General features: G+C 45.3%; 1 protein-coding gene across 3 annotated transcripts; it reads right to left on the bottom strand.

The window, feature by feature from the left end:
- Nucleotides 1-39,352: 39,352 nt before the first annotated feature.
- LOC109760219 (mechanosensitive ion channel protein 2, chloroplastic) lies at nucleotides 39,353-48,396 on the bottom strand. 3 transcript variants are annotated; one of them, XM_020319052.4, is made up of 13 exons: nucleotides 47,993-48,396; nucleotides 46,917-47,157; nucleotides 45,128-45,285; nucleotides 44,396-44,516; nucleotides 44,214-44,308; nucleotides 43,984-44,097; nucleotides 42,613-42,673; nucleotides 41,737-41,886; nucleotides 41,559-41,669; nucleotides 41,052-41,219; nucleotides 40,863-40,976; nucleotides 40,511-40,567; nucleotides 39,353-40,307 (listed from the first exon to the last, which is right to left on the bottom strand). In XM_020319052.4, the coding sequence occupies exons 2-13, from the start codon at nucleotides 47,064-47,066 to the stop codon at nucleotides 39,618-39,620; spliced, it is 1,989 nt and encodes a 662-aa protein (XP_020174641.1). In that variant the 5' UTR covers nucleotides 47,067-47,157; nucleotides 47,993-48,396; the 3' UTR covers nucleotides 39,353-39,617. The 3 variants fall into 3 exon arrangements, with proteins under 3 accessions (XP_020174641.1, XP_020174642.1, XP_073355737.1); XM_020319053.4 differs by having other exon boundaries at nucleotides 47,972-48,383; XM_073499636.1 differs by having other exon boundaries at nucleotides 46,917-47,789; nucleotides 47,830-48,309.
- Nucleotides 48,397-72,089: the final 23,693 nt, after the last annotated feature.

Raw genomic sequence — 72,089 nt, forward strand, 5'->3', positions numbered from 1 at the left:
ATGGTTTTCAGCAGGAGCAGGGACGAGATTATGATGAGACATTTGCTCCTGTGGCCCACATGACCACTGTTCGCACTCTTCTTGTTGTGGCTTCTGTTCGTCATTGGTCTATCTCTCAACTTGATGTTCAGAATGCCTTTCTCAATGGCGAGTTGCGTGAGGAGGTTTATATGCAGCCACCACCGGGTTACTACGCTCCTGATGGTATGGTCTATAGACTTCGCCGCTCCGCTCCCTCTATGGTCTTAAACAGGCCCCTCGCGCCTGGTTTGAGCGCTTCGCCTCTGTGGTGACTGCCGCTGGTTTCTTGCCCAGTGATCATGATCCCACGTTGTTTGTTCACACGTCTCCTCGTGGTCGGACTCTTCTCCTTCTCTATGTTGATGACATGATCATCACTGCTGACGACCCTGACTACATTGCCTTTGTTAAGGCTCGCCTTCGCGACTAGTTCCTCATGACTGATCTTGGTCCACTTTGCTATTTTCTTGGGATTGAGATCTCCTCGACCTCTGATGGCTTCTACATCTCTCAAGAAAAATATATTCAGGATCTTCTTGCTCGCGCTGCTCTCGGTGATGAGCGCACTGTTGTGACTCCTATGGAGCTCAACGTCCAGCTTCGTGCTTCTGATGGTCACCCTCTTCCTAATCCCACTCGCTATCGTCACCTTGTTGGCAGTCTTGTCTATCTTGCTGTTACGCACCCTGACATCTCCTATCCTATCCACATCCTGAGTTAGTTTGTTTCAGCCCCCACCTCTGTCCACTATAGTCATCTCCTCCGTGTTCTATGATATCTTCGTGGCACGATCTCTCAGCGCCTTTTCTTTCCCCGCTTCAGCTCTCTTGAGCTCCAGGCCTACTCTGATGCTACCTGGGCTAGTGATCCCTCTGATCGACGCTTGTTGTCCGCTTATTGTGTCTTTCTTGGTGGCTCTCTTATTGCCTGGAAGACAAAGAAACAGACTGCAGTTTCTCGCTCGAGTATAGAGGCTGAGTTGCGAGCCATGGCTGAGGGAGTCCTGGACTAAGGGGTCCTCGGGCGTCCGGCCTGTTAGCCATGGGCCGGACTAATGGGTTGTGAAGATACGAAGACCGAAGACTGCACCCGTGTCCGGATGGGACTCTCCTTGGCGTGGAAGGCAAGCTTGGCGACCAAATATGTAGATTCCTTTCCTTTCTAACCGACCTTGGGTAACCCTAGATCCTCCCGGTGCCTATATAAACCGGAGGACTTAGTCCGGAAAGGGCAGATACTCATTACCATAGTCATACAGGCTAGACTTCTAGGGTTTAGCTATTACAATCTCATGGTAGATCAACTCTTGTAATACTCATATTCATCAAGATCAATCAAGCAGGAAGTAGGGTATTACCTCCATAGAGAGGGCCCAAACCTGGGTAAACATCGTGTCCCCTGTCTCTTGTTGCCATCGACCTTAGACGCACAGTTCGGGACCCCCTACCCGAGATCCGCCGGTTTTGACACCGACATTGGTGCTTTCATTGAGAGTTCCACTGTGCTGTCCTCAAAAGGTTTGATGGCCTCTTCAATCATCAACAATGATGCTGTCCAAGGGGAAACCTTCCTCCCCGGACAGATCTTCGTGTTCGGCGGCCTCGTACTACGGGCCAACTCGCTTGGCCACCTGGAGCAAATCGACAGCTACGCCCCTGGCCATCAGGTCAGATTTGGGAGCTTGAATTATGTCGCGGACATCCGTGGAGATCTGATCTTCGCCGGATTCGAGACCGCGGCGACCGCTCCTAGTCACCCCGATGAACACGACCTAAATCTGTCATCGGGCCGCATCCAGGAGGTTGCTCCTGTAACTGCTCTGGCCGTAGATCCGGAGCATATTGCGCCCACCAAGGACGGGAGGCTCAACCCCACCTCGGAAGCCGCAGATTCCACGGCGTTGGAGCCGAACATAGACCTAAAGTCACACGACGTCTTTGTCACCGGAACTCCGGACTCGTCTCTGGTCATAAATTCCGAGCCATGTGCATCCGCGGACGCCGAACTAGATCGCTTATCGATCTTTGAGTTTAGCACCACAGACATCTTCCAGCATTCGCCCTTGGGTGATGTGCTAAAATCGTTAAGAAACTTGTCCTTGGCGGGGGACTCACAGCCGAATTATGTCCGGTTTGAACTGGAGGCTGATGATGAAGGAGAATTTCGCTTCCCACCCACCACCCACTTCATAGCCACTGTCGAAGACTTAACCGACACGCTTGACTATGACTCCGAAGACATCGACGGTATGGACGACGATGTCGGAGACGAGGATGACCAAAACCCGTCGTTCACTGGACGATGGGCGGCCACTTCCTCATATGACGTCTACATGGTAGATACGCCGAAAAATAATAGTGGCGATGACAAAGAAAACCCAGCAAAGGAGGACCCTCCTAAAACACAGCCAAAGCGCCGGCGTCAGCGGCGCCGCTCTAAATCCTGCCGCAGCAGGGACAACAACACTGGCACAGGAGACGACAACACTCCGGATGGTGCCGAAGACACAGAAGAACCCAATGACCAAACTGCCGAACAAGACAATCGGGAATCAGGGCATGCCAGCCCTGACGAACAGGCCATAGAAGAAGACTCGGAGGACGGTAGTTACCGTCCGCCCTCAGAGGAGGAGGTGAGCCTCAACAACGAAGATTTCATCGTGCCTGAGGAGCCCCTGGAGCAGGAGCGCTTTAAACTTCAGCTAATAGCCACTGCGAGGAGCCTGAAAAAGAAACAGCATCAGCTTCAAGCTGATCAAGACCTGCTCAATGTCAGATGGACCGATGTCCTGGCAGCCGAGGAATACAGACTTAAACGCCCAGCCAAAAGTTATCCGAAGCGCAGATTACTACCTTAGTTCGACGATGAGGCACCAGATCCTGCACCAGCATCACGCAACGCGGCTAATCGGCCACCGCGCGGTCGGGATAAAACTGCAACCCGAGCAGAAAACCAGACTGTCCCACCTCGCCGTAAAGGCAGGGATAAGACAGCTCGGGACTATACATATGACCTTCGTCAAGACCTGGACAGTAGAGCACTACATACAAGGTCGATCTACGGATCGCGAGGACGTGCATTGACACACGACGACGGCTACCTATTTGGACGTGATAAACCCAATCACGCCCGGGCCGAATGCCGCAGACGGACTCCATCAGAGCTACGTCGCGATGTGGCCCGATATAGAGGCGCCGTGCACCCTCTTTGCTTCACTGAAGAAGTAATGGATCATGAATTCCCAGAAGGGTTCAAACCCGTAAACATCGAATCATACAATGGAACAACCGATCCCGCGGTATGGATCGAGGATTTTATTCTCCACATCCACATGGCCCGCGGGGATGATCTTCACGCCATCAAATACCTCCCACTAAAACTAAAAGGGCCAGCCCGGCACTGGTTAAACAGTCTGCCCGAGAAATCTATTGGCAACTGGGAGGACCTGGAAGAAGCCTTTCTCGACAACTTCCAAGGTACATATGTTCGGCCGCCAGACGCCGATGACTTAAGCCACATAGTTCAACAGCCCGGGGAGTCAGCTAGGAAGTTCTGGACTAGGTTCCCAACTAAAAAGAATCAGATCGTCGACTGTCCGGATGCCGAAGCCTTAGCGGCCTTTAAACATAGCATCCGCGACGAATGGCTTGCCCACCACCTCGGCCAAGAAAAGCCAAAATCTATGGCAGCACTCACGGCACTCATGACCCGCTTTTGCGCGGGTGAGGATAGTTGGTTGGCTCGCAGCAAAAACACAGCCAGTGAGGCAGGGCCCTCCGAGGCTAAGAATAACAACGGCAAGCTCCGACGTAACAGACACAAACGCCGAAGCAATGGTGATAATACCGACGACACTACAGTTAACGCCAGATTCAGTGGCTCCAAGTCCAACCAGCGGAAGAAACCATACAAGAGAAACAATCAGGGACCATCCAGCCTTGACCGCATACTCGATCGCCCGTGCCAGATACATGGCACCCCAGAAAAACCAGCCAATCATACCAACAGAGACTGTTGGGTTTTTAAACAGGCCAGCAAGTTAAACGCCGAGAACAGAGAAAAGGGATCACAAAGCGAGGAAGACGACGAGGAGCCCCAGCAACCGAACACAGGGGGACAGAAGAAGTTTCCCCCTCAAGTGAAAACAGTAAACATGATATATGTTACAGACATCCCCAAAAGGGAGCGCAAACGCGCACTAAGGGACGTCTATGCGATAGAGCCAGTCGCTCCCAAGTTCAATCCATGGTCATCATGCCCGATCACTTTTGACCATCGAGATCATCCGACTAGTATCCGGCATGGCGGATCAGCCACACTAGTCCTGGACCCAATCATTGATGGATTCCACCTAACGAGATTCCTCATGGACGGTGGTAGCAGCCTCAATCTGCTCTATCAAGACACGATGCGCAAAATGGGCATTAATCCGTCAAGGATCAAGCCAACGAAGACTACCTTCAAGGGAGTCATACCAGGCGTAGAGGCCCGCTGTACGGGCTCAATCACACTAGAGGTTGTCTTTGGATCCCCCGACAACTTCCGAAGTGAGGAGTTAATCTTCGACATCGTCCCATTCCGCAGTGGTTATCACGCACTGCTCGGACGGACGGCATTCGCTCGGTTCAATGCGGTGCCGCACTATGCTTATCTTAAGCTTAAAATGCCCGGTCCATGTGGCGTCATAACGGTCAATGGAAACACGGAATGCTCCCTCCGTGCAGAGGAGCACACCGCCGCCCTCGCAGCAGAAGCACAGAGCGGCCTTCTCAAGCAGAACCGTAATCCGGCTACCAAGCCGCTGGACATTGTAAAGAGGGTCCGGACTACGCTGCACCAGGCCAGCACGGCTCATCAAGAGCTTGACTAGCAATTTGGCCTTCGTCCCAGCCCCGATCAGGTAGTGGCAATCGTACCACGCATGCATTATTACGCACTAGAAATCCCATGGGCATCGACGGAGGCACAGCTAGCTTGCGATCCACAGTTCGGCTCGACCGATTCCGGACATACATATATTGTCACTATTTCCTTTTCCCTTTTTCAGGTTTATTTTGCATAAGACTTCTTGGACGACTCGACTACTAGTCCTGTCAAAGGATAAAAACACCAAGATGGCAAGAAGCACAGACGTACAGGGGAAGTTCTAGAGGTCCGATTAACGGCTACTCCACCTATTGTCAGGACCCATACGCAGCTCGCCTTTGGTCATGGCATGTTAAAAATCCGGTTGCTTATCGCACCATTTGTATCAATGCGCTTTGACGCATTAACCCAATTATAATGGAAACAGTTCATGGCTCAAGTTTAAGGGCTCAAGATATTACCTCTGCTTTCTTTCTGTTTTCCTTTAAATAACTTATCTTCTAGCACCCGTACACTTTGGTACGTTTCATATTTTGCCAGGGGCTCCCAGGCGCCCCACAATACGGCAACAAAGTCTGAACACTTTTATAGTATAGTTCGGCACCCCGAATTTAGCATTATATGCATTGGCTCTGAATCATGTCTTTGGTCAATAGTTGGGTTGCCCGGCTCCTGTGCTTGCTACCTTACGTTCCGCTATATCAGCTAAGGTAGTAAAGGGAGAACTACTGCGATTGTGCCCTGGTTTATCCAACGGAGCACCTCAGTAGAGAAAGCCGAAAACTGACTGTCATGATGCAGCGAGAGCCGGTCAGCTGTTCGGAGGTTACAAATCGTTGGAGATTTCTCCCGCATTACGCGAAGGATTGGTACTTCCCGATCAGGCGCCCATAGCACTCTGGATCAAAAACTAGGGGCTGCGCCTATGTTTTATTGTAAAACTCCTATGGCTAAGTGAGGGCGTTTAAGCCGCATAGTCTGATTGCCCGGTTCGTTGCGCTAAACAACTCCTTCAAGGACCATACAATTGGATCAAGGTTGTTTAGATTCCATCCCGAACACCCCCGTACTACCTACGTGGGGGCAGAAGCCGACGACTGGCCAACCCTCAGATTCCATAAAACACGGCCGCACAGGAGGAAAAAATTAAAACATAACACAAACTGACTTTGTTTCATCATACAAGGCAAAGACAACACGAATGTATTCATTCGAAAATAATGTCCTGCCCACACTGCGTTGCCACAATGCGAGACCCTTCTAGGACATCCGCAAAATAGCTCTCAGGTGTGCGGTGCTCCTTGCCCTCTGGTGGCCCCCTGGCCAGCTCGACGGCATTCATCTTCGCCCACCACATCTTGCAACGAGCGAAGGCCATACGAGCACCTTCAATACAGGTCGATCGCTTGACGATATCCAGCCGAGGACAGGCGTTCACCATCCGCCTCACGAGTCCGAAGTAGCTGCCGGGCATAGCTTCGGCTGGCCATAGCCAGATTATCAAATCCTTCATGGCTAGTTTGGCCACCCTATGCAGCTCCACCAGCTATTTTAGCTGATCGGTGAAGGGCACGGGATGCTCTGGCACAAGATATTGCGACCAGAATAGCTTCTCCGTGGGACTCCCTTCTTCGGCTCGAAAGAACTCCGCGGCGTCGGACACACTTCGCGGCAGATCAGCAAAAGCCCCTGGAGAACTCCGAATCAGGGTTAGTAAAAGATACTTCCTCTTCGCATATTTGATTTGCATACTGAATGCCTTACCCGCCGCAATCTTCCTCGCCTCCTGGATCTCTTGGAGGGCGCCCTGGGCCTCGTTCCGGGCCGTCTCCGTGCTCTGCCGAGCCTTGGAGAGTTCGGCTTCTTTAGCCGACACCTCACGCTCCAAGGTCTCACACTTCTTCACCGCGTCGTGAGCTCTTGTTGGACCTCGTTGACCCGGGCCTTGAGCTTCTTACAGGCAGCCTGCTCCTTGACAGCCTTCCCCTCGGCTTCGCCCAGGGCCTTTTTCAGGGCCTCGACCTCGGTCGTCGCTCCTATACATATCATGACACTTTGGTCAATATACATTTTACTCTTTTCGAATATTTCCCGGGTTATCACATACCTTGATTCTCCTGGAGCTGCCTCCTCACCTGGCCGAGCTCCTACTCGGCCTGCTCCAGCCTCCGCTTTAAATCGGAGACTTCGACAGCACGTGAGGCCGCGGCTAGCAGCGACGCCTGCATATTTATTCCAGACAAATTTAGTTAGTTTCCTGCAATAAAAGGATTGATCCTCTGTCCGGATTTTGTTTCCGAACACAGGACAGTGTCTCAGGGGCTACTGTCTATATTGGGATTTTCTCCTTTTGCGTCGCTTACCTCAAAACCTGTCAGCAGGCTGCTGCAGGCTTCAGTTAGTCCGCTCTTAACGGACTGAACCCTTTCAATCATCGTGCTCATAAGAACACGGTGCTCATCCGCAATGGAAGCGCCTCGTAGCGCTTCCAGCAGATCATCTGGTGCCCCTGGTTGGACAGGGGTCACTGGTGGAATAGGCATACCCCCTTCTTTCGAAGGAGGTTGCATGTCGGATTCCGGAGCCGTATCGGTCTCCGGAATCAAGTCTGATTGAGGGCCGAACTGAGTACGGCCCTCCTCCCCAGTCTCCCGGGGGATTGGTTCCCCCTGGTGTTCGGCGACAGGGGCTTCGCCTTCGGGCGCCTCTTGATCCTCTCCCTGGCCTGGAAAGGAGCACCTCGTCGTCCCCTTTGGCCTTGGGAGAGTAGGCGGCTGGCGGTGTCTCGCTGGCCATCTCCTTTGAGTCCAACGAGCCTCTTGATGAGGATCGCTGGGAGCTGTTGTGGGCCGGACTGCGATAGCATAATTAACCATGTCAATACATTGAAATAGAGAGGCTGGACATACGGGTATGCGGGAGTCATAGCACTTACGAAGCAGCTTGAGGCTTGGTGCGGGGGTGTCGCTCCGGACTGCTGTCGACGTCCCACGCGGATTTGTCCGCAAAAGAGCCCTTCCCCTTTTTGGGCGTCCCCGCCTCCAGGTTCGTGGAGGCTGCCCTCTTCTTCCTTCCCTCGTCAGGGGGAGGGTTGTCCTCCTCCTCCTCCTCATCGTCGTCATCCTCGGCGGTGGAGGAGCGGGTCTCGTCTTCGGACGTCGCGTCCGAAGCGCACTTGCGACGGGGGCCACTCCGGACCCCCTTGGCCTTCTTCTTGGCCTTCTTCTCCGGCGCCTTATAGGGCGCCGGCACCAGCATCTTCACTAAATGCGGGATGACTGGTTCTTCAGGCAGCGGAGCCGGACACTGGATCCGCTTCGCCCTCTTCATCCATTCCTGAAAAAGCAATGATGGTAAAAGCTCGGATATCTTCCTTAGAGTAGACAAGTAGAGGACGTGTTGGAAACTCACCTCGCTGGCGGGGTGGTTAATGTCGTGTCCACGGTCCGAATCCGTGGCTGGCGGTATCTCGTTGCCCCTGAGAGCAATTTCCAGGCATCTTCATGAGTGGTCTCAAAGAGCCTCTTCAGGGTATGGTGCTTCTTTGGATTGAACTTCCATAGCGGGAGGCTTCGGCTCTGGCATGGGAGAATCCGGCAAACTAGCATCACCTGGATTACATCGACAAGTTTGACATTCTTGTCCACCATGCTTTGAACACGCGTCTGCAGCGCTATCAGCTCATCTGGTGAAACCAGTTCAGGCTCTTCTTGACCCAGGAGGTGAGTCGCATGGGAGCGCCGAAGTTAAATTCAGCGGCCGTGGCTGATACGTCCATTTTGCATCATGCTTTTATATCGATATTTATTGCAATATGGGCTGTTATTACACGTTATGTCACAATACTTATGCCTATTCTCTCTTATTTTACAAGGTTTGCATAAGGAGGGAGAATGCCGGCAGCTGGAACTCTGGGCTGGAAAAGGAGCAAATATTAGAGACCTATTCTGCACAACTCCAAAAGTCCTGAAACTCCACGAAAGTCATTTTTGGAAATAATAAAAAATACTGAACGGAAGAAATACGTCAGGGGGGCCACCACTTGCCCACGAGGGTGGGGGCGCGCCCCCCTACCTCATGGGCCCCCTGTTGGCTCTCCAGTGGCCATCTTCTGCTATATGAAGTCTTTCGTCGAGGAAAAAATCATAAGCAACCTTTCGGGACGAGACTCCGCCGCCACGAGGCGGAACCTTGGCGGAACCAATCTAGGGCTCCGGCAGAGCTGTTCTGCCGGGGACACTTCCCTCCGGGAGGGGGAAATCATCGCCATCGTCATCACCAACGCTCCTCTCATCGGGAGAGGGCAATCTCCATCAACATCTTCACCAGCACCATCTCCTCTCAAAACCCTAGTTCATCTCTTGTATCCAATTCTTGTCTCCAAGTCCGGGATTGGTACTAGTAGGTTGCTAGTAGTGTTGATTACTCCTTGTAGTTGATGCTAGTTGGTTTATTTGGTGGAAGATCATATGTTCAGATCCTATATGCATATTAATACCCCTCTAATTATGAACATGAATATTCTTTGTGAGTAGTTACTTTTGTTCCTGAGGACATGGGAGAAGTCTTGCTATTAGTAGTCATGTGAATTTGGTATTCGTTTGATATTTTGATGAGATGTATGTTGTCTATCCTCTAGTGGTGTTATGTGAACGTCGACTACATAACACTTCACCATTATTTGGGCCTAGAGGAAGGCACTGGGAAGTAATAAGTAGATGATGGGTTGCTAGAGTAACAGAAGCTTAAACCCTAGTTTATGCGTTGCTTCGTAAGGGGCTGATTTGGATCCATATGTTTCATGTTATGGTTAGGTTTACCTTAATACTTTTGTTGTAGTTGCGGATGCTTGCAATAGAGGTTAATCATAAGTGGGATGCTTGTTCAAGTAAGAACAGCACCCAAGCACCGGTCCACCCACATATCAAATTATCAAAGTACCGAACGCGAATCATATGAACGCGATGAAAACTAGCTTGACGATAATTCCCATGTGTCCTCGGGAGAGCTTTTGTCTATATAAGAGTTTGTCCAGGCTTGTCCTTTGCTACAAAAAGGATTGGGCCACCTTGCTGCACTTTATTTACTTTTGTTACTTGTTGCTCGTTACAAATTATCCTATCACAAAACTATCTGTTACCACTTATTTCAGTACTTGCAGAGAATACCTTGCTGAAAACCGCTTATCATTTCCTTCTGCTCCTCGTTGGGTTCGACACTCTTACTTATCGAAAGGACTACGATAGATCCCGTACACTTGTGGGTCATCAAGACTCTTTTCTGGCGCCGTTGCCGGGGAGTGAAGCGCCTTTGGTAGGTGGAATTTGGTAAGGAAAAAAATTTATATAGTGTGCTGAAATTTACTGTCACTTGTTACTATGGAAGGTAATCCCCTGAGGGGCTTGTTCGGGGTATCTTCACCCCGACCAGTAGAGCAAAGAGTTGCTCCTCAACCTACTGAACCTACTGAAAATGAAAATGAAAATGAAAATGTCCACTTTGAGATTCCTTCGGGTATGTTAGAAAAACTGCTAGCTAATCCTTTTGTAGGAGATGGAACAAAGCATCCTGATGAGCACCTAATATATGTGGATGAAGTTTGTGGATTATTTAAGCTTGCAGGTATACCCGGTGATGTTGTTAAGAGGAAGGTCTTCCCTTTATCTTTGAAGGGAGATGCATCGACATGGTATAGGCTATGTGATGATACGGGGTCATGGAACTATAAACGATTGAAATTGGAATTTCATCAGAAATTTTATCCTATGCATCTTGTTCATCGTGATCGCAATTATATATATAATATTTGGCCTCGCAAAGGAGAAAGCATCGCTCAAGCTTGGGGGAGGCTTAAATCAATGTTATATTCATGCCCCAATCATGAGCTCTCAAGAGAAATAATTATTCAAAGTTTTTATGCTCGGCTTTCTGATAACAATCGCACCATGCTCGATACTTCTTGTGCTGGCTCTTTTATGATGTAGACTATTGAATTCAAATGGAATTTATTGGATAGAATTAAATGCAACTCTGAAGATTGGGATCTCGACGAAGGTAAGGAGTCAAGTATGACACCTAAGTTTGATTGTGTTAAATCTTTTATGGATACCGATGTTTTCCGTAAATTTAGCACTAAATATGGACTTGACTCTGAGATAGTAGCTTCATTTTGTTTATCTTTTGCTACTTATGTTGATCTCCCCAAGGAGAAGTGGTTTAAATATCATCCTCCCATAGAAGTAAAAGTAGCTGCACCTACTAAAGTTGAAGAAAAGACTGACACTTATAATGATCCTGTTGTTCCTACTTCTTATGTTGAGAAACCACCTTTCCCTGTTAGAATAAAGGATCATGCTAAAGCTTCAATTGTGGTTCGTAAAAGCAATATTAGAACTTATACACCTCCTGAGCATATTAAAGTTGAACCTAATATTGCTATTGTTAAAGATCTCTTGTCTGATAATATTGAAGGGCATGTTATTTATTTCTGTGAGGAAACTGCTAGAATTGCTAAACCTTGTGCTAAGATAAACATAGACCTGTGGTAGGCATGCCTGTTATTTCTGTTAAAATAGGAGATCATTGTTATCATGGCTTATGTGATATGGGTGCTAGTGCTAGTGCAATACCTTTTGACTTATACAAAGAAATTATGCATGAGATTGCACCTGCTGAGTTAGAAGATATTGATGTACAATTAAACTTGCCAATAGAGATACTATATCACCAATGGGAATTGTTAGAGATGTTGAGGTCTTGTGCGGGAAAACTAAATATCCTGCTGATTTTCTTGTTCTTGGTTCCCCACAAGATAGCTTTTGTCCCATTATATTTGGTAGAACCTTCTTGAACACCGTTAATGCTAAGATAGACTGCGAAAAGGATGTTGTTACTATTGGTTTGGGTGATATGTCTCATGAGTTTAATTTCTCTAAATTTCGTAGACAACACCGTGAAGAGGAATTACCTAATAAGGATGAAATTATTGGTCTTGCTTCTATTGCCGTACCTCCTAGTGATCCTTTAGAACAATATTTGCTAGACCATGAAAATGATATGTTTATGAATGAAAGAAGGGAAATAGATGAAGTGTTCTTTAAACAGGAACCTATCCTGAAACACAATTTGCCTGTTGAAATCCTAGGGGATCCTCCTCCACCCAAGGGTGATCCCGTGTTTGAGCTCAAACCTTTACCTGATACTCTTAAATATGCTTATCTCGATGAGAAAAAGATATATCCTGTTATTATTAGTGCTAACCTTTCAGAGCATGAAGAAGAGAGACTATTGAAAACTCTGAAGAAGCACCGTGCTGCTATTGGATATACTCTTGATGATCTTAAGGGCATTAGTCCCACTCTATGTCAACATAAAATAAATTTGAAAGAAGATGCCAAACCAGCGTGATCATCAACGACGACTGAATCCTAAAATGAAAGAAGTGGTAAGAAAAGAAATACTAAAGCTCCTTGAGGCAGGTATAATTTATCCCGTTGCTGATAGTCAGTGGGTAAGTCCTGTCCATTGTGTCCCTAAGAAGGGAGGTATTACCGTCGTTCCTAATGATAAAGATGAATTGATTCCGCAAAGAATTATTACAGGTTATAGGATAGTAATTGATTTCCGCAAATTAAATAAAGCTACTAAGAAAGATCATTACCCCTTACCTTTTATCGATCAAATGCTACAAAGATTATCCAAACATACACATTTTTGCTTTCTATATGGTTATTCTGGTTTCTCTCAAATACCTGTGTCAACCAACGATCAATCTAAAACTACTTTTACTTGCCCTTTTGATACTTTTGCTTATAGACGTATGCCTTTTGGTTTATGTAATGCACCTGCTACCTTTCAAAGATGCATGATGGCTATATTCTCTGACTTTTGTGAAAAGATTTGTGAGGTTTTCATGGACGACTTCTCCGTCTATGGATCCTCTTTTGGTGATTGCTTGAGCAACCTTGATCGAGTTTTGCAGAGATGTGAAGAAACTAATCTTGTCTTGAATTGGGAAAAGTGCCACTTTATGGTTAATGAAGGTATTGTCTTGGGGCATAAAGTTTCTGAAAGAGGTATTGAGGTTGATAAAGCCAAGGTTGATGCTATTGAAAAGATGCCATGTCCCAAGGACATCAAAGGTATAAGAAGTTTGCTTGGTCACGCCGGTTTTTATAGGAGGTTCATTAAGGACTTCTCAAAAATTTCTCGGCCTCTGACTAATTTATTACAAAAAGATATACCATTTGTCTTTGATGATGATTGTGTAGAAGCATTTGAAATACTTAAGAAAGCATTGATCTCTGCACCTATTGTTCAGCCACCTGATTGGAATTTACCCTTTGAAATTATGTGTGATGCTAGTGATTATGCTGTAGGTGCTGTTCTAGGGCAAAGAGTTGATAAGAAATTAAATGTTATCCAGTATGCTAGTAAAACTCTAGACAATGCTCAGAGAAATTATGCTACTACTGAAAAAGAATTCTTAGCAGTTGTATTTGCTTGTGATAAGTTCAGACCTTATATTGTTGATTCTAAAGTAACTATTCACATTGATAATGCTGCTATTAAATATCTTATGGAAAAGAAAGATGCTAAACCTAGACTTATCAGATGGGTTCTCTTGCTACAAGAATTTGATTTACATATTATTGATAGAAAGGGAGCTGAGAACCCCGTTGCAGACAACTTGTCTAGGTTAGAAAATGTTCTTGATGACCCACTACCTATTGATGATAGCTTTCCTGATGAGCAATTAAATGTCATAAATACTTCTCGTACTGCTCCATGGTATGCCGATTATGATAATTACATTGTTGCTAAATTTACACCACCTAGTTTCACATACCAGCAAAAGAAAAAGTTTTTCTATGATTTGAGACATTACTTTTGGGATGACCCACATCTTTATAAGGAAGGAGTAGATGGTGTTATTAGACGTTGTGTACCTGAGCATGAACAGGAACAGATCCTACGCAAGTGTCACTCCGAGGCTTATGGAGGACACCACGCTGGAGATAGAACTGCACATAAGGTATTGCAATCCGGTTTTTATTGGCCTACTCTCTTCAAGGATGCTCGTAAGTTTGTCTTGTCTTGTGATGAATGTCAAAGAATTGGTAATATTAGTAGACGTCAAGAAATGCCTATGAATTATTCACTTGTTATTGAACCATTTGATGTTTGGGGCTTTGATTATATGGGACCTTTTCCTGCCTCTAATGGATATACACATATTTTAGTTGCTGTTGATTACGTTACTAAGTGGGTAGAAGCTATTCCAACTAGTAGTGCTGATCATAACACTTCTATTAAGATGCTTAAAGAAGTCATTTTTTCGAGGTTTGGAGTCCCTAGATATTTAATGACTGATGGTGGTTCACATTTTATTCATGGTGCTTTTCGTAAAATGCTTGCTAAGTATGATGTTAATCATAGAATTGCATCTCCTTATCACCCGCAGTCTAGTGGGGCAAGTAGAATTGAGTAATAGAGAACTCAAATTAATTTTGCAAAAGACTGTTAATAGATCTAGAAAGAATTGGTCCAAGAAACTTGATGATGCATTATGGGCCTATAGAACTGCATATAAAAATCCTATGGGTATGTCTCCGTATAAAATGGTTTATGGTCAAGCATGTCACTTACCTCTCGAACTAGAACATAAGGCTTATTGGGATATCAAAGAGCTCAACTATGATTTCAAACTTGCCAGTGAGAAGAGGTTATTTCACATTAGCTCACTTGATGAATGGAGAACCCAAGCCTATGAAAATGCCAAGTTGTTTAAAGAAAAGGTTAAAAGATGGCATGACAAAAGGATATAAAAGCGTGAGTTTAATGTAGGTGATTATGTATTGCTATACAACTCTCGTTTAAGATTTTTTGCAGGAAAACTTCTCTCTAAATGGGAAGGCCCTTACGTTATCGAGGAGGTCTATCGTTCCGGTGCCATAAAAATCAACAACTTTGAAGGCACAAATCCGAAGGTGGTGAACGGTCAAAGAATTAAACATTATATCTCAGGTAATCCCATAAATGTTGAAACCAATGTTATTGAAACCGTAACCCCGGAGGAATACATAAGGGACACTTTCCGGAACGTTTCAGACTCCGAAAAGGAATAGGTATGTGGTACGGTAAGTAAACCGACTCCAAAACAGTTTTTATGGTAATATTTCTCTGTTTTGGAATATTTAGAAAAATAGAAAAATAAGAAGCAGTCCGGGAAGGACACGAGGCCTCCACTAGGGTGGAGGGCGCGCCCTACCCTACTGGGCGCGCCCCCCTACCTCGTGTGCTCTCCAGACTCCGTTTTCTTGCACGATACGTATTTTGGTCGGTAAAAATTCACTATATAATCTCCCGAAGGTTTTGACTCCTGTATCACGCAAATATCCTCTGTTCTTGTTTCGAGCTGTTTTTCTGACAGATCTAGATCATCATGACGTCTCCAAGCGCCCCCAAGGACAAGTTCTTCGAGAAGGTCATCAACCCCTACCTCGCGGAGGTGCTTCAACACCCTCAAACCATTGAGATGCGTGATGGGTTGCTGCACATCCGCGATGTTGAGGGGCCATGGAGGACCGGAAGCGTGGAGACAAGGCTTGAAGCAATGGAGCAACAAGTTTTCAAGTGCCAGGAGATGGTGGAGCGTGGACTTGATTCCAATCACATAATGATCACGGAGTTCACCAACAACCACAAGCTGGATGCCAAGGACATTGGGGAGGCCATCTTCAAGCTCCACGAGAAAATCGAGCACCTCCAGGCTCAAATCTATGACCTACAAAACCAAAACTGTGAGTATGAATATAGATTCAAAAGGATGAGTTTGGCTGCAGATTTAAGGATCCCGGAGACTCGATCATCCTTCTATGATGGTGAGCCTATGCCTTGGAAGATGGACGACAAGCCTACATCATCAGCAATCCTTTCGCCAGCAAAAGAGACATAATCATATGGGTATGGGCACTCCCCTTGGCAACTGCCAAGCTTGGGGGAGGTGCCCCGGTATCGTATCACCATCACACTCCTATCTTTACCGTTTTTCTTAGTTCGATCCTTTTAGTAGTATCTTGATCTAGTAGAATAAAGTTTTGGTATGATCTAGTTTTGAGTTTTGCTTTATGATCTCTCTTTGTAATCGAGTCCGTGAGCTATATATAATAAAGATTAGTGTTGAGTCAAGGGCTTGCTTATTTTGCTATGATCTTGAGTGAATAAAAGAAAAGAGAAAAGAATAAAAAGAAACATAGAGATCATATTGATTTTATGGATAGTAATGACTTCACATAGAAAGAGTATGATGATTAAAAATTGTTGAGAGTTGACAAACATAGCTTTGGTCATCGTTGCAATTAATAGGAAGTAATAAAGAAAGAGAGGTTTCACATATAAATATACTATCTTGGACATCTTTTATAATTGGGAGCACTCATTAAAATATGACATGCTAAAGAGTTGATGTTGGACAAGGAAGACAACGTAATGGGTTATGTTTTCTTATATCTGAGATAAAGTATATTGTCATGGATCATCCAACATGTTGAGCTTGCCTTTCCCCCTCATGCTAGCCAAATTCTTTGCACCAAGTAGAGATACTACTTGTGCTTCCAAAATACCCTTAAACCAGTTTTGCCATGAGAGTCCACCATATCTACCTATGGATTGAGTAAGATCCTTCAAGTAAGTTGTCATCGGTGCAAGCAATAAAAATTGCTCTCTAAATATGTATGATTGATTGGTGTGGAGGAAATAAGCTTTATACGATCTTGTGATGTGGAAGAAATAAAAGCGACGGACTGCATAATAAAGGTTCATATCACAAGTGGTAATATAAAGTGACGTTCTTTCGCATTAAGATTTTGTGCATCCAACCCTGAAAGCGCATGGCAACCTCTACTTCCCTCTGCGAAGGGCCTATCTTTTACTATTATCTTCTACCTTATGCAAGAGTCATGGTGATCTTCACCTTTCCTTTTTATATTTTATCCTTTGGCAAGCACTGGGTGTTGGAAAGATCCTGATAGATATATCTAATTGGATGTGGGTTAGCATGAACCATTATTGTTGACATTACCCTTGAGGTAAAAGGTTGGGAGGCGAAACTATAAGCCCCTATCTTTCTCTGTGTCCGATAAAAACTCCGTAACCACAAGTATTGCGTGAGTGTTAGCAATTATGAAAGACTAAATGATAGTTGAGTATGTGGACTTGCTAGAAAGCTCTGACATAGACTCTTTCTGATGTTATGATAAATTGCAGTTGCTTCAGTGACTGAGATTATAGTCTGTTGGTTCTCAATAAAGTTTTGGATTCATACTTTACATTGTGAATAGATTATTACTTGAGCATAAGAAATCATATGACAATATCTATATATGTTTCTGTTATGAGAATAATCATGATGCCCTCATGTCCGTATTTTATTTTATCGACACCTCTACGTCTAAACATGTGGACATATTTATCATTATCGGCTTTCGCTTGAGGACAAGCGAGGTCTAAGCTTGGGGAAGTTGATACGTCCATTTTGCATCATGCTTTTATATCGATATTTATTGCAATATGGGCTGTTATTACACGTTATGTCACAATACTTATGCCTATTCTCTCTTATTTTACAAGGTTTGCATAAGGAGGGAGAATGCCGGCAGCTGGAACTCTGGGCTGGAAAAGGAGCAAATATTAGAGACCTATTCTGCACAACTCCAAAAGTCTTGAAACTCCACGGAAGTCAATTTTGGAAATAATAAAAAATACTGAATGGAAGAAATACGTCGGGGGGGCCACCACCTGCCCACGAGGGTGGGGGCGCGCCCTACCCCCCAGGGCGCGCCCCCCTGCCTCGTGGGCCCCCTGTTGGCTCTCCGGTGGCCATCTTCTGGTATATGAAGTCTTTCGTCGAGGAAAAAATCATAAGCAACCTTTCGGGACGAGACTCCGCCGCCACGAGGCGGAACCTTGGCGGAACCAATCTAGGGCTCCGGCAGAGCTGTTCTGCCGGGGACACTTCCCTCCGGGAGGGGAAAATCATCGCCATCGTCATCACCAACGCTCCTCTCATCGGGAGAGGGCAATCTCCATCAACATCTTCACCAGCACCATCTCCTCTCAAAACCCTAGTTCATCTCTTGTATCCAATTCTTGTCTCCAAGTCCGGGATTGGTACTAGTAGGTTGCTAGTAGTGTTGATTACTCCTTGTAGTTGATGCTAGTTGGTTTATTTGGTGGAAGATCATATGTTCAGATCCTATATGCATATTAATACCCCTCTGATTATGAACATGAATATGCTTTGTGAGTAGTTACGTTTATTCCTGAGGACATGGGAGAAGTCTTGCTATTAGTAGTCATGTGAATTTGGTATTCGTTTGATATTTTGATGAGATGTATGTTGTCTATCCTCTAGTGGTGTTATGTGAACGTCGACTACATAACACTTCACCATTATTTGGGCCTAGAGGAAGGCATTGGGAAGTAATAAGTAGATGATGGGTTGCTAGAGTGACAGAAGCTTAAACCCTAGTTTATGCGTTGCTTCGTAAGGGGCTGATTTGGATCCATATGTTTCATGCTATGGTTAGGTTTACCTTAGTACTTTTGTTGTAGTTGCGGATGCTTGCAATAGAGGTTAATCATAAGTGGGATGCTTGTTCAAGTAAGAACAGCACCCAAGCACCAGTCCACCCACATATCAAATTATCAAAGTACCGAACGCAAATCATATAAACGTGATGAAAACTAGCTTGACGATAATTCCCATGTGTCCTCGGAAGCGCTTTTCTCTATATAAGAGTTTGTCCAGGCTTGTCCTTTGCTACAAAAAGGATTGGGCCACCTTGCTGCACTTTATTTACTTTTGTTACTTGTTGCTCGTTACAAATTATCCTATCACAAAACTATCTGTTACCACTTATTTCAGTACTTGCAGAGAATACCTTGCTGAAAACCGCTTATCATTTCCTTCTGCTCCTTGTTGGGTTTGACACTCTTACTTATCGAAAGGTCTACGATAGATCCCCTACACTTGTGGGTCATCAGCGACCCAGTTTGTGCCGCGGGGTTCTGTGATGTAGAACCATTGTTTTTGCCATTCCTTAACAGTCCACGAAAGTGCCTTTTGGCCAGGAGACATTGGCCAGCTTGCTCACCATGGCTCCCCCGCACTCCGCGTGCTGGCCGTCCACTACCTTCGGCTTCACGTTGAAAACCTTGAGCCATAGCCTGAAGTGGGGTTGGATGCGGAGGAAGGCCTCACACACGACAATGAACGCCGAGATGTTGAGGAATGAGTTCGGGGATAGATCATGAAAGTCTATCCCGTAATAGTACATTAGCCCGCGGACGAAAGGGTGGAGTGGAAACCCTAGCCCGCGGAGGAAATGAGGGATGAATACCACCCTCTCGTTGGGCATCGGCGTGGGGACGACTTGCCCCTGAGCTGGAATACGGTGGGCGATTTCCTTAGCCAAGTACCCAGCCGCCCGAAGCTCAGTAATGTCCTTCTCCTTGATGGAGGAGACCATCCATTTTCCTTGACCTCCGGATCCGGACATGGTCGGATGCTTTTCGAAGATGGAGAAAGATGGGGACTTGGGCGCTGGAGCTCAAGGATGGAAGGGGAGAGAAAGGAGAAGGCGTGAGTAGACAAGGGCGAATTCTTATCCCCTTATAAAGGCAGTGAATATTGAACGCCTTCCCACTCGCCTCAAAACTCGCCTATTCCCAAGGGTTGTGTAAACGACACGGTTGGGTTACCCATACCTGTATTGATGAGAATCCCGCAATAAAGGGACACGATCTTTGCTTCGACAAGACATGCCAATGACAACCGCGTCTCGAAACGTGGAACGGCAGACACAAAACGGTTCCAAATTATGACCGGGGGGACGTGATGTCGTGTTCTAAAAAGTTATCAGCGGATTGGACTCGTGGAGTATTATATTCTCTCTGCAGTTGTGTACGGTGTGTGCGTTACAGGTCCGGCTACAGTCATCACATCCGGAGACTATCTTGGAGTTCGGAAAGAAGGGAACCCGCCTTGCAATGCCGAAGACAAATCTGCGCGCCGGACTCCTCGTCATTGAAGCCAGGTTCAGGGCCTACTGAGGGAGTCCTGGACTAAGGGGTCCTCGGGCGTCCGGCCTGTTAGCCATGGGCCGGACTGATGGGCTGCGAAGATACGAAGACCGGAGACTGCACCCGTGTCCGGATGGGACTCTCCTTGGCGTGGAAGGCAAGCTTGACGACCAAATATGTAGATTCCTTTCCTTTGTAACCGACCTTGGGTAACCCTAGATCCTCCCGGTGCCTATATAAACCGGAGGACTTAGTCCGGAAAGTGCTGATACTCACTACCATAGTCATACAGGCTAGACTTCTAGGGCTTAGCTATTACGATCTCGTGATAGATCAACTCTTGTAATACTCATATTCATCAAGATCAATCAAGCAGGAAGTAGGGTATTACCTCCATAGAGAGGGCCCGAACCTGGGTAAACATCGTGTCCCCTGTCTCCTGTTACCATCAACCTTAGACGCACAGTTCGGGACACCCTACCCGAGATCTGCCGGTTTTGACACCGACAATGGCTATGTTGACGGCTGAGGTGATCTGGTTATGGTGATTACTTGAGGATTTTGGTGTGACTGCTGCTACCTTGACTCCCTTACTGTCAGACAGTACCGGTACTATCAGCATTGCGCGTGATCCGGTGAAGCATGAGCTCACCAAACACATCGATGTGGATGCCCACTTTGTGCGTGCTGTTGTGCAGGATTAGACTCTCGCTCTTCACTATGTGCCCTCTGAGTTACAGTTGGCTGACTTCTTCACGAAGGCACAGACTTGAGCGCAGCATGGCTTTTTCCTCTTCAAACTCAGTGTTGTTGATCCACCATGAGTTTGAGGAGGGTGTTAGATGTGTATAGTCTCTTTCCGATATATCCCCATTGTATAAGGGGTTTCCTGCACTTTACCACACATGTATATGTAATGGCCTCTAACCCTTAGTGAATACTAGTTGCTCATTATCCAACAGTTACCTCCGTCGGCAACTCTTCACCGTATTCGCTGCCAAGTCGTGTTTGCTACTCCTGTTGCGATCCTGGTGCTAGGCTACGTCCATCCTTCTCTTTTCTTATGTTATTTGTTGTCGTTGAAGCGGCTGACAGGTTGTAGCTCATGCTACTCTTGTACGCTGGAAGCGACTGCATGGATTAATTATGTTTTTTGATCAATTATCTTGGCTGATGCTTGGGTATTGTGAATAGTGGTGGCTGACTACATGCATGCTTGAAACGTGTGATACATTGCACAAACAGGCCACAAGTTTGAAAAGATATATAGTATTGATCATGACAGGCACGACCCCCGCGTCACTCTCCACGAGAATAGGCCTTTAGTCCCGGTTCGCAAAGGCCATTAATCCCGGCTGTGCAACCGGGACTAAATATGCGCGACTAAAGGCCCCCCCTTTAGTCGCGCCTCTTACGAACCGCGACTAAAGGCCCGTCCACGTGGGCGTCAGGAGTCCGTCGGGGCGGAGGACCTTTAGTCCCGGTTCTCATGGCTAACCGGGACTAAAGGCCTCCTCCGCAGGTTTAGGGTTTTAGCCCCCCTAAACCTGGTTTATTTGCGAATTTTTTAAATTTTTTTTATTTTCAAATTTCTGAATTATTTTAACCTCTAATCTCTAATCACCACCCCTCATCACTGCTCAATTTATCCTCTAATCTCTAATCACCCCTCATTATTCCAAATCATCTAACTTCCCGGACGGTCACCCATCCTCTCACTACTCCAGCCTGAGCACGCTTAACTTCCGGGTTCTATTCTCCCTCGTTTCCAAGTCTGCACTTGTTGTTTTCCTGACAATAGTAGGATGTCAATTCTATTAACCCTCAGGAATTTAGCTTGAGCATGAAGTGACACATTTCACTGTTTAAGTTTGAAACTATTGTTTTAAAAAACAATAATTATTTAGTAACACTAATATTTCTGGAATAATTAGTTTGACCATTGTTTGACCACAGTTTGACCAGATTTGACCAAAATTTAAAAAAAACTGAAATAATTATTTAGTAACACTAATATTCTAGAATAATTAGTTTGACCATTGTTAGACCACAGTTTGACCACAATTTGAAATTTTTTGAATTTTTTTGCCTCTCCAGATCTTAAAAGCCCCGTATCTTTTTTCTGTTAGGTTTTTGAGGATTTTGAAAACGTTTAACGGGGTTCCCCCGTTAAATTCGGATGTAACTTTTCGAGTAGATGATTTTTCATATAAAAAACTTTTTCATCCGAGTTCGTATGCAAAAGTTATGCCCATTTTAAGAAATTCCAGAGAGATTTTGCAAATAAAGTCGAAATTCATATTTGTTAATTTTCCCAACAACTAGACCACATATCACATGAGAAACTTATTTTATTTATTTTTTTGACATTTCCATCATTTTCTTTTGGTTTTTCTAAAACTGAAAAGGCCTAACCTTTACTAAGGCCTAACCTTTTCTAAAACTGATGGGCCCTTTAGTACCGGTTCGTGCCGTGAACCGGTACTAATGCCTCAAATCCCATTAGTACCGGTTGGTGGCACCAACCGGGACTAAAGGACTAACCTTTAGTCCCGGTTGGTCTGGCCAACCGCGACTAAAGGCCTTCGGGCCAGCCTGAGGACCTTTAGTCCCGGTTGGCCAGGCCAACCGGGATTAAAGCCCCTCCCGTCCGCCAGCTGTCGACCGAGCGCGCTGGGCCCAGATAGTTGGTCGCGGGTCTCCTCCCGAACCGCGACTAAAGAACCCTTTTGTCGCGGTTCGATTAGTTTAGGGACTAATGGGGGCGTATGGAAGCCTCTTTTTCTACTAGTGCTCCCTGGCGACTCGGGGGGCAAATCCCTCACGCCGCCGGTCTTCCTCCACGCCCTCCCCTCGTCTCGCCGCCGCCAGAGGCACCGGTCAGCGAAGCTCGGCAGGTTCCGGTGACGGCGGCGGCGGGGCGTTCTGTCGGTTGGTGCTATGTGGTGGACGGCGTGCCTCTGGTGTGTGTCCAGCTTGGCTCTTGGGTTCCTGGCTTGCTGGATATGCAGCGGCAGGACTGAGTGTAGCCTGCCCGCCAGGCAAGGCGACCATGCTCGGTGAAGACTACGGACCTTGGGCAGCTGCTATGGCGAGTCCTCCGCCCAGATCTGGCGCTCCCTAGGCTGGCGACCCAACGGTGGTTTCGATCACGAGTGTGGAGTACGTTGCCTGGTTGACCGGCCCGATCTGGTCCTCTATCGACCGGAGGCCTGCCGGCGGAGGTTCAACTGCGGCTACTAGCTTTGGCCATGTCCGAAGAAACCGGATCGACAAGTACTCACGCCCCTTCACACCAAGCCATCCATTGACCGTCGACGGGATCCCTGTGCGCAGCGTCCCCTGGTGGCAGCGACGGATACTATCGGTGCGTCCTCGCCACCAATGGTCCGGTGCTGCACAACGACGACTGCTTTGGCCGTTGGCGCTCATGGCATGGTATGGGCCGTTCGTCGGGCTCTCTCGAAGGTGGACCATGGCGGCAAGGTAGTGAACTTCCTCGCAGGCGGCGCCCAGACGACGAAGCTACGGCTGACGGACTTGGCTGTGACCTTCAAATTGTGGACGATGACTTGACGCAGAGGGATGGATGCGCGGCGTGGGGCGACAGGCAGTGCTGCTGGGATTGCGGAAAAGTGGTGGTGACAACACTTGTGACTTCGATGGTGGTGCTACTTGAGTACCCAGTCACGAGCTCCGGGGTGAAAGCCTAGGTCTGACCTGAGCTGGTTAAACCTGGCAATGGTAATAATTTATATTGTTACCTTGTTGAAGGCATTGCTCGGATATGTTCGGATTGATTCTTCAGGATGAAAACCTAGATTCTGGCCTTGGTGGTGGGATCCGGCGTCGAAGGCGTTGTTGTTGAAGAACCTCGTCGTCTGGGTGATGTCATGAGATGGTTGGTGCTGATATGGTCATTGTTATAGTTTGTCGATTATGGATTTGGTCTCCTTGGATTTTCTTTATTTCCTCGCCTACACATAGCTTTGGTCTTATATGACTTTGCTATTTGCCGGTGTGTTTGTGTGTGTGTGTGTGTGTGTGTTGGTGTTGGCTATATGCATCTTAGCTATGCAGAGGTCGGGTGTGCTCTTTGAGTTTGTATCCTCTTGATGCTTCTTTTGAGCCAATAAAATTCACTCTTTATCGAAAAAAATGAATTACATTTATGGAATGTCTTTTAGATACGGTATTAATTAAGATACAACCCACTGGCAGAACTGTATCTAAATAGGCATTAAATGCATTAAGATATAGGTTAAGATATCATGCACTGGGAGTGGATCTCTTCCTCAAACGAACGTTTCGCCCTGCTTCATTGCAGCAGCAGAGGTGTGGGTCGAATCTAAGTGGAATGCAGAAGAATTGTGTTATGCTCACAAGGACAATAATTTATTAGACAAAACCATTGTCTAACTGTCCAGTTTGCTGAGGGGGTTGCTCTTCTAAATTTTATGAGTATCTTGATGAAGGCAGTATAGTAAATTTCTTATCATGATCGTTTGTTTTCCTCCAATAATTTAGAGTATTCCATAAATTGAAAGTAACATGGAAGAAAACATATCGAGACTCGTAAACAATGGACCTTTGACATCCTAATTCTCAAGGCAGGTAGTAGTGTGGGGCTATATATATATAATTTGTTAGCTAAGCATGTGATAACTGTTGAGCAAGTGGTTCGAAAACTGTTTCAACATCTCTTTTATCATGTGAGTACAGACTAAAAGTCATGTGACCATTCTACGTCCATATTTTATTTCCTTTTTCAACAAAGGAAGAGAAAAGAAAGCAAAAACTTCATGAAATGAGTAGTTCAATGTCAATAACATGATGTATAGTGAAAAGTTCATGGGTGTCCATAGCATAATACACCCGTTTGGGTCAACAACCAACCAACACACCACCGAACACAACCGATGCACCAACAAATGCCAACTGAAAGATGACTCCACACGCATTGTGCCATCCTTGCACATCCAGTCAACGAGCTAGACACCCGAAGAAGCACATAAGACACAAATGTCAGGCACCACACCAACACATAGCAGACAACACCACCGCGAAGGGGGAGAGAAACCAAGCTCGCTGCCAGATAATTATCTTTCTTTAGAATCCGTTGTTGACTGGTATGCGTGGAATATGTACAATATTGTGTAGTTTTGACATACATGATGCACCATCAAACCTAGATACCAACCGGAGGCTAATGCGCGCTTCGCTGCACTGTTCTTCACTTGTGGGATGTCCTTTTTTCTAGCAGGTTATTTGTGGCCGGTTGTTTTTCTTTTGGTTGTATCTGCGTTGGCTTGGTTTTTAGTTATGTTTTGGTCATGTTTTTCCGTTCGTATATCATGATGGGCTGTTGTATGAGACGGTATTTCTTATAAGAGGAGAGTGGAGTTGCTTGATGCGTGGTTGTGGTGTCCTTGCATCTTTTGTCCTCGCTGTCAGCTATTCTTGTGTGAGCCCCTTGAGAGCTCATATTCCACACTCATACCATGCAACTGTTGCTATAAAGTTCACATGGGTTGGCCGACGAAGTTGTCGCTCACTCAGCTTAGCTCCCTACTCGCTCGCTCAGTTTTTTTCTAGGCTCGCTTCAGTGCTAACTCATAAAAGGCCGGCTACCTTTTTTATTTTAAATAGTTAGTTAAATCAAAAGATGTTCGTAGTTTTTACAAATCTAGGTTTTAAAAAATTGCAAGCAAAGAAACCATGATTTTTTATAAAAATATTCATAGATAATCGCAAATTTGAAATAAAGTTAGGAAATTTACAAAATACTCACAGACTTAAGTATGTCCATAAAATTTAAAAATATTTGTGATTTAACGCCCTTATAGGCAGGCCCCAGCAAACCCACAGCCCCCGACACATCAGAAGGCTTCACATCTAAGGAGCTTGGTATTTTAATAGATTTTGGCTGTGAAATATACTTGATCGAAACGTAAGTAAGTGGTCAGACGTTATCATGAGTAGGCAAACATATATCGCAAGATTGAGAGCACTAGTCAGATGGTCTGTAAATTCCGGTGGGCAAGTCAGGAGGATGAGCACAAACATCACTGGGTTGGATGGGAAAGATTGAAGCTTATCAAAAAGGTTTTCGCCCCGCTTTATATATAAAGCACCAACCACTTACAACGAGCGATACAACGCACAACACGACACGCATCCAACGCAAGATACATAGGTGCTAAGACGCAGCCAACACTCCCCCAAACAATTCCAAGGCAACAGAGATACACACTAGGCACACTAGGAAGTCGAGGGAGAACTCAACCGGGAACAAGCCACAGAAGAGACCAAGCTGCAAGCCGTCGATCCATGAACCCCAATGCGGTGCCTTCAAGAAGGATACGCCACCGGAGTGCCGCCACCACCCGATCCAGAGGATCAAGATTTTCATCCGGTGTACCTTGGAGGACATGGAGCAACCGCAACGGAGTCTTCAAGAAGATGCCGACGTCCTCGGGCGCCGCCTCCGTCGGCCTGGACATGCCAGGCGGGATTTTCATCCAGGTCAACAACTCTGCCTCCGAACAGGTTACAGACAGCCCTGGGGACAGAGCCGCATCACCGCCACCGATCGACAAGCACCAGCCGCCATGCCGCCCACGCGACCATGGAGACTAGCCCGCACCTGAGCCGCGAGCTCCACCCACGAGCACGCCGCTCCAACCACCAAGGCCGCCGCCCTGCATCCCGACACTCTAGAGACCGACAAAGGAACAGGCTTGGAAACGACCGACCAATCCCTAGCACGGACAGAGCCGCCGGTGACCAGCCTGCCCCGAACACCACGAACCCGGAAGCACTAGGCAAGGGAAATGGGGAGGAGAGGAGCGGAGCATGTCCGGGCCGGCACCCCCTGCACCGGTGACGGGTAGAGAGCACACCCGTCCCTCCAGCAACCTTCCCAGACGTCACCCCTGACGCCCCGCCTGTTGGAAATATGCCCTAGAGGCAATAATAAATGGTTATTATTATATTTCTTTGTTCATGATAATTGTCTATTGTTCATGCTATAATTGTGTTATCCGGAAATCGTAATACATGTGTGAATACATAGACCACAACGTGTCCCTAGTAAGCCTCTAGTTGACTAGCTCGTTGATCAACAGATAGTCATGGTTTCCTCACTATGGACATTGGATGTCATTGATAACGGGATCACATCATTAGGAGAATGATGTGATGGACAAGACCCAATCCTAAGCATAGCTCAAAGATCGTGTAGTTCGTTTGCTAGAGCTTTTCCAATGTCAAGTATCTTTTCCTTAGACCATGAGATCGTGCAACTCCCGGATACCGTAGGAGTGCTTTGGGTGTGCCAAACGTCACAACGTAATTGGGTGACTATAAAGGTACACTACGGGTATCTCCGAAAGTGTCTGTTGAGTTGGCACGGATCGAGACTGGGATTTGTCACTCCGTATGACGGAGAGGTATCTTTGGGCCCACTCGGTAATGCATCATCATAATGAGCTCAATGTGACTAAGGAGTTAGCCACGGGATCATGCATTACGGTACGAGTAAAGAGACTTGCCGGTAACGAGATTGAACAAGGTATTGGGATACCGACGATCGAATCTCGGGCAAGTAACATACCGATTGACAAAGGGAATTGTATACGGGATTGATTGAATCCTCGACATCGTGGTTCATCCGATGAGATCATCGTGGAACATGTGGGAGCCAACATGGGTATCCAGATCCCGCTGTTGGTTATTGACCGGAGAGGCGTCTCGGTCATGTCTGCATGTCTCCCGAACCCGTAGGGTCTACACACTTAAGGTTCGGTGACGCTAGGCTTGTAGAGATATTAGTATGCGGAAACCCGAAAGTTGTTCGGAGTCCCGGATGAGATCCCGGACGTCACGAGGAGTTCCGGAATGGTCCGGAGGTGAAGAATTATATATAGGAAGTCCAGTTTCGGCCACCGGGAAAGTTTCGGGGCTTATCGGTATTGTACCGGGACCACCGGAATGGTCCCGGGGGTCCACCGGGTGGGGCCACCTATCCCGGAGGGCCCCATGGGCTGAAGTGGGGAGGGAACCAGCCCTTAGTGGGCTGGGGCGCCCCCCATGGGCCCCCCCTGCACCTAGGGTTGGAAACCCTGGGGGTGGGGGGCGCCCCACTTGACTTGGGGCGGAAGTTTCCCCCCTGGCCGCCGCCCCCCCTTGTAGATGGGATCCAGGGCCGGCGCCCCCCCCCCCCCAGGGGGCCTATATATAGTGGGGGGAGGGAGGGCAGCAGTACAACAGCCCCTGGCGCCTCCCTCTCCCCCTGCAACACCTCTCCCTCCCGCTTGCGCTTGGCGAAGCCCTGCCGGGATCCCGCTACTTCCACCACCACGCCGTCATGCTGCTGGATCTCCATCAACCTCTCCTTTCCCCTTGCTGGATCAAGAAGGAGGAGACGTTGCTGCTCCGTACGTGTGTTGAACGCGGAGGTGCCGTCCGTTCGGCACTCGGTCATCGGTGATTTGGATCACGACGAGTACGACTCCATCAACCCCGTTCATTAGAACGCTTCCGCTCGCGATCTACAAGGGTATGTAGATGCACTCATTTCCCCTCGTTGCTAGTATACTCCATAGATGGATCTTGGTGATGCGTAGGAAATTTTAAAATTCTGCTACGATCCCCAACAGTGGCATCAAGAGCCAGGCTTATGCGTAGTTACTATGCACGAGTAGAACACAAAGCAGTTGTGGGCGTAGATGTTGCCAATTCTTCTTGCCGCTACTAGTCTTATCTTGTTTCGGCGGTATTGTGGGATGAAGCGGCCCGGACCGACCTTACACGTACGCTTACGTGAGACAGGTTCCACCGACTGACATGCACTAGTTGCATAAGGTGGCTAGCGGGTGTCTGTCTCTCCCACTTTAGTCGGAACGGATTCGATGAAAAGGGTCCTTATGAAGGGTAAATAGAAATTGGCATATCACGTTGTGGTTTTACGTAGGTAAGAAACGTTCTTGCTAGAAACCTATACAAGCCACGTAAAAAACTTGCAACAACAATTAGAGGACGTCTAACTTGTTTTTGCACCATGTGCCTTGTGATGTGATATGGCCAGAAGATGTGATGAATGATATATGTGATGTATGAGATTGATCATATTCTTGTAATAGGAATCACGACTTGCATGTCGATGAGTATGACAACCGGCAAGAGCCATAGGAGTTGTCTTTATTTTTTGTATGACCTGCGTGTCATTGAATAACGCCATGTAAATTACTTTACTTTATTGCTAAACGCGTTAGCCATAGAAGTAGAAGTAATCCTTGGCGTGACAACTTCATGAAGACACAATGATGGAGATCATGATGATGGAGATCATGGTGTCATGCCGGTGACGAAGATGATCATGGTGCCCCGAAGATGGAGATCATAGGAGCGAAATGATATTGGCCATATCATGTCACTATTTGATTGCATGTGATGTTTATCATGTTTTGCATCTTATTTGCTTAGAACGACGGTAGTAAGTAAGATGATCCCTTATAATAATTTCAAGAAAGTGTTCCCCCTAACTGTGCACCGTTGCGAAGGTTCGTTGTTTCGAAGCACCACGTGATGATCGGGTGTGATAGATTCTAACGTTCGCATACAACGGGTGTTGACGAGCCTAGCATGTACAGACATGGCCTCGGAACACACGCAATACACTTAGGTTGACTTGACGAGCCTACCATGTACAGACATGGCCTCGGAACACGGAAGGCCGAAAGGTCGAGCATGAGTCGTATAGAAGATACGATCAACATGGAGATGTTCACCGATCTTGACTAGTCCGTCTCACGTGATGATCGGACACGGCCTAGTTAACTCGGATCATGTTTCACTTAGATGACTAGAGGGATGTCTATCTGAGTGGGAGTTCATTGAATAATTTGATTATATGAACTTAATTATCATGAACTTAGTCTAAAATCTTTACAATATGTCTTGTAGATCAAATGGCCCACGTTGTCCTCAACTTCAACGCGTTCCTAGAGAAAACCAAGCTGAAAGATGATGGCAGCAACTATACGGACTGGGTCCGGAACCTGAGGATCATCTTCATAGCTGCCAAGAAGGATTATGTCCTAGAAGCACCGCTAGGTGAAGCACCAATCCCAGAGAACCAAGACGTTATGAACGCTTGGCAATCATGTGCTGATGATTACTCCCTCGTTCAGTGCGGCATGCTTTACAGCTTAGAACCGGGTCTCCAAAAGCGTTTTGAGAAACATGGAGTATATGAGATGTTCGAAGAGCTGAAAATGGTTTTCCAAGCTCATGCCCGGGTCGAGAGATATGAAGTCTCCGACAAGTTCTTCAGCTGTAAAATGGAGGAAAATAGTTCTGTTAGTGAGCACATACTCAGAATGTCTGGGTTACACAACCGCTTGTCTCAGCTGGGAGTTAATCTCCCGGATGACGCGGTCATTGACAGAATCCTTCAGTCGCTTCCACCGAGCTACAAGAGCTTTGTGATGAACTTCAATATGCAGGGGATGGAAAAGACCATTCCTGAGGTATATTCAATGTTGAAATCAGCGGAGGTGGAGATCAAAAAGGAACATCAAGTGTTGATGGTGAATAAAACCACTAAGTTCAAGAAAGGCAAGGGTAAGAAGAACTTCAAGAAGGACGGCAAGGGAGTTGCCGCGCCCGGTAAGCCAGTTGCCGGGAAGAAGTCGAAGAGTGGACCCAAGCCTGAGACTGAGTGCTTTTATTGCAAGGGAAGTGGTCACTGGAAGCGGAACTGCCCCAAATACTTAGCGGACAAGAAGGCCGGCAACACCAAAGGTATATGTGATATACATGTAATTGATATGTACCTTACCAGTACTCGTAGTAGCTCCTGGGTATTTGATACCGGTGCGGTTGCTCATATTTGTAACTCAAAACAGGAACTGCGGAATAAGCGGAGACTGGCAAAGGACGAGGTGACGATGCGCGTCGGGAATGGTTCCAAGGTCAATGTGATCGCCGTCGGCATGCTACCTCTGCATTTACCTACGGGATTAGTTTTAAACCTCAATAATTGTTATTTAGTGCCAGCTTTGAGCATGAACATTGTATCCGGATCTCGTTTAATTCGAGATGGCTACTCATTTAAATCCGAGAATAATGGTTGTTCTATTTATATGAGAGATATGTTTTATGGTCATGCCCCGTTGGTCAATGGTTTATTCTTGATGAATCTCGAACGTGATGTTACACATATTCATAGTGTGAATACCAAAAGATGTAAAGTTGATAACGATAGTCCCACATACTTGTGGCACTGTCGCCTTGGTCACATTGGTGTCAAGCGCATGAAGAAGCTCCATGCAGATGGACTTTTGGAGTCTCTTGATTACGAATCATTTGACACGTGCGAACCATGCCTCATGGGTAAGATGACCAAGACTCCGTTCTCTGGAACAATGGAGCGAGCAACCAATTTATTGGAAATCATACATACCGATGTGTGTGGTCCAATGAGTGTTGAGGCTCGCGGAGGATATCGTTATGTTCTCACTCTCACTGATGACTTATGTAGATATGGATATGTCTACCTAATGAAACACAAGTCTGAAACCTTTGAAAAGTTCAAGGAATTTCAGAGTGAGGTTGAGAATCAACGTGACAGGAAAATAAAGTTCTTACGATCATATCGTGGTGGAGAATATTTAAGTCACGAATTTGGTACGCACTTAAAGAAATGTGGAATCGTTTCACAACTCACGCCGCCTGGAACACCTCAGCGAAATGGTGTGTCCGAACGTCGTAATCGCACTCTATTGGATATGGTGCGATCTATGATGTCTCTTACCGATCTACCGCTCTCATTTTGGGGCTATGCTTTAGAGACTGCCGCATTCACTTTAAATAGGGCTCCGTCGAAATCCGTTGAGACGACACCGTATGAATTATGGTTTGGGAAGAAACCTAAGCTGTCGTTTCTAAAAGTTTGGGGATGCGATGCTTATGTCAAGAAACTTCAACCTGAAAAGCTCGAACCCAAGTCGGAAAAATGCGTCTTCATAGGATACCCTAAGGAAACCATTGGGTATACCTTCTACCTCAGATCCGAAGGCAAGATCTTTGTTGCCAAGAACGGGTCCTTTCTGGAGAAAGAGTTTCTCTCGAAAGATTATGTGGGAGGAAAGTGGAACTTGATGAGGTGATAGTCGCCCCTTCCGAACCGGAAAGTAGCGCAGCACGGGAAGATGTTCCTGTGGTGCCTACACCGACTGGGGAGGAAGTTAATGATGATGATCATGAAGCTTCGGATCAAGTTACTGCTGAACTTCATAGGTCCACAAGGACACGTTCCGCACCAGAGTGGTACGGCAACCCTGTCCTGGAAATCATGTTGTTAGACAACGGTGAACCTTTGAACTATGAAGAAGCGATGGCGGGCCCGGATTCCGACAAATGGCTAGAAGCCATGAAATCCGAGATAGGATCCATGTATGAAAACGAAGTATGGACTTTGACTGACTTGCCCGATGATCGGCGAGCCATAGAAAATAAATGGATCTTTAAGAAGAAGACAGACGCGGATGGTAATGTGACCATCTATAAGGCTCGACTTGTCGCTAAGGGTTATCGACAAGTTCAAGGGGTTGACTACGATGAGACTTTCTCACCCGTAGCGAAGCTGAAGTCCGTCCGAATCATGTTAGCAATTGTCGCATTCTATGATTATGAGATATGGCAAATGGACGTCAAAACGGCATTCCTTAACGGCTTTCTTAAGGAAGAATTGTATATGATGCAGCCAAAGGTTTTGTCGATCCTAAGAATGCTAACAAGGTATGCAAGCTCCAGCGCTCCATCTATGGACTGGTGCAAGCATCTCGGAGTTGGAACATTCGTTTTGATGAGATGATCAAAGCGTTTGGGTTTACACAGACTTATGGAGAAGCCTGTGTTTACAATAAAGTGAGTGGGAGCTCTGTAGCATTTCTCATATTATATGTGGATGACATACTATTGATGGGAAATGATATAGAATTCTTGGAAAGTATAAAGGCCTATTTGAATAAGTGTTTTTCAATGAAGGACCTTGGAGAAGCTGCTTATATATTAGGCATCAAGATCTATAGAGATAGATCAAGACGCCTCATTGGTCTTTCACAGAGTACGTACCTTGACAAGATATTGAAGAAGTTCAATATGGATCAGTCCAAAAAGGGGTTCTTGCCTGTATTGCAAGGTGTGCAATTGAGCACGGCTCAATGCCCGACCACGGCAGAAGATAGAGAAAAGATGAGTGTCATCCCCTATGCCTCGGCCATAGGGTCTATTATGTATGACATGCTGTGTACCAGACCTGATGTAAATCTTGCCGTAAGTTTGGTAGGAAGGTACCAAAGTAATCCCGGCATGGAACACTGGACAACGGTCAAGAATATCCTGAAGTACCTGAAGAGGACTAAGGATATGTTTCTCGTTTATGGAGGTGACGAAGAGCTCGTCGTAAAGGGTTACGTCGACGCTAGCTTCGACACAGATCTGGATGACTCGAAGTCACAAACCGGATACGTGTATATTTTGAATGGAGGAGCAGTAAGCTGGTGCAGTTGCAAGCAAAGCGTCGTGGCGGGGTCTACATGTGAAGCGGAGTACATGGCAGCCTCAGAGGCAGCGCAAGAAGCAATCTGGATGAAGGAGTTCATTACCGACCTAGGGGTGATTCCCAATGCGTCGGGCCCGATGACTCTCTTCTGTGACAACACTGGAGCTATTACCCTTGCCAAGGAGCCCAGGTTTCACAGGAAGACCAGGCATATCAAGCGTCGCTTCAACTCCATTCGTGAAAGTGTTCAAAATGGAGACATAGATATTTGTAAAGTACATACGGACCTGAATGTAGCAGATCCGTTGACTAAACCTCTCCCTAGAGCAAAACATGATCAACACCAGAACGCTATGGGTGTTCGATTCATCACAATGTAACTAGATTATTGACTCTAGTGCAAGTGGGAGACTGTTGGAAATATGCCCTAGAGGCAATAATAAATGGTTATTATTATATTTCTTTGTTCATGATAATTGTCTATTGTTCATGCTATAGTTGTGTTATCCGGAAATCGTAATACATGTGTGAATACATAGACCACAACGTGTCCCTAGTAAGCCTCTAGTTGACTAGCTCGTTGATCAACAGATAGTCATGGTTTCCTGACTATGGACATTGGATGTCATTGATAACGGGATCACATCATTAGGAGAATGATGTGATGGACAAGACCCAATCCTAAGCATAGCTCAAAGATCGTGTAGTTCGTTTGCTAGAGCTTTTCCAATGTCAAGTATCTTTTCCTTAGACCATGAGATCGTGCAACTCCCGGATACCGTAGGAGTGCTTTGGGTGTGCCAAACGTCACAACGTAATTGGGTGACTATAAAGGTACACTACGGGTATATCCGAAAGTGTCTGTTGAGTTGGCACGGATCGAGACTGGGATTTGTCACTCCGTATGACGGAGAGGTATCTCTGGGCCCACTCGGTAATGCATCATCATAATGAGCTCAATGTGACTAAGGAGTTAGCCACGGGATCATGCATTACAGTACGAGTAAAGAGACTTGCCGGTAACGAGATTGAACAAGGTATTGGGATACCGACGATCGAATCTCGGGCAAGTAACATACCGATTGACAAAGGGAATTGTATACGGGATTGATTGAATCCTCGACATCGTGGTTCATCCGATGAGATCATCGTGGAACATGTGGGAGCCAACATGGGTATCCAGATCCCGCTGTTGGTTATTGGCCGGAGAGGCGTCTCGGTCATGTCTGCGTGTCTCCCGAACCCGTAGGGTCTACACACTTAAGGTTCGGTGACGCTAGGGTTGTAGAGATATTAGTATGCGGAAACCCGAAAGTTGTTCGGAGTCCCGGATGAGAACCCAGACGTCACGAGGAGTTCCGGAATGGTCCGGAGGTGAAGAATTATATATAGGAAGTCTAGTTTCGGCCACCGGGAAAGTTTCGGGGGTTATCGATATTGTACCGGGACCACCGGAATGGTCCCGGGGGTCCACCGGGTGGGGCCACCTATCCCGGAGGGCCCCATGGGCTGAAGTGGGGAGGGAACCAGCCCTTAGTGGGCTGGGGCACCCCCCATGGGCCTCCCCCTGCGCCTAGGGTTGGAAACCCTGGGGGTGGGGGGCGCCCCACTTGACTTGGGGGGGAAGTTTCCCCCCTGGCCGCCGCCCCCCCTTGTAGATGGGATCCAGGGCCAGCGCCCCCCAAGGGGGCCTATATATAGTGGGGGGGAGGAAGGGCAGCAGTACAACAGCCCCTGGCGCCTCCCTCTCCCCCTGCAACACCTCTCCCTCCCGCTTGCGCTTGGCGAAGCCCTGCCGGGATCCCGCTACTTCCACCACCACGCCGTCGTGCTGTTGGATCTCCATCAACCTCTCCTTTCCCCTTGCTGGATCAAGAAGGAGGAGACGTCGCTGCTCCGTACGTGTGTTGAACGCGGAGGTGCCGTCCGTTCGGCACTCGGTCATCGGTGATTTGGATCACGGCGAGTACGACTCCATCAACCCCGTTCATTAGAACGCTTCCGCTCGCGATCTACAAGGGTATGTAGATGCACTCCTTTCCCCTCGTTGCTAGTATACTCCATAGATGGATCTTGGTGATGCGTAGGAAATTTTAAAATTCTGCTACGATCCCCAACACCGCCATGGCCTCCAGCCAGCCCGACGCGGCGCAGCAGCGGCCACCCCGTCCACCGCGGCGAGGGTCGCCGGACCGTCCGAATCCTGCAGCCAAAGAGGGCCTCCAAAGCTCCCAGCCACCGATGACCCACGCCGCCGCACCGCTGCAGGAGCAGGCCGCACGCCGCCGCGGACCATGCCCCGAGCCACGACCTCGCGAGGTCATGGCCAGCCCCCCGCGCCGCCTGCCAAGAAGGGGCCGCCATATCTGAAGGCCGATTTGGAGCCCCATCGCAGTCAGGTCCGCGCCGCCTCGGCCGCCACGACGAGCAACACCGCCGGCAACACACGCAGCCCTCCATGCCGGAGCAACAGCCACCAGCGCCGTTGCGCCCCACAAAGCGCCGCGTCCTGGAACGAAGGGGCCGTCTCGCGCCGCCCACCACCGCTCGAGGAGGAGAGGAGGCCCCGCCGCCGCCGCTGCCGGCCGGGCTTTGCCCACCGGCGAGCTCCGACGGCGGCGAGGAGAGAGGAGGAGGAGATGAAGGTAGGGGCGGCGGCTAGGGTTTCCCCCCGTCGCTCGCGGGAGCGACGCGGGGGGGGGGGGGCGTCATAGCATTTGAAAGATTGAAGCTTCCAAAGGAACAAGGGGGACTGGGGTTCCGTGATTTACACTCCTTCAATATAGCCATGCTCGCCCGACAGGTGTGGAGACTAATACAATCCCCCGGATTCTTTGTGCGCTCGCGTCCTCTAAGCAAAGTACTACCCAACAGGAGAAACCTTATACCATCGCTTTTGGGCGTGCCCCCACTCCGAGCTCTTCTGGAAATATTTGTGCGAGAACAAGGGGGAGCCTGTTGCAAGGCCGCCGGCGATGGACGGTTCTCTGACTGGCCTGGTGGCGTGGCTCAAGGCCTGGTTTACGGAAGCGGGCGGGGCTGAGCGCGAAACGATGGTCCGGGCTTTGTATGGTATTTGGTGCGCCAGAAACGATGCTAGGGATGGGAAAAGGATCCAAGATGCTCGAGAGTTGGCAGAGAAAGTTCACTGTTATATCCAGGAATGGCGTCTAGTTCACTCCAAAGAGGCGTCGATCAAGGAGCCAAGGCGACCGGAAAGGTGGCTTCCACCGGAGCCGGGATGGACCAAGGCCAATGCAGATGGAGCGACGGCCCGAACGGACGACAAGGGGGGGGGAGGAGTGGTCCTCAGGGATCACCATGGTGCTTTTAGGGGAGGAGCTGCGATCTGCTTCCCAGGTGCCGGCCACCCCCAGCTCTCGGAGATTCTGGCGGCGAAAAGCGCCGCGTAAATGGTGATTACTATGGACGTGCAACGACTCCACATTGAGCTGGATAGTCAGGAGGTGGTGGCGATGATTCAAGGCGAAGGCAGGAACCTTTCGACGTTTGGCCCGGTTGTGGAGGAGATTAAGGAGCTTTTGAGAACTCGGCAGGGGTTAAAAATCTCATGGGTTGGGCGCTCTGCAAATGATGCGGCGCATGGTTTAGCTAGAGAGGGGGTGTGCAATGATAGTACGATTTATTTTGATTTTCGTCCAGACTGCATTATTCATATTGTAGCGGACGAGGTCCCAACCTTTGCTTAATTTAAATAAAGTTGCAAGTTCCCCTAAAAAAAACAGGAGACGTGTTACATGCAGACCCTAAGGCTGGAATGAGCTATGTTTGGCGTAGCATTTTGCAAGGAGTGGAAGTGGTGAGGGCGGCTATGATCTGGCGAGTCGGGTCCGGAGAAGATATAAACATCTGGCACGACCCCTGGATTCCGTCGGTGGATACATGCCAGCCCCGAACTCTGCTGCGGGGATCCATGCTGACGTGGGTATAGGAAATAATCGACCCGGAAACAAATCAATGGGATGCCCAGCTTGTGAGCCAAACATTTTGCGCCGAGGATACGAAGGCAATCATGCAGATTCCAGTTAGAGAGCAGTATGAGGATTTCATAGCCTGGCATTTCGTTAGCAAAGGCATGTTCTCTGTCCGATCTGCGTACAGAGTTCATGCTGTCGCCTCGAGGTCCTCTTGGCGTGCTCTTTCGTGAAGGCGAAGTATTTACTCCGGATGGGTTTTATTGATTATCAAGTCTTGCACTGTCCCAAAGTTTGTAATCTCGCAGCATCAAAGTTTTTTTTTTTTTGCGAGAATGACGTGAGAAGTTCAAGGACGTCCAGAGCAAAAAAATACTCCCTTACTTTTAAGATTTATTCAATACTACCTAGGAATGTATCAGAGTGTACCTATGAATCTGAAGAAAGTACACTTGCTGTGGAACATAACAAAAGTAAAATGACGGGCTAAGTAGCGTGGCCACTACCTTGGTGTCACGACCCAAACAGGGAGATGGGACGGAGATCGGATCAATACCGGCATTTGGGTACAAGTTGGGGATACAATGAGATTTGGGGAGAGAAATCAGCAAGCAGGGGAGGGATACAAGAGCAGGAGGAGAGGAAAAGGAGCAAGGGTGAGAAGCTGAAGACTTTTTAATTAGCTATTTAGCTCTACATAAAACACTTAACAGAAAACGCACGTGCGAACAAACACTGGCCATGCTAGCAGCGACCGTCAAGAATAAAAGGCGAGAAAATTTGATCACATACAAGACCACATTCTCGTATAAAACAAATGCATCAGGTATGACAATTGATAACTAGATGCAGTTAAATCCATGAGAGTTTCGTAATCACGTCATCTTGATAGACAAAATCCATAATTTAGATCTCATGACCATAGGGCAATGCTGGTGACATGCGCAAGAACACAGTGGTGTGGTTGAAAATTATTATACATCAATTTTCATTGTTGACCTCTACGAATGAATGAACGACCCATCTTAATTACAAGATACCATAAAAGAGCTCTGAGATCTCTTCCTCTAACCAACGATTGTCAATGCTTCTATTGCAGCAGCAGCCCTGTGGGTCGAATCTAATTGAAATGAAAGAGAACTATATTAGCCTCACAAGAACAATAATAATTTATTGAGATTTTATGAGCATGATCATGAAGGTAGTATACTAAATTGTTTGTCATGATTTTCTGTTTTACTCCAATATTTCAGAGTATATTCCATAGATTGAAAGTAATATGGAAGAAAACGTATCTACACTCATAAACAAGGGACCTTTGACATCCTAATTCTCAAGGCAGGTAGTATGTGTTGGTCTGTATATATATTTTTTGTTAGCTAAGCACGCGATAAGTGTTGATCAAGTCGTTCAGAAACTATTTTAACATATCTTTTATCATGCGAGTACACTAAAAATCATGTGATCATCCTATGTTCATGTTCTGTTTCACAGTGAGAAGTTCATGTGTGTCCATTGTATAAAATAGTAAATACTCCGTTTTGGTCCTTAATTATTCCAGACTTGTGATTCAGAAATGTAAAACCATTCTACCGATCATTATATGTAAATGTATGTACTATGCCCCTCTTGAAATCGATCATCCACCACAGCATCCCTGTACTACATGACCACCCAATTCGGATACCATTTGCATGTCAAGTGGTATGTATTAATGCAAATGACAATGGTAAACTCTGGAGAACTCAGTGCCCTTTACGCCTGGAGAACTCAGTGCCCTTTACGCACTCTCGTTCTGCATCAAGCACTGCATTTCAGTCGGTTTGTAGCTGATGGCAGTGCAACATGATTCACAAGAATACACCTAGACCACCAAGAACCAACATAAATCAACTTTATCTAGAAGATCGTTACAGCCAGCAGATGCACCATATGTACAGAATATTTCTCTTGTGACAGCGATCAATGCCTAAGGTACATTGGTTCCCAGAAATAAACATGTATTCATGCCCTTAAACATGGAAAAAAGAAGAGCTAGCTGTATGGCTGAGTGACTGATTGCATTTGCACAAGCGCACAAAAAAGGTCGGCTTGGTGACAAATCATTCATAGAGATCCGACGACATGGATCCATCACCTGTCTAGTCCGCCTTCTCTTGGCCTGAAAGTGAGTAGCTTTGACCCTTCTTCTTAGGCGACGAACCAGTGTCCTGCTCAGGTTCAGATAGCGACAGATGAGGGTTCATCCCTTCGTCGATTGGGAGTGTCCTCTTCGAGCCCTCGAGAGCTACACCAAGAACAATGTTGTCTTCAAAGGCAGGTCTACTAGATTCCTTCTTTGGTGTAGCAACTGAAGAACCATCTCCTTGTCCTTCTGATCCTTGAGCCTTCCCTTCATCGGTCTTGGAAGTAGTAGACGCAACAGGATCTGCCCATGGAGTTGTGGGAGATGGTATAGTTGTTTTCACATGATCCTTCTTCAACCCAGCATCATCTGGAACCAACTTTTTCTCTTCCTGCTTCTCCGAGTTGTTTAAACTCGAACCGTCAGGTGCATCTGACTTCGCCTCTACCGCTGATACACTTGCCACCTTTGCTTTCTGATCCTCGCGTGCTACTGCCGGTCGAGGAGGTTTCTTGTCGTCACTGATCCTTGCAGAAGTATCGATCAGGAGCGGACGGCCACGTGCACGAGGACTATATGTATCCTCTCCAAAAGGAATGTTGTCAATGTCTGCGTTGCCATATGATTTCTGAACTGTTCGGATCTGTGTAGCAAGCCTTGCCCTGTGGTGCCCAACTATCGTAAGAAGATCCAACATAACAGCTTCCTGTTGCAATAAGGAACATCAAAACAATTGGTACAACTGGTCCTACCTAAACTGAGCAGCAATTTTATTACAAACAATACAGGCCATCTTGACAAAAATTATGTATTTCTGCACACCACACCATGTATATGCTATATACACATTAATATGCCCCCACATATGTTGCAAGGAGAATATGTAGCATCAGATACAGAATAAATTACCTGGACATTTAGATACTCTTCAAAATGCGATGTCTTCACAAAGCAGGATATGTATATCTGCAGGACAGCACGATACAAGTTAAGATATTTAAGGATGCAAAATTTGGCACAATGTAAAACTGAAGACAGTGCTCTGATATTTCAAGAATATAAAAATTATGCATGCAAAGAAGCTACAATCTTGATACCAGTTGAACAATAAGAAATAAAAGTAACTTATTATGAATTTTCAAAGGGTTTTCAAAAAATCCTAGCCAAGTCAATAACTGTTCTACCAAACAGTCCTTTAAAACGATCAGCTATGACTTGTAATTAAATGAAAAAAAGGGAATTGCTTAATATAAGAAATTACCATAAGAGCTTGAGTTTTTGGATCAATTTTTTCAAAGAATACTCTCCTATGCAGCTTCTGTTGTTCTATATGATGATTCTTGGCCAACACTTTCCTCATGTCTGCAACAATTATCTACCAAAGAAAAACAGAAAAACATGGTTAAAGTAGGTCTTAAGAGAATGTGTAGGATTTATTCAAAATTCTTACACCAATTTTTCCAGCATCCATGTGGCTTATAGCAAGATATGTCTTAATACGCCAATGGTTTCTCCGAGTGTTATTCCTCAATATAGACATTGTGAACTTATGATTAGGGATGTATATAGCTTCTCTGTCATCGCCTCGAATGATTGTTGGTGACCACAAGCCGACATGCTGAAAAGAAAATTACTTAGTTTCATGAAAAAATGAAACATCAATAATATCGTGTATAAGGGTGTGAGTAATATCAGTGCATATAAATAAAGGTCTGGTTATGGAAAAAAAATGCTAGAAATCAAATTACATAAAATTATAGAGATAGAATGAAGCATATAAATATTTGTATGAGGTTGTGGGTGATATTAGTTCATGAAATTCTGAATTGCGGGACGAATAACTATTTAGCTAGATGGTTCCTGTTTTCGTCCACAAAATGGAACAAAGAAAACAGCAAATCCGCATCATATGCTAGATGGTTCAAGGAAGTTCAAATAAAGCATACAAAATACTGACCTCAACAATACCAGATACCTCAACACCATCTATCTTTGCATTGATCCATTCACTCACTACAAATGGGCGGGTGGCATTGATCATAACACTTGAGAGGAAATTCGTAAAAATCTGCAATGAAAGACCATAGCTATCAGCACAGCACAAGCTAACACTATCAATAAAAAAAATGCAGTACCTCACGACCAGCAAGCGTAAGCAATACTGTCCCAAAACCTCCAGCAGTTATCCACTTCTGGGTATTGAAACCCAGCAACTCCATAAAGAGAGAAACAGCAGCAATCCAGATACCAGTATAAACAGCTCTCATGGTAAAATCCAACCCCATCTGCCACAAAAAGACTTGCATAAGTATGGTTACAACAATGGAAAAATTTGAGGGACAACTTATATGCTATAAGTACAGCGCAATGTAAGTACTGGAAAAAATTGAGGGACAACTTATATGATACAAGTACAATGAAAAATACGTACTCCGGCTTAATACGATCAAATATCAAAATTAGCATCAGTTTCACTGAGAGCACTAACATTGAGAAAGTTTAATCCAAGATATCAAGTACTTAATGCAGCATCAGACTTATAGTATTCAATAATGTCTACAAAAGCAAAGAGTAAATAGAATTTCGAATAACAATCTACGCTTCAAAAAGAAGTATCAAAACCTCATTCTTTCTATCTTCATAAACTCTAACCTCCCAAACGGAATCGCTACAAAGAAAACCAGGAAAAAGACTTCTTCAACAAATTGCTATACAACCTTCACCCCCACCTCTCCCAAGTCTCATAGGAAGTCAGTAAAAGTGCTGCAGAATACTGCAGAAAGAGAATCCCCCCACCAACGAACTCCCATCCTTATATATGCTTATCCCTACAAACCCTTAAATATGCATCATATCCATTTACTATTTCCTTCAGAAACGAATGCATCATAATGTAAACTGAAATCCTGCTGATAGAACCCTTTATATCACTAAAACTGAAATCCAGCTGATAGAAGTACAGTAGGTATTCTGACAACGTAATCACTGTGACATAAGGAAATAATTCTTACAGCTCGTGTATCACTGGGGCTTCGTATGTCCACTAGAAATTTCTGTACCTGCTGAATCAAGCTGAGAGAAGATAAATTATGTTAGAACTGGAAGCATGGATAAAAAACTACCAAGTAACCCACTAGCCATACAAACAAGAGTAGATTTTCTACACAAAACATCTCAACACTTTCTGCATACACCTCTTTCTATGGCAGTACAGCACTACAAGGAACTTTGTTGTCGAATATCTAGAGTAAAAAATATGTGCTGTAGCTCTCTAAACTGGTCAGGAGCAGTAAAATAAATACCAGAAGGGGGGTGTCATTTTACAAGGAAGTTAACACATTCTCTTTCCTACTTATAAAGGTTGGAGTTGGTGGTGAGTTCACATATGGTACCAACAAATGAATAAACAAATGCATTTCTATCCACATGTGCACCACCAACCTTTCGAAAGACTTTAATAAACAAATGTACCTTGACTCCCATGTCATACATAACACAAATAAACAAATATACTACTCCCTCTGGTTCAAATTAACTGACGCAGTATTAGTACATACTAGAGGGTGATTGTATAAACCCTCAAAAAAAAGTGGGTGATCGTATAGAGGATGCATCAATTAATTTGGATCGGAGGGAGTACTACTTTAATGTGAGAACAGCACTCTTGTAAAAGAAACTTAGGTAACAAATGCGGAAATGCGACTCCACCATAAATCACGCTCATGGTTTTAGTTTCACTTCCTGACAAATTCTTCTAATTCTATATGGAGTACAACATAAGAGAGTGAGCAAATTGCAAAAAAACGCGACACTAGACTGTGTCATCCTACCCAATTCATGATCCTGTGCAGTGAACTTATTCATGCCTATTCTCCATGAGTTGGTCATGAGATATTATGGGTTTCACCTCTAGCCTACCCCAACTTGTTTGCCAGAGCCATGAGTTGTTGTTGTTGTTTATTAGTTCATTTCAACTGGGTTGCTTCCCCTTTTGTACAGACAGGCCCCAAAAACATCAGCTAAAAGAAAGAATGGATTTTAGTATAATCTTACCTAACTAAATGCAACCAGATCTTAAATTATTGGATTAAGGCCCAAGCAAAGCAACTAATAAGTAAAACAGATGACTAATCATATCAGCTAATGGCCCACGTCTATGACACCTCAACCTGACAAACCAGTTTAAGGTATCCACTTGCTACATAACAAAACTGATGTTGAGCTAGAATAAGAGATTGTCAGTCGCCTAATTCCAAGATCCGGTAAGTGCGTTTGCATCAAGAAACAGAAACGCTGCCATAAGCGTCTGCGTGATTATATCATCAAAAATATAACTTGCGAACAGTCATTGGGGCTTTTAATTAAGAGTGTATCATTTGCACCTTGTCATAATATATGCAGTAGCCAGGACGGTCGATAAGGATCTCACAAATGTCAAAAGGCGTGTTTTAACAGCTTGGCTTGCTGCTGAAGGCAACACGACTGGATCCAAACCCCTGTAGGATAATGTGTGAGCAGAAGGGAAATTCAGCAACAGACCTAAACATTCTGAGGAAGCAGTTTCTATCAGATAGGTGCAAGAAATAATCGTTACTCTCTGCTGTGCCTATACCTGCAGATAAGTGTTGCCCCTGTCCAAAGGAGTAAAGGTTGAAGGTAGGAACTAGAAATTAGGTATGTAGGGCTCTTTTTCCAGTTACCTCCATGCTGCAAGGGACATTAAGGAAGGCTCTGATTGTTTAGCTGCCAATAAATATAAGGTTAAAAAATCAGGTTGAACATAAAGGCACATACATCAAAACGGTTTCTGATGTCCTTCACTAGAGGCAAAAAACCCCATAGAGCAAATACAATTATTCCAATTGCAGGTACCACGAGTGCAGTAGCTGGATTTGCAAGTAAAGTGTCGCATGACCTGTCAAAAGAACAAAAGAAGCACCTTTTAAAAAGTGGCAATTCAAGCATGAACTGACTGAAAACAGTATAAAATGATAAAAATATGACTTCAAGAACGGAAAAACAGGACAGCCAAGAGTCTACTGAATTATCTATGGGAGCGCACAAGACTACCACCAAACTATCTTGGCCAATATGTTCGTGCATTAACTAATACTCCCTCCGTCCGAAAATAAGTGTCGCTGATTTAGTACAACTTTAATACAAAAGTTGTACTAAATCAGCGACACTTATTTTCGGATGGAGGGAGTATGTTTTAATTATTATCATTTTTGAAGAAGAAAAAACCATTATACAGATGCTGTAGCATCTTCAGGCATCCAATCAGCACCCTAGATTCTTCATTATCTTAACTTCAACTGTCAAAGATGTTGCCAGGTACCAAGCACAATATAGTTGTTACATGTTCTGCTTTACAAAATATTTACTGTGAGATTCCTTCTATAGTCAATCAGAAATTGAATAATCCAGATTAGTGTCAACTGGCAAACCACTCAGTGTAATCATCCATGCAAACTATCCAAGCAATCTAGAAATTTCAAAAGAAAATTATGCCACGAGGGGAGCTACCTATTCAATACTAATGACGCACTCTTCACCAAAGGAATTTCCTTCAAAGCAACTGGCAAAGCAAAAGATCTAACACGCAAGGCCCGATATCTATAAGGCACATAAAGCATGGGCATGTAGTTCCTCCCGGACGAGTTATGCACCAAGGAATCTTGCCCCTGCAAGGCAAACAAACCATATTTTTTTAGATAGACAACAGCAATGTGGGAGAAACCCAGTGTGACATCAGGACTACAGTACCGACCCAACCTAAAATGCATAAATATATTATGATAGAGCAACAATGGTGTTCGACAACCCTCCACAAATTATGCATCCAATTACTCCCTCCGTCCGGAATTACTTGTAGCTCAAACGGATGTATCTAGCTCTGAAATATGTCTAGATACATCCATTTCAGCGAGAACTAATTCCGGACAGAGGTAGTATCTTATAACAAATGGCACCGCTCAAATTTTAGTCGATGAAAGTGAATTACAGAAACCTAGTATAACTAAACTGTTATCCAACATAGGCTAAAGTCATGGAATACATGTGTATTGGAGTATTTTATCAACTGAAGAGCTCCTCTGTTCCTAATGTGAGGCTTTGACTTATGTCTCCAAGGTACAACATCTGAAACTGATTTGCTTTCAACAATACTACTAACAACCTATAAATAAATAAAATTATGGAAGATTGTCTGGTGCAGTCAAGTGTCAGTTTTGTATACTCAAGCCAGTACCGGGATAGGTATTAGCAAACAGAAATGTTCTGTGTTCCAGAAGACATGACCCTTGCACACCTTAAACTGACATGTATTCATGATGACGAGTATGTTTTATTAAAGAACAGAATCGCCTAGTCAACTAACACAATTGGTGCCATCACAGGCAAATTCTTGCCAGCTAGTAGTCGTTCAACAGTTAGCTCTCATTTCTCAACCTATTCAGATGTAGGTTAACTTTAGTTTACAAAAGGATCTCTCCATCTAAATCATCAGTACAACGGCCTCCATTTTACTCGAGCTGTAGCTGACCTCAGGAGGTGTTAGTATGATGGCTTTCAACCTAAAATGTTCCGATTAAAAAATATATGTCGACTGCGGGAATCACGAGTGCATGTAATCCAACATTTATACTCTCTACCCCTACTTTAATGCTTTAGAAAAGATGAAGTGGTTGTGCCATGTGATTGAATACGGTATGTATGGTCATTTCTTCGTTAACTATCTATCAGATTTAGTGTTTTCAGGCCAATGGAAGATGTATAATGTAGAGTAGTTTTGTGAAACTAATGTATAGAAAGAAAGATCTACAATTTAAGAAATTTATGCATGATTTTGACAGCTCAAATGAGATAATAAATATACAACTGGAATGTATTACTCAGCATTCGCAGAGAAACAAAGGGTAACTTCACATTCTTAGTCTGATATCTCCTTAGATGAAAACTGAAACATTAAAATATTTGAATGAATAGTGTAGCCAGCCTTGTCTGGTGCCCTGTGAAAGAGAACTGGATGGGATAGCTCATTCTTTCTGACATACATTTAATACAGCTTCCTATTCTGGAAGACGTGTTCTCTTTTGTTAAACTGACAGCTACTACCTTTACACTAGGCACAAACAAATATGGAAGTATACTTCACACTTGCAAGGTAATAAATATATGTAGGAGAACACACACACTAGCAATTACTGACTTGTAATAAACATGATAAAAAGAATCGCCTAGACCTCTTGTAACAAAAAGAATAAGAAGAATGTTTGAATGCTGTTAGCTTTGGAAAGGCTGAAAGAGATCATACATAAGCAAGTGAAGGAAACGAAGTGGATGAGGGAAAACGTCGCATCTCCACACCAGCTATTCGTCGTACTCCACAAAATTTGTGGGTTTGGCCGAATCTGTTGGTAGCAGGGACTCCTTGGAACAGCTGGGATGTTAGTCCAACCGCCATCTTAAGCACTGAAGGAATGCAAAATGTTCACATCAAATGGCCGAGCTTCAATCAGTAGCTCCTCATCTGTTGGTTGTGCTAGTTTATGCCCCTGGAAATAATTAAAAAAAAGGAATATGATGAGTGTGTTTTCTGATAGGCTTGGCTATTTGGTAAAATTATGGGCTTACACAATACACAAAGTTCGTAGATTTTGAAGCTAGTTCCAAATCAACAGAATACACAAAGTTTTGTAGATTTTGAAGCTATAGCAGTTGTACCAACAGAGAGAAAGAAACTCAATCAACAGAAAATTCATAGGTAATATGAACTAATAATGTGGTTTGTAATTACAAAACAAATGCGATGTGAGATTAGTGCAATTAATTTTTTGAAATGTACAAAGATACCACGAGAGTAAGTGTACGGCCCAAGTCCAAGCAAGGGAAACCAGAGTCAGCAAGCAGACTCAACTAGCACTCGGTAGAGCCGAAAAGACCATATTATTATTACCAAATCCGATGCTAACGTATTGCAATTGTTCACCTCTTTTGTCACACAAGTTGAGTTAAGGAGAAGAATGAAACTACCGCGCGCAAGACATGATCGCATACATCATTACTTAAAACTGAAGTGCAGATAAGAAGACCGGATTTCAACACCTACGACCACCTTATTGTACAGATTGTAAAAAACTGACAGCAATGGGGATTTGAGGTATCGGGTTCAAATCCATGAACGAACCTACTAGTAGTAATAGTATTGGTCTGGCAACGTGGGGAACCAAAACTGAATATGAACATTATTCCCCCCTGCCTAACTAATTCCTTCTCTTTTGCATCAGCACAGCGCAATCAATTAGTGGCAAGACAAACTGGATGAGAAGGAATATATGGGTGATGTCAACAGGAGTAGCAGAACAGTACAGGCGAGTTAGGGTTCGTCACCACAAGAGGAGGAGGGAACCAGGTCGGGGCAGATCTCCCCCGCTCCGCGCCAGTCCAGTAGAGCCGGCTGCGGCGGGGAGGGGGGGTTCCTTGGGGGCGGCGGCGTGGTTCGGTGGGAGGCGTGCTCGGCGAATCGGGGGTCGGGAGGAGCGAGGGGTTAGGTGGGGATTGGGGGGAGATGGCCAAGGCGATTACGGCCCTCCGCGCGCGCGGCGACAGAGGTAGCTAGGGGACGCCCACGAGAGCGACGGGCAAGACGAAGGCTCTGCCACGCACGTGTAGCCTTATCGGCCTCGCGAGTCGCTGCTCTCTCTCCCTCTCTCTCTCTCTCTGCGCGTGTTGGCGTGCAGAAAGAGGGAGGGACGGACGGACGGACGGCGCTGGTGGTGGTGGACTGGAGCGGGGCGGAGGCGCGTGGGTTGCGTGGGTGAACAAGTTTCTGTTTTCCCTTTTCTTCTTTTCTTAATTAATTTTATTAAAACAAAATAATTTTCATACAGAACTTCTCAAGGATTATCAAAATAAATATTAATCTTTTTGCCTTGCATGGATCTAAACGCTCTTAGGGAGTAATAGATGTCTCATTCATATCATAAAAATCAAAGTACAAATCATGTAAGGCCGACATGACATAATTGAAAAAATAGCAAAACATCTTTAAGCTTAGCACTAACACCCGTCATCTGCCTCCGGCACCACCACAACAGACACCGAAAAAATAAAATGACCGATCACCTCCTCAACTACATACGAAGCAAAATAAGTGAATCTACACTTGAAAATAAGTGTAAATACATCTGTATGTAGTGGATTAGAGCGGGGCGTAGGCGTGTGTAATTTCTAACACGGTACTGACAAATTAACATAAATTGCATACAGAATTTTTGAAGTATTAGCAAAATAAATACTCCGATGTGATTATACCCTAATAGGAATTGGGGATCATTCGTGTTACGTTACATACGAAATCCAACAAAATTTTGCAATCAATGATCCAATCTGGACCAACAAAATCCAATAAAATTGAAATATTGAAAGAACAAAAATCTTTGCTCTTTTTCTATGATGCAATCTAGACCTGGGAATTCTTCGGGCCTGGCCGGGCTTCACAACGCCCGACCAACAAAATCCCAAGCCCGGGCCGGGTCAGGCTTCACAAATGCCTATTTTGTTTTTTCAATAATAAATAATCTATTTTAGGGTTAAATAATACTTCCTCTATAAACTACTATAAGAGTGTTTAGATAACTAAAATAGTAATCTAAACGCTCTTATATTAGTTTACGGAGGGAGTACAACCGTATACCTATTATTTATTTAAAATTCGTAAAATACATGTTTGTCGGGCTTTTTCCGGGCTTCTGGCTGGAAAGCAAGGCCCAAGCCCCGCCCTGCCGCCACCGGGTTTCGGGCCGGGACTACCGGGTCGGGCCACCCATGTCAGGTTTAATGCGATCAAACAAACTCAACCTAAACTCAGGTTTGCCTACCTCTCTAGTTACAGAGTAAGTGAAATGACCTCCTTGATCAGCAAGTAAGCGAGCGGTAGTTCAGTCTCCGACAAGTGAGGCCGTTATATAAGATTCAATTCAATCTAACAAGCGGACTGGACTACCTTCGGCTACTACAAGATATTTAGAAACCTAAGAAGCTGAGCCTACTTTATAGGCGCCTCTATCTGTATGGGGAATTCGCTGCTGAAAGATCCCGCCCCAAATTTATTGCTGTAGCTACCCATTCAATGTAGAAGAATTTAAATTTTAGAATCGAAGTGGATTCCCTCTTCAACTACTTGCAAACGAAAAAAAGTGCAATGTTTCCGTTTTTTTCCTCATGTAGATTTCTTTTTGCCGAAAAACATATGATGTATTCATCCTCAAATCATAGGGGTACATTGAACACCAGAAAAAATAAAATTACATCAAGATCCGTAAACCACTAAGCAACGACTATAAGGACAGAAGCGAGCCGAAAGCGCGCCGCCGTCGTCGCTCCTCCCTCACCGGAGCCGGGCAAAAAATGTTGTAGTAGGTAGTCGAGAAGTCGTCGTGCTAAGGCACAATAGGACTAGTTCATCAGAACAGCAACTGGCGTCGATGAAGAGTAGCGTAGATCAGAAGGATCTAACCTCAAGAAACATGGGCATATACAAACAACAAACAGATCTGGGCAAATGCACCAAGGACAAATCCGCCGGAGACACACCGGAATGGGGCTAGGTGGGGAGAACCTTATTCCATCTTTAAGAAGCCGACACCATCTCTCTTTCCCGAGCAAGATACAAACCCTAACAAATCTCGAAGACACATCTAAAAACTCATGTAGATTCGAAAGAGCATACCGTCCAGATCCTGCATTTTTTCCTATTTTAGTGGTCTTTTACAACCATGTGAAAAAAAGAGTCTGTTGGTTACGCGATTGCTTTATATCTAGATTCTAGGACTGGTCTTCTCTTTTCTTTTTCTTCAACATCACCACTGCACTTCCCTTCGGACTCGACTATGGAGAACAGTTTATCACAACCAATGTCCTTCCCTTGTTCAAGCCTTTGATTTTATTAGGCACGAAAGTTTACCAATTCAGCACTGGCCAGCCATCGAACATGAAGGTTTCACAAATCAGCAATGGTCGCACTGGCGGCGTGTTTCGCTGCTCCTGTAAAAATAAAGTGCCATTGCACCGCAAGGGTATTGGTAGCCCACTTTAGTGTGGTGAAATCATATTGGAATGTCATCAACTCTATGAATGGAGCAGAAGGTGCCCTCGAGTGTTATCGATGTGTTCATTGGGGAGGTGATGCCCCCACTGGCGATGCATAGGTCCATGTAGAACTTTAGACGTCAGAATGACTGATAGTTTTGCCTTGTTGATGGATAGTTTTGCCTCCTACTTGAAGTGCTTGACAACAACCGCATATATTCAATAAGGGACAGAAGCAACAAAAAACAAAACTAGCAGGATTAGTTAACACATGGCAAAAGAAACCAAAAGGTATTTCTTATCTTTGGGATGTTGGCTTTCGGTTGAACACCAACTACATTGTGCCATCAGAAAAGGCAACCAAAGGGCTTAGTCATCAAGAGCCATCGAATGACCATGAATATTACAAATCAATACCTTTGATCATAAGCATCTCTTATAGCATCTAGATCGAGGGACAAACGACAATACCAGCATTAGGAAGGAGGCGTCCAAGACCAGCACTAGGATTCTCCTCCTCTTACTTTGATCAGTGACAGGAGCAGACGTGGTTGATGGTCTTGTTAATTTTCAAAGTCTGTGAAACTTTTTTGCATGTCATGAACATTTGTTTAAAATGCTACTCATTTCGATCCATATTAATTGTCGTTCATTCAGTATAAAGTTGTAGTTGTACTAAATCAGTGACAATTAATGTGCATTGGAGGGAGTATCAACATTTTCTTAAAGTTGCATGAACATTTTTTTACCACATGAATTTTTTTAAAACAAGCAATTAATGTTTTTTGAGATTTAAGTAAAATATCTATCAATTTCAGAAATATAAAAAAGTGATAAAACAAAGGCGAGAGCAGGAGCCAACCTTGCTTTCCGCGGTTGTCCGACCCATTTAGGGGGGCACCTAAGAAGAGGGTTCTTTTGTCTTGATATAAGCGAGCAAAATCCTCTTCCCTTGAATTGCCGGAGTTGACGGGACTTCTATTCATTGGGGCGCGCCTATATCTCGCCTAAAGTAAGACAATAGGACGTCTCACTTCAGACAGCCGCCTAGACTGGCCCAGCGCGGCCTTCAACACTTCTCTTTTCTTTCGTTTTTCTTCACTGTTTTGCAGTCATTTTTTTATTTTTTTACTTTTAGTTTTATTTTGTAATATTCTGAATATGTCTATTACAAAAACCACTTATATGCAAAATATGAAAAACTATTACTCATGCATTGATAAATGTTAAAAGTGTATAGGAAAAATGTTTCCATTGTATACGAAACATGTATAATGCGTATGGAGAAAATTGAAATCAAAATATATATTTTCATTTTTTTGGAAAACGTTAATGATGCATTAAAAAAATCTTAAATATGTGTAGTACAAATGCTTACGGTGTATACGAAAAATGTATATACAAACAATGTACAATGTGTGTGGAACAAACTAGACAACAAAAAATATAAAATTAAAAAAAATTAATCATATATTTGGACTATCAAAAATGTTATTGATGTATACAGAAAATGTACAATGTATATGGAACAAGACATAAAAAATTATGTTTTAAAAATGTTGATCATAAACTTAAAAAATGTTAAACGTGTATATATAAAATGTTTCCATTGTATAAAAAAATATAAAATGTTTATGGAGAAAGTAGACATAAAACATATCTTTAGAAAAAATTTAATCATCTATTTAAAAAATGTTAACTTGTATATGAAAAATGTTCTTGGTGTATAAACAATCTATAATATGTATAAAAAGCAGACATAAAAAATATATGTTGTCAAAATTTTTAATCATGTATTTGAAAAATGTTCATATATAAATTATTCTTGGTGTATATGAAACTTCTACACATAAAATGAAGAAAAACTATAAAAATTGAAAAAGAAACACAGAAAACACAAAAAAAAGCATACAAATTGGGAAAACAAAAAAAACCCCAAGAAAACTGTTGAAGAAACGAAGAAAATTGATGGAAAAACAGAACACTGAAGGAAACCAATGGAGAAAAAAGAAAACCAAAAGAAACAATAAAAGAAAAAAAAATTACGAAACACGTACGTAGAACGAGCAAGTGACTGACTGAATTAGCGATCAGGCGAGAGCTCTAATAACCCAGCCCATTAGTGCAACCTCTTCACGCGAGACGGATGCTAGTATTGCTATAAGCGAGATATAGAATTCACGTCTTCATCGGCTTGGAGGAAGGAAGCCTTTGTGGGCATCCCCATCGTCTCTACGGGCCACAAGTAGTTGTGTTTTTTTGATGATAGGAGGCTACAAAAGTAGTGATAGTCGGATCCTAAAAAAAGTGGTGGCAGAGTCAGATCCTAAAAAACATAGTGATCGTCAACGCTAAAAAAAGGTGGTGGCAGTCGACCATATGTATCTTTGGGGGCTTGACCGTACGTACGACGAATAATTAACGTAATCTCACCTCCAATATAATCACACCTCACAAAGGGATGTTCGTGTCATTTAAAAATATTTATACAATATAAACTTCGTTGAATAAAATGCATGTGAAATTTCAAACAAAAAAAGTTCACTTGTTACGTCTTGTAACAGGCCATAAATAGTCCCAGGGCATTTCATATGGGACGCCTATATCTCGCGTATAGCGAGACCTAACGAACCCTCTGTCAAGAAAACGTGAGATGGGCTGTGGGCCAGATGCGCTGATGGCCACAACCTTGTTTTTTCCGTTTTCTTTTTTGAATTTTATTTATACTTCTAAATATTCTAAATAAATATATTACGCAAATAACTTTACGTGAAATGTTCCAAAAAAAGGTAACCAAGCATTTGAAAAATGTTAAATGTGTATGGAGAAAATGTTTCTCGTGTGTACGAAAAAATATACAACATGTGTGGAAATTTTTTATGACGTATTTAAAAAATGGTAATGAAGTATTTGAAAAAAAATGCTAAACAAGCATTTAAATGTTTTTAATCAAGAATTTGAAATATATGAAATGTGTATAGAAAAAACTGTTGAACATGTATTAAAAAAATATTAACCTTGCATTCGAAAAAATTGTTGACCATGCATTGAATTTTTTTTAATCTTGTATTTCAAAAATGCTAATCAAGCATTTGCAAAATGCTAAATGTGCATTCAGAAAATGTTGACCAGGTATTACAAAAATGTTAATCTCATATTTGAAAAATGTTAATCAAGCATATAAAATATGTTAAAATGTCTATATAATTTGTGACCATGTATTAAGAAAATAATCTTGTATTTGAAAAATGTTAATCAAGCATTTAATTTTTTTTAAATGTGTATATAAGAAATATTGGCCATGTACTCGGAAAATTTAAACTTGTATTTTAAAAATGTTGTCGATATGTACAAAATTTTTTGAATGAAAACCAAAAGGAATAAAGGAAAGCGAAAAAACCAATGAAAAACAAATAAACAAAGGATACCAAAGAACAAAAATCAGGAAAAACTAAGGAAAAAGAAAGAAAAGTAGAAACAGTGAAACCTAGAAAGAAACTAGAAAAAAAGTAATGAAAACAGGAAAACCAGTTAAAACCAAGAAGAAACAGAGAAAAATATTTTCAAAAGCAAACAAAAACATAAAAACCAAATAAATTAGTGAGGAGATAATGTAAAAACCGCAAAAAAAGAACTATGAAAGAAAAGAAAACCTAACCAGTGAACAAAGCGCAGTGAGCGAACTCGATTGAAATATCTAGCGCGAAAAAAAGAAGAAAATGGCCTGGCCCTATAGCTACATTGCAGTGGAAAACGCTGCAGCGAGACAGAAGAAACCCTTGCCGTTATTTCGTATAGCATCAAATACCTAAACACACAGAACCGTAGCTACTTGGCCAGCCCACTTACACAGGTTGCAACTGCTGCACAATGCATTTGGTTTCTCCGGTTTTTTTTTTCGCTTTTCAAATTTTGTTCAGCTATTATTTCGATTTCCATCGGCATTTTCTTGTAGTTTTCTCTTTTATTTTATTTAATTTCTACTTCCTGTTTTTTATTTTTCATTTTCTGGGTTTCATTAATTTTTCATATCCTATTAATATATTTTAAATACACAATGAACATCTTTTTCAATAGACAATGCATAATTTTTAATACATGGTGAGATCATCTTCCAAAATGTTCACACTATTAATAAAATATTCAAAACGATCGAAAAAAGTTCATATAATTTTACCATGTAGCTTTTTAAAATGTTCCCATGTTTCGAAAATATGCTCACACACTTTTTAAGAAATCATGTAATTAAAATTATATCCGTATGTTTCTAAAGAATAATATACCTTTTATATGAAATAACCAAGGTTAAAAAAAGCTGAAAATAGTTACGCTCAACACTAGCGCTGAACTGAGCCACATAATTGACGCCAAAGGTTTCGAAGAAAACATAGGGGGTACAAGAATGAATCCATAGTGCTAGACCATATTTTGGACCAAATTCTCGCCACAGACATGAAGTACACCATGGATATGCTTCCAACTTGTATTATTGATTAGATCCAGCCTTCCAGGGTGGGTGGCTATCACGGCTTGTTAATGCCTAAGGCTATCACGGCTTTAATGCCTCATGGCTAGGCATTTTTCCAGCGCCAAGGTGTGGACCAGCTGCTTGGTGCTTTTCTTTGTCCAGTGACGGCCAGGGTCATGGGTGCTCAATAGTTGCAGCAACTACTTATATTCTCCTTTTTTGTTGTTGCTTGTATGCGTATCAACTTTATAGCATTACTGTTATGAATACAAGTAATTTTATGTCTACCAGTGTACATTTAAAAATAGTACTTCTATCATGGGTTGTTTGTGTGTCCGTTTTGTTTGGCGTGCACATCCTCCATGCAGAGTCGTGCACTACAAAAACCAACATAACAAAAGGGTTGTGTTTAAAAGATAACAATTTAAAATTAGTCATGAATCTCCAACAAGCACAACCTACAATGTAATTTTGTTGTATGCTGGTGCAAATATATAGAGAATATGCCACAAAAATAGTATTGATTACGAATCAAATTGCTGTGGTGTTAAACTAACTTTGGGTACATAGATATGTACTAATTAAAAATGGATCCAATATAATCATTCGATGTTAAACCAAAATTAGGGCACATGATAGTTAAAAACAGATCGAACAAAAACCTAAATTTCATCGTCAACGCCCAGCCGACTTGGTGATGCTCATGCGCACCTATTCTCAATGGTCCATAGGAACCAAAACTGTCTCACGAGATTCTAAACCTGACTCACGTGCTACCTTCATCGGGGAACAACCAAACCCTTGGGACCCTCTTCAACCCTAGGATGTGATGACTCGACATCAAAGCATGAGAGAGAAGCTGTCATCAACGACTGCGCCATCACATGCCAGGCGAGCATAAAATCGTACCATTGATAATGAAAAAACATCGCTCTTCAACACCACAGGTATCCATGTTATTATTCCCGTGTCGTTTCAAACACATATGGTAGCTCTTTGTAGCGAAAAACTGAACACATATATCTATGTAGGTTATTACACCGTAGAGACGCACGCGAGAGGAGCAGGTGCCTACACAGTCCTCCTATCTCTTGTGCTAACTAATTAACAAAGCACACCGTGCAGTTGCATCCGTCGGGGACGCATGCAGACTGGCTGGTGAAGCACGGCGCATCACCCTGGCGCGGACGACACGGGGCGCCCTGCAGAAGGGCGGAGGCTACGCATAGTTGCTCGCAATGGCCAGGATCGCACGCCGCCGGGAAGAGGATTTTCGAGTTGCAACTCTGCCCAGCATCTGCACGCACGCATGAAGAATTGAGATGGATCATATATGTATATATATATGTATATACTCTCTTCGTCCTAAAATAAGTGTCTCGTCTTAACTTTAGTATAACTTTATACTAGAGCTAGTACAAAGTTGAGACACTTATTTTAGGATGAAGGAAGTATATACCAAGAGCCGACGATACCTGCAGATGCCAGCACGAGGAGGCAGACGGCCATGAGCAGCACCAGGGTTAGGCCAGTCCTCATCTTACTTCTTTAGATCGGATGATTAGATGATTCGGTGGTGTTGACAGTTAAAGGATGAGACGTGGTTGATGGTCTTGTTAATTTGCGTGTTATGGGATATGGGATGTGATTACCGTATAGGAGAGGAGACGCGTTTTTATAGAGTGCATGGTAGCAATGTTAGTTAATTATCTTTCCTTTCGAGGTCAAAAAATATATATCTTTCCTTTCAAAAAATTCTTCCCTTATTAACAAGACCATGAGATCTGGATGACAATGTTAGTTAATATAGCATGCATGACAGGAGATCTGGATCCCCTATTTACTCGATTCTCTTTCTCAAATCCCATCAGACACGATTTGATGCTCGGATTGCATGCAGATCGGGCGTGGCGGGCCCAGTAGTAGATGGAAAGTAAGAACCTCCTTGAAGCAACCATAGCAGGTTCTCTAGAAAATGAGTCTTTCAAAAGCTCCGGGCGAATGTGCAAACTCGGATTCCCTAATTACAGTATGCAGCTTTTATAGCTTTCCCTTTCTCATACTCCCTCCGTCCTAAATATAAGTTTTTATAGAGATTTTAATAAGGCCTATATATGGATGTACAATGTCTTATATTTAGGAACGGATGGAGTAGTTCTTGTGTGTGTCAGTGTGTGTGCGCGCATACAAATACGAGTGCCTAAACATCAGGTAACTGAAACAACCACAATCACTTCTTTCCTGACCATAAGATCAGTATGCAACAACCACGAGCACGCCACGGCATGTTCATCTTCTTCCTCCTATGCGCACGATGGTTCTTCGTGCTTCCCCGTGGCCTACCCAACCCTAACCACCTGCCTTCGGCCCCCGTGGCCCCACCCTCCCCATGATCTCTCCCACCGCCATGCGGGCCGCCGCCCTAGCCATCCCTCTAAGCCCCGCCCCTGAACAACTCTGTCAACCCCCCACACGGTCCTATTAAGTTTCGGGCTTGCTCCCGCGGGCTACTGCTAGCTCCCACTCATACATGGCTCGGTCTTGCCGTGGCCGCCGCTCCTCACTCCGTCTCTGCCTTTGGCCTCGCGCGTAGAAGAATGTGACTGTTGGGGATATTACTACTGGGCGTAAACCGGCCAGGAGAGGCCGGGTTAACTTCATAAGTAGTTCATCTGTATCTGAAGCCCATGAAGACAGACGGTGACGCTTCATGGAGGCCCAGGGCCCAAAGCCGGTTTAAGGCATGTAGAAACAAACCGGCATTGAGATGTAAACTTGTGTTGTAAGATATGCATAGCAGAAACCGAGCCGGACACGATTATGAGCCGGCCTCGGAGTCTGTAAACCGACGGGCGTCAACCCATGTATATAAGGGGACAACCCGGCGGCGGTTCAGGGACAACAGACAACAACTCGAGACTCAGGCAAAGCGTATTCGCTCCCTGGTCATCGAAACCCCATCAATTCCATCACAACTAGACGTAGGCTTTTACCTTCATCGAAGGGGCCGAATTAGTATAAAACTCTCTTGCGTCCCTTGCCCGCTTTAACCCCTTCGAGCTAACCCGTAGCGATGGCTCCACGACTAAGTCCTTTCTCTAGGACATCTGCCGTGACAAAACCACGACAGTTGGCGCCCACCGTGGGGCTATCGCACGATGGTTTCAAGTTCTTGGAGGGCAGCTTCGAAGGACTCAAGGGTTACACTGTGGGCCGGATGACCAAGAGTCGTCACGGCAAGCTCTACATCGACGATGCAGGCTGGGGCCCCGAGGCCGGCTCAATCGAGTACGGGTACCGGGTCCCCTTTGGTGGCATACACGTTTTCATTGGCAAGATCGGTGAACCGGGCCCTGAGCCGGACATCTGCACCGACCTCGTCGAAACGGCTCAGCGTGCGAGATCTGCCCGGGTCAAGCCTGTCATGAAGCGTGCCTTCGTGGGAGTTATCCATGGAGGTGAATCTGAGGATAGATCAGAATCTGGTGGTGAGACCGTCATTTATTCCGGCGACGAGTCATCGACTGGAGAGACCGAGTCGTTATATCAGTTACAAGATGGCCGGATTGGGGGTTGTTCCGATGGCGACAGTATTCCGGACCCCTTTGATCTGCCAAACCAGGTGGCGATTTTCATGGCCGGCACGCAACCGGCGCTCCACTCTTCGACCGCAGCGGCGATGATTTCCGGATCAGCAGCGGCGGCAGCGGCTGGGGCAGGAGGCCCCGTGCGACTGCCAGCTCATGTTCTATCTGATTTGTTTGATGTGTTGGCAACGCTGATGGCAGAGGTTAACCCGGCGGACCAGGATGCACACAATGTGGAAGTCGCGAAAGTGAAAGATCAGATCACCCAGGCAAAAGCCGACTTAGCAGCTGAGGATACCAGGATAGCCGCGGAGCGGGCCGCTTTGGATGCACAAGCTTACCGGATTATGCTGGATCAGAGTGCGTTGAATGAAGTCCTGAAGAGGAGGCACCGATCTCGCCTGCCGTCGGTTTATGAAGCTAGAAATCTCTTTAACACCCCAGGAGCAGGAACCAGCAATCCGCCGATGGTAAACCGGGCAGAGGCACCTGGAGCAGGGGCGCCAGTTCAGCCACGTTTGGTGGATCCGCCTCGTCAGAACAACGTTGTGGTACCTCATGTCCCCACACCACCGGGTCATTACTCTAACCCAATGGACAACATTGTCGCTGCCGCTTCACGGCTGGCGGCCATCCCGATCGAAGGCGATTCTCCAGCAGCGGTCGAGACGCGTCGGGTTAAGGAGCTTCTTCAGACAGCCTTGATTCAATAGGAGGCTTATTCATATAGTTGCGATCGGGTTCATTCCACTCCCCGTCCAAGCCGGAGTTACAGCAGGCGTATGGATGAACCGGCAGTATCAAGCAATGCGCGGAACCGTGATCCGTCCCGTGGCCATAACCCGGTGGGTGGTGCCGGTGAGGCTCAGGATGTGGTAGACCGGGCTCGGGCACGCAGATAGGCCGAGTTAGCGGCACAGCATGAGGCCCGACAACTTACTCCGGTTCGTCCAACCACATCGGTGGAACCAGGAGTTACCTCTAGTTCCTTGGGAGTGCCATGTCTTGTCCCAGCGTTGCGCAATGTGCGCCTGCCCAAGGATTTCAAGGGCCCGCGCAAGGTGCCGAATTACACCGCCGATTTGTCCCCTGAAACATGGGTTGAAAACTACGAGATGGCCATGGAGATGCTGGACGTGGATGATGCGGCATGTGCGAAGTACTTTACCATGATGCTAGAGGGAACGGCCCGTACTTGGCTAAAGAGTTTACCGCCTAATTCTATCAGGTCATGGGCTGAGTTGAGAGCCCGGTTTGTTCAGAATTTCAAGGATACATGCAAGCAACCCATGTCAATTATGGACTTAGCTGCCCGTGTCCAGGAGGAAGGAGAGTCAACAACCCATTGGGTGCGCCGGGTTTAGGAGATTTTGCATTCATCAGACCGCATCAACGCTGACACCGCAGTTTTAACATTGGAAGGCAATCGTCGGTTTCAGCCCTTGAAGTTGAAGTTGGGACGGCTCAAACGTCATTGTAATGACATGGGAACCCTCATGGCTGCACTAGTGAAGTATGCCGACTCTGATAGTACCAAGGATCCCGAGTCTGACGATGACAAGACAGGGAAGGGAAAGAAGAGCGGCAACGCCAAGGGGCAGCACCACAACCCGGCGGGTCATGGAAACGACGTCAAGCGTAAAGCGGAGCATGGTTTAGACTTTGTGGCTAACACTAATACGCACGACAAGGGCCAGCGGCGTAAGGGTAAACCGCCCCGGCGGAATGGAATGCCGAATCCTAATCCGGACCGTTTGTCGTATCTGTTGAACCAGCCCTGTCCAAAACATGGGACGAAGGAGGAACCATCTACACACCTCTGGAAAGATTGTTATATCATGCAAGAGTTCAAAAATTCCGACTCTTTCCGGTATGATCATGGATCAGGAGGCGGCTCGGGCTCTGGCTCTCATGGGCCGGGTTATGGCGGAGGAAATTCCGGTTCGGGATTCCATGGCAATCAGGGCGGACACAACAATCAAAGTAATCAAGGTAACCAAGGTGGCTATAATCATCAGGGCAATCAGCAGCAGCAGCAGCAGTCGGGTTACCAGAGCAACCCGAAGCAGTTGAATAGCGGACAGTATCATGTCTTCACCACTAGCTTGGACAAGCGCGATCAGAAGCTTCATAAGAGGATGGTGAATGCCGTTGAACCGGCGGTGCCCCGTTATTTGCGCTGGTCCGAGCAGCCCATTGTGTGGAGTAGAGACGATCATCCACCCCGGGTTGACAATCCGGGTCATCTGGCTCTGGTGGTGGCACCTCAGGTGGGAGGTTATAAGTTCACTAAGGTACTCATGGATGGAGGGAGTAGTATCAATATCCTTTATTATGAAACTTTCCGTTGCATGGGACTAACAGATAAAAATCTTAAACCGTCCAATACGGTGTTCCATGGTGTGGTGCCTGGTAAGTCGGCATATCCTGTTGGTAAGATAGCTCTGGAGGTGGCTTTTGGAGATGAGCATGACTCGAGATCAGAAACCTTGACCTTTGAAGTGGTGAAAATCAGAAGCCCGTATCATGCCCTATTTGGACGGCCAGCTTATGCTAAGTTTATGGCACGACCTTGTTATGTCTATCTACAGCTCAAGATGCCGGGTCACAAGGGAACTATAACTATGCATGGGAGCCGCAAGATTGCCCTGGAATGTGAGGAAGGTGATGCGGCTTATGCTGAGTCGGTTTGTGCAACAGAGGAGTTGAAGTTTTACAAAGACAATGTTGATCCGGCAGATATGACTTCATTGAAGAAACCAACTACGGAGCATGATCCGGCCCTGAAGTTTAAATCGGCTGATGAGACTAAACTTGTTGACTTCGTGCCTGGCGATTCGTCCAAGCAGTTTAGCATCAGCGCTAACTTGGATCCGAAATAGGAAAGTGCGCTCATCGAGTTCATCCGTGAGAATCAGGACATCTTTGTGTGGAAGCCTTCTGACATGCCTGGTGTACCGAGAGAACTCCCTGAGCACACCCTCAATGTTGATCCTAAGTATAAACCGGTCAAGCAGTTTCTCCTCCGGTTCAATAAAGAAAGACGCAAAGCTATTGGAGAAGAAGTAGCCAGGCTCTTGGCGGCTGGATTTATCGTTGAAGTATTCCATCCTGAGTGGTTGGCTAATCCGGTGCTGGTCCTCAAGAAGAATGGCACTTGGCGTATGTGTGTGGACTACATAGATCTCAACAAAGCTTGTCCAGCAGATCCTTTTGCCCTCCCCCGTATTGATCAGATTATTGATGCTACGGCGGGTTGTGAGCGGTTAAGTTTTTTGGATGCATATTCTGGTTATCATCAGATCAAGATGGCAGTTAAGGACCAGGAGAAGACGGCCTTCATAAATCCCTTTGGAGCCTTCTGCTATGTGTCCATGCCCTTTGGGCTCAAGAGTGCACAGGCAACTTATCAACGGTGTGTGCAGAATTGTCTTCATAAACAGATCGGCCGCAATGTTCACGCCTATGTGGATGATATTGTGGTGAAATCAAGGAAAAAGGAGACATTGATTGATGACTTGAAGGAAACCTTTGATAACCTGCGGGTTTATAAAATGATGCTTAATCCGGCCAAGTGCGTATTTTGTGTACCTGTAGGCAAGCTCTTGGGTTTTTTGGTGTCTAATAGGGGCATTGAAGCTAATCCGGAAAAGATCAAGGCCATCACCTCCTTGGCTAAACCAAAGTGTATCAATGATGTTCAACGCCTGGCAGGCTGGATTGCCGCGTTGAGCCGGTTTGTTAGTCATCTTGGTGAGAAGGCCATTCCTTTGTATCAGATGCTGAAGAAAACGGATAACTTCGTCTGGAGTGACGCTGCTAATGAAGCATTTGAGGACTTAAAGCGGCAGCTAGCTAATCCGCCGATTCTTGCTGCTCTGGTTGATAAAGAACCGTTGCTGCTATATGTGGCAGCTAACACTCGGGCTGTTAGTGTGGCTATTGTGGTGGAGCGCAAGGAGGCAGGAAAGGAATATCCGGTTCAGCGGCCGGTTTACTATATTAGTGAGGTACTCATTGAATCCAAGCAGAGGTACCCGCATTGGCAAAAATTGGTGTATGGGGTTTTCATGGCAAGCCGGAAGCTTAAGCAGTATTTCCAAGGTCATCCCATCACGGTGGTCAGCTCTGCTCCATTGGGGGATATAATCCAGAATAGGGAGGCAACTGGTCGAATTGCTAAGTGGGCTATCGAGCTCGGGCCTCACGGGTTAAATACATACCCCGAACGGCGATCAAATCTCAGGCACTTGTGGATTTCATCAATGATTGGACAGAATTACAAGCACCAGGAGAGAAGCCGGATCACACTTATTGGACTATTCATTTTGATGGGTCCAGGCAATTGGAGGGCTCGGGGGCTGGAGTCGTGTTAACTTCCCCACGAGGTGATAAGTTTTGTTATGTTCTCCGTTTAATGTTCCCTTGCACTAATAATGCAGCTGAATATGAGGCCTTACTCCATGGTCTTCGGATGGCTAAGGAGATGAATCTCAGCCGAGTCAAATGCTTCGGTGACTCGGATCTGGTGGCTCAACAAGTGTCTGGCACTTGGGATTCCAAAGACCCACTAATGGCAGCATATCGTCGTGAGGTGGATATTGTTGCAGGTCACTTCAAAGGTTATCAGGTGGATCATGTGCATCGGCGGAAGAATGAAGCGGCAGACGCTTTAAGCCGCCTGGGTTCCCAACGTAAACCGGTTCCACCTAATGTATTCCTGGATGTTTTGCATAATCCGTCCGTCAAGCTCCCTGGTGAAGAGGAATTGGCTGTTCCTGATCCGGAGGCTCAGTTGGTGGCGGATTTACATGTTATCCCGGATTGGACGGTTCCGTATCTGGCATATATGAACCGGGGCGAGTTACCAGAGGATGAAGTTTTGGCCAGGCAGATAACCCGGCGGTCCAAGTCCATGATTATTATCAATGGAGAGTTGCACCATTGCAGTGTGACAGGGGCGTTTCAACGCTGTGTATCTCCTGATGAAGGCCGTGAAATTTTGCTTGAGATCCACGAAGGAGATTGTGGACACCACGCCGGTTCAAAATCTTTGGTGGCCAAGGCGTTTCGTCACGGTTTCTATTGGTTGACAGCTCATGCTGATGCCGAGGACTTGGTTAAAAGATGTGATGGCTGTCAGAAATTCTCACGACGTGCTCATGTACCAGCTCAAGAATTGAGGATGATTCCAATCACCTGGCCGTTTGCAACTTGGGGGCTGGATATGGTTGGGCCTTTCAAGAGGTCCAAGGACAAGAAGACCCACCTTTTGGTGGCGGTTGATAAGTTCACAAAATGGGTAGAGGCATAGCCAGTTAGTAAGTGTGACGCGGCCACGGCGGTTCAATTCATCAAAAAGGTGATTTTCCGGTTTGGCTTTCCACACAACATTATAACAGACAATGGTACCAATCTGTCAAAGGGTGCCATGAAGGAGTTCTGTCAACGTGAGCACATCCGGCTTGACGTGTCATCAGTGGCTCACCCCCAGTCCAATGGTCAAGCGGAGAGGGCCAATCAAGAGATCTTGAGAGGCATCAAACCCCGGCTTATGGTTCCTTTGCAACGGACGCCGGGTTGTTGGGTTGAGGAGTTACCTTCAGTGTTATGGAGCATCAATACCACACCCAATAGATCGACAGGCTACACGCCGTTCTTCATGGTTTATGGAGCGGAATCGGTTCTTCCTAGTGACATCCGTCATGACTCGCCTTGTGTAGCGGCATATGTTGAAGCGGATAACGAGAAGGCACGGCAGGATGCTCTTGACCTGTTAGATGAGGAGCGTGACATGGCGGCAGCCCGTTCGGCGATTTATCAGCAAGATCTGCGTCGTTATCATAGCTGCCGGGTTAGAACCAGAACCATTCAAGAAGGAGATTTGGTGCTTCAACTCATCCAGGATCAGACGGATATGCACAAGCTATCCCCCCCTTGGGAAGGGCCTTTTGTGGTCAGCAAGGATTTGCACAATGGGTCGTACTACCTAATCGATATTCGAGAGCGCAAAGACTCACGTAAATCGGAGGAGGAGACCAACCGGTTGTGGAATATTGCTTATCTTCTGCTTATGTACATATTATGACATTGTATATATTATGATCAATATAATAAACCGGAACCTCAGCTAAAGCGGGGTATCTGTTGTTTTCTTACATCATGTGTGGTTACATGGAGCTTACAAAGCGGCGTCCGGTTTACCCCTTGATTTAGCTTCTTAAAGCTTGATATCAGATCACTTGGGGGCTTGGTCGTATCCGAACCATAGCTACACCTCTTGATCGGCGCAATGCCACAACATCACTTGGGAGCATGGTCAAACCCGAACCATGACTACGCCTCTTGATCGGCGTAAAGCCACAGAATCACTTGGGGGCTTGGTCGTATCCGAACCATAGCCACGCCTCTTGATCGGCGTAATGCCACAGCATCACTTGGGAGCATGGTCGAACCCGAACCATGACTACGCCTCTTGATCGGCGTAAAGCCACAGAATCATTTGGGGGCTGGGTCGAACCCGAACCATAGCAATGCCTTTTGATCGGCGTAATGCCACAGCATCACTTGGGGGCTTGGTCGAACCCGAACCATAGCAACACCTCTTGATCAAATTTGGGGCCTGGCAGCCCGTGAAAAGCCTCTTGGCAGGTTTCTTCACAACCTTGGTCTTTGGACGAACTGGCTTGACCGGTTTGTCTTGCGGTTTTGCCGGTTTATCTTGTGATGGTTTCTTGTTCCAGAACGGATCATCACCCTGTCAGAAAAATAATCACACTTTCAGAGAATATTTGGACAGAAGCAAATTCAGACACAAAGGGTTATATGATTCTTACAGCTGGTGGTTTATTGAAGGTGCAGAAAGGGAGTAGCCCAGTTTGGGCACAGACGGCCTCCGGTTCGTTCAGTATTTTCTTTACAACCTCAGTGGCTTCATCATCTGTAAGCTGAATGTCAATGTGCCGCTGAGCATCCTTCAAACTCCCCGTGTACTCACACATCAAACCGGGGCGCCAGCTTAAGGGCAGAATGCTCCAGCTTATCCAGCAACGAGCAAGATCGACTCCTGTCAAACCGTTCGCCATGAAGGCTCTAAGCTTCGAAAGTTGGGGAGCATAGTTGGCCCGTTCTCTTGCTGTCAGCCTATGAGGAAACGAGTGTGTGTTGCTCAGGCATTCAGGGCGGTAACCCGGCAGGGGTTTTTCGTCAGATGGAGAGGTATCCATGCAGTAAAACCAAGTTTGGTTCCACTCTTTGGGGTGACTGTGGAGTTTGGGATGGGGGAAGGTGACTTCTTTTCTCTTCTGGACCGCCATTCCGCCCAGTTCCGTATTGGGTCCATCTGAGAACTCGGTGCGACGGTTTAAATGAAAGAAATCCCTAAACAGTTCGACTGTAGGTTCCTCTTGCAGATAAGCTTCACAAAATACTTGGAAGTGGCAGATATTGGTAACAGAGTTGGGACCAATGTCTTGAGGGCGCAGCTGAAAATTGGCTAGCACATCTCGGAATTTTTTTGAACCGGGAGGGCTAAAACCTCGTCCGAGATGATTAGCAAACACGACTACTTCTCCATCCTTGGGTGTAGGAGGATTTTCCGGGCCAGGGACCCTCCAGTGGATGACATCTTTCTTGGCTAGGGCGCCCGTCTTAACAAGGTTGTTTAATTGCTCCTCGGTTACTCGAGAGGGAGCCCAATTGCACTCATAAACTTGTTTAGCCATGACAAGGAAAATCTGAAACATGAGTATTACCGGTTTAAGATTTACAGTGGACAACTATACAGCGGTATGAGGATACTAACATATTGGTAAACCGGAGTCTGGCAATGGAACAGTGTAATGCATTGGCGGTTCAACAGGGGACTAATGGTATCTACCGGGTCATCATTTTTCTATGAGGTTAAATCGGCCAATATGGTATTCAAAGGGTGTAAGAGAAGGAATAAACAAGTTTCACATCTTACTATGGTAATTTCAGATCTACCGCGCATGGGAAAAACAAAATATATTCTGACCTAAATTCCAGTGTACTTAAGGTTCACCAAGATGAGATGAGTTGGATATCAAACAGGTGCTGAAACTGCTAAAAGCACGAGATCTATGTGGTTTAAACTACTACCGCACGAGACCTATGTGGTTTTTGGATCTAACCCACGGGTATAAACAAGGGAAAAGAAGGGTGGCGACGAACACCGATGAACGACGGAAACCCTAAGCGCAGATCTATGGTAAGAGAAAGGGGAGACTTACGGATGCTGTTGAGCAGTGGCGGCCCGGGGAGGAGCTCTGGTACGTTCAGGTCGATGCAGCGACCAAGGGTTGTGCAGCAGTCGAAGGTTGACGGCGGCGGCCGAGGTCGAAGGTTCGGGCATCGCGAGGATGAAGATGAAGCGAAGAGGCACGAGGGGGAAACTGGAAAGACCCCCTGGCCCTATTTATAAGGAGATGAACGATAGATGCGAAAATCGAGGAGCCGGATTTTTTGGTATAAGGTGATGCTGTCGCCTCGATTGTCGGAGGCTCGTTAATGACAGGTGACGTCACGGCGGTTTACCAAGATCCTAGAAGATGTTGTCATGGCGGTTTACAAGATTGTGTGAAGATGTTGAAGAAGAAATTTTCTCAAGTACTGAGGATTGACATGAACCAGTTCAAATCAATCTGGGGCCTAATGTTGGGGATATTACTACTGGGCGTAAACCGGCCAGGAGAGGCTGGGTTAACTTCATAAGTAGTTCATCTATATCTGAAGCCCATGAAGACAGACGGTGACGCTTCATGGAGGCCCAGGGCCCAAAGCCGGTTTAAGGCATGTAGACACAAACCGACATTGAGATGTAAACTTGTGTTGTAAGATATGCGTAGCAGAAACCGAGACGGACACGATTATGAGCCGGCCTCGGAGTCTGTAAACCGACGGGCGTCAACCCATGTATATAAGGGGACGACCCGGCGGCGGTTCAGGGACAACAGACAACAACTCGAGACTCAGGCAAAGCGTATTCACTCCCTGGTCATCGAAACCCCATCAATTCCATCACAACTAGACGTAGGCTTTTACTTCATCGAAGGGGCCGAACTAGTATAAAACTCTCTTGCGTCCCTTGCCCGCTTTAACCCCTTCGAGCTAACCCGTAGCGATGGCTCCACGACTAAGTCCTTTCTCTAGGACATCTGCCGTGACAAAACCACGACGGTGACTGTCTCTGATGTCTAGCAAATGTGTACAAATATTTCAACTTCTATTTGGCATAGCTATTGAACAAATAAACGTCACTCACTCCGACAATATTTCAAATGCATAATTTCAAAATTAGAATTCCAAATTTAAACATGGTTATTATGTAGATTTAGGTGGCAACTGTCCTTCTAGGCTAGGGCGATCGTCAAGGAAATGTACACTACTAGGGAAAACCTTATACACAGAGGATTATCAGTAGCGTTAGTCAAAAGAAAGCGTTACTGCTACTTACCCATAGCACTTGTCCACAAAACACGCTACAACTATGGTGGTAGCAGTGCGCGTTTGCAAGAAAGAGCCTTACTACTACAATTCCCACACTGTTGTCGGTAGGCTAGAAATAGTAATACCGATTTTACGTAAAACGCGCTGCCGCTAAGTTGGTTGTAGCAACGCGTTTTCTGGGGAAAACGCCACTGCTAATGAAAATAAAATAAAACAAAAAACAAATAGGAAATTAAATTAAAATGGAAGAAATAGAAAAAAGGAGAAAGGAAAAAAGAAAATGTAAAGGAGAATAAAAGAAAAATAAAAATAAAGGAGAAAGGTATAGCAGTAGCTTTCAGAACAAGCGCTATAGCTAAATTAGCAGTAGCGCATTATTTGTACCCCCGCTATAGATAAGTTCCTTAAATAAAAGAGAAAGGAAAAAAAAGAAGTAAATAAGAAAAGGAGGAAAAGGAAAAAAGAAAAGAAAAATAAATAGCTACTAGCTATAGTAGTAGCACATTTTGGTATCCAGCGCTATAGCTACGTTAGTTATAACGCTTTTCCGGACAAGCGCTACCGCTATGTTGGACTTAACCCCCGCGCGGTTCTTCTTCCCCCTGGCCACTTCCCCCAAATCCCCACTCGATCGCACCTCTACTGTCGCCGTCGTTGGCCTCGCGGACCCTCTCGTCGCTCCCTCTGGTGCCCTCCCTCGCCGCGCGCCACCGGAGCCAGGTGGCCTCAACGCCACCGGAGCCGCCCTCGCCGTCACTGATCGGAGCCACCCTCAACGCCCCGCCCTCCCTCGCCACCACTGCCTCCCTCGCCGTCACCGGATACGCCCTCGCCGCCTCCCTGAGTATCCTTTGTAAGCCCCCACCCCTCCTCTCTCTCTCTCATGGACTAGGGATTTGACAGAGAACTACCTAGCTAGGTTAACTAGTTTAATTAGGTTAATTATATAGGTTAACTAGGTTAACTAACTAAGTTAACTAGCTAGATTAATTAGGTTCATTTGGTTAACTAGCTTGGCTAGGTTAGAGCAAAAATTTAGTTACGACAGTAGGGTTTAACTAGGGTCGTAGGGTTTAGAGCAAATATTTAGTTAGAGCAGTAGGGTTTAACTAGGGAAGTAGGCTTTAATTGTGGTTTTTGTTTTCATAGATGTTTTTAAAGAACAAATTGAAGAAAATGTTGCAGCAGTGCTGCTAGTAGTATATAGTGGTATTAGTAGAGGTTAATTAGGTTAGGGCAGTTGTGGTAGTAATAGATGTTAATTAGATGTTTTTTAGTTAGGGCAGTAGGGTTTTACTAGGTTAATTAGGTTAGTAGTGCTATTAGTAGTAGTGGTACAGTACGTTAATTAGGTGAAGTTAAATGAATGACCTAAATGAATGAAATTAGTAGTTATCTGAATTTTTTTTCATTTCATCATTATAGAGCACTAAAGTTAACTGAATTTTGTTCTATCAATACTTAACTAAATTTTCTTCTATATTTAGTTTTTGAATTAATTGTTAATTAGGGCAGTTGGGTTTAGTTTAGAGAAAAAATTCAATATAAAAATATAAATTTCTATTAGTGCTGGAAGTCCAGTAAGTTCTTAATTTTTACTGATTTTTTATTATGACAGAAATTTAGGACATAATTTAAATTGGGTTCTAGGGTTCATAATTTGAAATTTAGGACAGAAATTGAGTTCTAGGGTTCATAATTTTTATTAGGACATATTTTTATTAGTTGCTCATGTACAGGTTCTTAAGTGGTCCTGTCATATGCAACATTGAAGTGGTTCGATTGTGCCCAAGTGGCCTTTTGTTGTTTGCAGGGAATGACTCCGAGTGGCCTATGTTTTGTCGGAATGTTGATTCATTTTCGTTCCGGCAAATTTCAGGCGCTCGATTTGTCCACTTTGTAGCAAAGGTCATGTCGAAATTTTCCATGAATTTCGGCATGACTTGTGCTACAAACTAGGACATATCGAGTGCCCGGGATTTGCCGCAATGGGAATGAATCAACATTCCTGCAAAACATAGGCCTTTTTATGTCATTATTCATTTTATTAGGTCTAGAATTAATTGAGTAGATTTAATCGTAGAAAACATGGCTAGCAACGATGAAGGACAGGGTTCTGGTGATTGCAATGTCTACGAGGCGGCAGGCGCCTTTTTGAACTATTTCGAGGAGCAACAATTGTTGCAGTGCCCACCTGTCACATCCGAGACTGAGACCGACATCGAGACTGGCCTCGAGACCGGCACCGAGACTGGCCTCGAGACCGGCACCGAGACCGGCACCGAGACTGGCGAAGCCGGTATAGAACCGAAACCGAAGAGGATGCGGCGCCCAAACCAACTCAACACTACTAGACTGGTGGTCAGGGAGGTGGACTCCGGCAATTTTGAGCCAAAAGAGCCTCCGAAAGCATGCACGTGCTACGACAATCAAATAGGCTGCATCCTACGGGCAACAGCCACAACCAACGATGAGAAATTAAAGAAGATACCAAATATGGAGCACTCCCTCCTATGGAAGCTGCACCAGGGATTCTTGTTCCCGGGCCGAGATGAAATCAAATATACTCGGCCGTGGCAAGACCTGGCAATGAAGAAAATAAACAGACGTGCCATGGGCGAGTTTAGCGGCGCGTTGTCCGCCTGGAAACTTAGGGTGAAATATCGGATCATCATCAATGAGGAACCCTACTCCGAGATTGTAAAGGATAATCCGACAATTACAGAAGAGCACTTCGAAATATTCAAGATGGCTTGCATTGTCGAACCTGCGAAAGAAAAGTCGAAGTACATGAAGGGGCTTCAAGAGAGAACATGGGGTGCCACCACCTCAGAAGCCATGGTTACGTGGGAAAGAGGCCCATATGGGCCAAGGAGGGCACGGAACGCGAAAGTCTGGGGATCCCAGACGCCTTGGCGGAGTTCACCGTCCCGCAGGAGCGTGACGTCATCAGGGCCCGGTAGCATTAGGACCGAGTCAAGAAGGTTTTCGATACAGACGCGGTCATGAAGGAGTTCATGAGACTGCTGGTAATTATTAATTTACCCCCTAATTTTAGCTTCTGATCAATTCGACTGCACATTTAGTCACATTTGTAAACGATCCACGTTCCTTTTGCAGAAAGAGTAGCACAGGATTACGTCCGAAAGCGACTCGCCGTCTGAGGCGTTGGCGAGGCCCAAGTGGGACACCCCATTCAACCGGGCCTTGAACATATTGAAAGGACTCCCGGTGGACACTCGGCCGTCATATGGACGCATGCACGGCGTCGGAGACGGCGCCACATGGAAGAAGTACTACCGTGAGACTGCCGAGGAGAGAAAGGAAAGACAGAGGTTAAACAAAGAAAGCATCAACAAGAAGGTTGAGATTGCGGTTGATAATAAATCAGCTGAGACAGTCAAAGCAACGGTAGCTGCCGCAAGAGAGGAAATGGCAGCTTCGTATAGTGTCTTGTCCGGCTATCGTCAGTTGGAGCAAGCAAAATCCAGATAAAGAGGTAGAGGACTTTCCCCTTTCCAACTTCTTCGGGAGCAGCTCGTTTAGCATTGCACCAGCACCTGCTCACGCAACCACACCTGCTCCTGCACCTGCTGAAAGTGCAATTAATCCACGGGTGGTTTTGGTAATTCATAACAACATATAGCTCATTGAACTAATATCCATTCAAGTTAAATATTTCAGAAAGTTCAATGATTGGCATGGCATGGACTAGAGATGTGGACCCCTCAAAATGCTAAGGACAAAGATTGGCAAAAGCTCAAGACTCTTCATTTCTATTTTAGTGATCCAAGATCACATTGAGTCTATAGGAAAGCCAATACTATTAAAAGGGATGAGGTGTTGCTTAATGGTCTACTTGCTCAAAGTGCAT

This window comes from Aegilops tauschii, chromosome 5, assembly GCF_002575655.3.
Source record: "Aegilops tauschii subsp. strangulata cultivar AL8/78 chromosome 5, Aet v6.0, whole genome shotgun sequence".
Lineage (NCBI taxonomy): Eukaryota > Viridiplantae > Streptophyta > Magnoliopsida > Poales > Poaceae > Aegilops > Aegilops tauschii.

Bases quoted from the DNA above. Each gene is read 5' to 3' on its own strand.
- LOC109760219 (XM_020319052.4), bottom strand. From the start codon at position 47,066: ATGGCGGTTGGACTAACATCCCAGCTGTTCCAAGGAGTCCCTGCTACC. The intron at 45,286-46,916 runs GTATGATCTCTT...TTTGCCTTGCAG, and splicing joins CGTTTCCTTCACTTGCTTAT to GGGCAAGATTCCTTGGTGCA. The intron at 44,309-44,395 runs GTATGTGCCTTT...TGTCCCTTGCAG, and splicing joins ACATCAGAAACCGTTTTGAT to CATGGAGGTAACTGGAAAAA.